Source organism: Capricornis sumatraensis, chromosome 4, assembly GCF_032405125.1.
Source record: "Capricornis sumatraensis isolate serow.1 chromosome 4, serow.2, whole genome shotgun sequence".
NCBI lineage: Eukaryota > Metazoa > Chordata > Mammalia > Artiodactyla > Bovidae > Capricornis > Capricornis sumatraensis.
This window is the reverse complement of record NC_091072.1, coordinates 78,399,073-78,460,020: the sequence shown is the minus strand read 5'-3', so window position 1 is coordinate 78,460,020 and position 60,948 is coordinate 78,399,073. Positions and strand designations below refer to the sequence as shown.

Here is a 60,948-nt window from a genome sequence, read left to right as displayed (position 1 = left end):
ACATGATAATAAGAAAAAGGAAAAATATATCTCCTGGGGTACAACATCTCTGCTGTGGCAAATCTTTCTCGGAAACAACTAGCCAGGAAATGCGAACATTTCCACCCCACCGGAGAGCGAGAAAAGTCCTCGAGTGGGCGGGCCAGGCTGTAGTCTGGGCAGCAGAGCATTAGCACCGGTGGGGCAGGGATGGCCAACATGATGGACACTGAGGCAGGGACAACCCTGCTCTGGGCACCATTCTGATAACATGTGAGGCAGTGGGCCTGCCTGTAGCTGCTGGCCATCCTCTTTCTGAATTTCTGCTTTTGATCTAGTGTCTTGGACACTAGATATCCAATCTTATCAGAATCATCAGTGAAATAACAGTAAAAAGTCCTGGGGAGATATCAGAGTAGGAAGTACCAGAAATGTCACCCCACCTAGAAAAAAAAATTGCACTGGCAGAATCTGATTAACCTTCTCAGAACTTAGGAAATTGTCAAAGGCTTGAAACTTATAGAGGAGGGTGTGGCTGTTAAATTGCAGTTAATTTTAGTTAATTCAGCTCACTGCACAGCAGCAGCTACCCAGTACCCACTCCCCAGACCCTTGGTAGGCAGCCAGCCATGCACACATTCCAGGAGAAGCTTGTATGTAGCTTGTAAGAGTCAGAGGGGACAATAAGGATCCTCTATTAGGCATACCCCAGATCTGTGCTCTGATTACTGCTTCTGAGCATAGAAGTACAAAGAGGTGGGTGGCAACTTTTGTTGCACTTTTCCTCTTTGTTGCAAGATCCTTCTCTTCCTGAAGTTACTTCCAGGGGATTTAAGTGCCAGTGCCTTTCTTCACGGTAAGTTTTCTTTTTCCTTCCCTTCTGGGAGCCAGATATTAAAGACTAAGACTTTCAAAAGATACTGAAAAATAGGGGAGATTAGAAAGTTACTGTACATGCCCAGGGAAAGGCACAGGCTTAGGAGAGACCTGAGAAGATCTTAAGTTTACTCCTTGGCACAGAGACAGTCCACTATAATAAAAAAAAATAAAGACAAAAAAAATAAAGGAAAACAAAAACTAAACCCATCAACCCTAGGGAAGGGGAAGAATCTGACCTCCAAAGTTTCTATATTATCAGATTCAAACATCCAGTTTTCACCACCACCAACAAAAATCACAGGGCATACAAAAAAATAGGAAAGTCAGGCTCATTCAACAGAAAAAATCAGCAAGTGAAACTGTTTCTGAAAAAGACTTTATGGCAGATCTGCTAGACAGTCTTTGAAACAAATGTCTTCAAGATGCTCAAAGAACTAAAGTACAGTAAAAGTAACGTGTATGAAAAAAATGAAAATTAACTAAGGAAAAAGACTTCCGAAGCTGGAAAGGACAATAACAAAAATTTAAAATTTACCCAAAACGATTCAAAGTAGAATTGAACAGAGCAAGAGTCACTGAATTTGCAGATAAGACAGTGGAAATGATCAAGCGTGAGGAACAGAAAGAAAAAGATTGAAGACAAGTGAGCAGAGAAAGCCTAAAGGACTTGGAATACACTGCTGAGCAGACCAACATACACATGATGGAGTCAAGGAGGAAGAGGAGGAGGAGAGAGAATATGTAAAGAAATAATAGTAAAAATCTTTCCAAATTTGAAGGCATGACTACAAACATCAGAGAAACTCAACTGCTCCAAGTAGAATAAACTCAGTGACCCACAGCAAGATACATTTTAGTTAAACTATCAAAAGACAGAGAGAATCTTGAAAGCAGCTTGAGAGAAGTGACTTGTCACAGATGAGGGATCCTCAATAAAATAATCACCAACTTTCTCATCAGAAACTTCGAAGGTCAGAAGGCAGTGGGCAGATATATTTAAAGTGCTAAAAGGAGAAAAGAAAATCAAGAATCTTACATCCGGCAGAACTATTTGTCAAAAACGAAGGGGAAATTAAATCATTTCCAGATAAACAAAATCTGAGGGAACTTGTTATTACTAGACCTGTCCTACAAAAAAATACTAAAGTAAGTACTGCAGGTTGAAATAAAAGGACAATAAACAGCAACTGAAAGTTGTATGAAAAAATAAAGAGCTCAATAAAGGTAAATATATGGGCAATTATAAAATCTAGTACTATTGTAAAAGTGCTTTGTAACTCCACTTTTTGATTTCTACATGAGTTAAGAAACATACTTTTTTAGAAAAAGAATGATTGTTGTAGCTTTGGTCTATAACTCTACATCTTGCTTTCTGCATAATCCAAAAGGCTAATTTATGTTTTGAACACACAATATCTTAAAATGTAATTTTATGATAACAACTGCTGAACCGGAGCAGAGATTTTGTATGTTATTATGGTTAACTGGTACATGTCCAAATTAAAGTGTTATAACTTTAGGATGTTAAAAGTAATCCCCATGGTAACCGCAAAGAAAAGAACAATCCAATTCAAAAATGGGCAAATGACTTGAACAGGCATTTTTCCAACATGGCCGAGAAGCATATGAAAAGATGCTCAACATAATTAATCACTAGGGAAATGCAAATCAAAATCACAATGAGCTATTACCTCACAGTCATTAAGATGCTGTGGTTGTTCAGTCTCTAAGTCATGTCCAACTCTTTGCGACCCCATGGACTGCAACATGCCAAGTTTCCCTGTCCTTCACCATCTCCCTGAGTTTGCCCAAGTTTATGTCATGAACAGTACATGTATTTAAAAAGTATGGCTACTATTTAAAAAAACAAAACAAAACAGAAAATAGCGAGCAAAAAATTGGAAAATTCGTGCACTGTTGGTGAGAATGTGAAGCAATACAGCTGATGTGGAAAATACTATGGCAGCTCCTCAAAAAATTAAAATACAATTTGAGTATGATCCAGCAAACCCCATTTCTGGGTACATACACAAAATGGAAAGCAAGATCTTGGAGAGATGTTTCTACATTCTTGTTCGTAGCAGCAGTATTCACAATAGCTACAACATGGAAGCAAATTGGGGTCCATTGACAGATGAATGGAAAGGCAGAATGTGATACCTACATACAATGGAATGTTACTTAGCCTTAGAAAGGAAGGAAATTCTCCAATACGTCACAACATGGAGCTAGTCACAAAAAGACAAATAATGTATGACTCCACTTACATGAGGCACTTAGAGCTGTCAAATCACAGAAATAGAATGGTTGGTGCCAGAGGTTGGGGGATAGAGGTAATGGGGAATTATGGTTTAGTAGGGATAGTGTTTCAGTCTTGTAAGATCAAAATAGTTCTGGAGATGGATGGTAGTAATGGTTACACAAAAATGTGAAGGTACTAACTTCATAGCACCAAACTTAAATGGTTAAGGTGGTAAATTTCATGTATCTCATTATGTATATTTTAACAAATTAAAAAGTCTTGGAGAGAGAACCCGAGGGATTATCCTATAAGCAATGTGCATATATTTTAGTGTATGGGGTTTATAAAATCTGTTTTGATCACATATTGGTCCTTTTAGTTTCTTTCCCACTCTTAGCTCTGTTCTATTCAAAGAAGTTTGTCTAACAGCTGAGTTCTAAACAGGTGAGGTCCTTTGATAAGTGTTTTTATAGATTTATTTGCCCTCATCCAGGTTTATAACATATAAAGGCACTATAAAGGAGTGGATAAAAATGTAATAGACTGGAATAAAAAAAAGTCAGAAAGACCTGGGATTGAATCTGAGCTCCAGAAGTAACTACCTATGTGACCTTGGGTAGTTATGCACCCTACATGCATATGAAATGATATGATGATGCTGCCTGGCACCAATAAGAGTTGGTGCTTGTTGACATTATACTCAGAAGCCCCAGCAGGAGCTAAGAGCATTCACTCTTTCTCATTCTGCTTGGTGTTGAGATGAATATGTCAGTGTAACACAGCCAGTTCACTTTGCGGTGAGAATTACATGCAGAGCATTGCTTAATGGACAATCAGATGACATCAACAAAATGAGGATTTGTAATGGATTTTGTAAAATATATATATGATTTTTTTCAATTAAATTTAGAAACTAGTCAAGCAGGGAAAAAAACCTTGTTTTACCTGAATTTACCTGATAATCACAAACCTGGCCTGAGTAGGCATATAGCTTCTTAGAATGAGTCTTTCAAGACCTAGCTGTGCAAACCTGGATTCCCCTAGAAGACCATAGCTTTGACTATACTGACAAAGGTCCATTGAGTCAAAACTATGGTTTTTTCAGTAGTCATGTATGGATGTAAGAGTTGGACCATAAAGAAAGCTGAGTGCTGAAGAATTGATGCTTTTGAACTGTGGTGTTGGAGAAGACTCTTGACAGTCCCTTGGACAGCAAGGAGATCCGTCAGTCCTAAAGGAAATTAGTCCTGAATATTCATTGGAAGGACTGATTCTGAGGCTGAAGCTCCAATAATTTGATGTGAAGAACTGAATCACTGGAAAAGACCCTGGTGCTGGGAAAGATTGAAGGCAGGAGGAGAAGGGGATGACAGAGGATGAGATGGTTGGATGGCATCACTGACTCGATGGACATGAATTTGAGCAAGCTCTGGGAGTTGGTGATGGACAGGGAGGCCTGGTGTGCTGCAGTCCATGGGGTTGCAAAGAGTTGATACGACTGAGTGACTGAACAGAACTCAAAAGACCTGGAGATCAGATATTCAAAAGAGATACTTTTTAAAACAATGCTAATATTTACATTTGAGACTCACCTTTCTTAATTACTTTAAAAAAGTAATTTATTTACTTATTTTGTTTATTTGTGTATTTATTTTGGCTGTGCTGGATCTCCATTGCTGCAGGTGAGGCTATCTCCAGTTGCAGTGAGCGGAGGTTGCTTTCTAGTTGCGGTGCACGGGCTTCTCATTGCGGTGGCTTCTCGTGTTGTGAAGCACAGACTCCAGGCGCGTGGGCTCAGAAGCTGCGGCTCACAGGCTTAGTTGCCCTGCAGCAAGTGATATCTTTCTGCACCAGGGATCAAACCCATGTTCCCTGTATTGGTAGGTAGATTTTTAACCACTGGACCACCAGGGAAGCCTCTCAATTATTTTTTATTTTGTAAAGGCTCTGGATGAAGCCTTTACACACACACCACACAAATATACATTGATAGGCTTATGTATATGTGTAAGTGTGTGTGTGTGTGTGTGTTTGTGTGTGTGTGTTTATTCGCAGTTTGCCTACTTAGTTTTTTTCACATGAAAAAGAAAAACACACACTTGGAAGATAACTGTGGTGAACTTCCCACTTCATTTTGTATCAAGAAAAGAGTGTTTGGGGGCTCTTGGTGACTCTCCCTTACTTTCTCTCTTTTCGATTTAGGCTTCAGGAAAGAAAGTATGAGCGTAAATGAGCATAAGGAAAAAGCACATCAATAACCAATACAAATGTGTAGTTAAAGCATGACTGGAATTGACAACATGTGTCCAAAGACTTGTACATGAATGCTGACAGCAGTATTATTCATAATAACCATATTGACAGGCCTAAATGTCCATCCCTTGATGAAAAGATAAGCAAAATATATTTATGCATACAGTAGAATTAATTTGTATTTCTATATAAATACATGCATATTGTATTTGGTGTATTTAACTCTATGAATATACTTAAAAGTCACAGAGATGTATACTTGCAAAGAATGAATTCTATAATATGAATTTAATAGTATGTGAATTACATTTCAATAAAGCTGCTTTTTAAAAAAGAAAAGAAGTGTCAACTAGGTTCTGATGGGATTTTCTTTTTATCACGTCTATATGCATAGTTTCACCCTACAAGTTATAGCATTTTCATAAGCAGCCTGAAGGTTATTTATATAAAACCAGCTTTTTCTGAAAACATCTTCACCTTAGAAATAAAAGAGTTTTCCGGGAAAAGCAGGGAACATTAACAGCAAATTTGCTCAAACTTCTTGGAGGATTATGGAAATGTTTGCATTCTCTATTCACACTCACCAGTTGAAGCTTCTGAGGCAATGTTTGTTTTCAGAACACTGAAAGCTTCCTGGAGAGATTGAAGAATTCTTATTATTAAGAGTAATGCCAAAACAGTATTACACATTTGACATGAAGAATTAAAGAGAATGACTAATGAAGCTCTAGCAAAGCTCCTTCTAAATTCTACCTCTGTTCTCTTCCAGTGTGTATGAGTCTTGTTTTCCTATGTCCAATTCATTTAAGCAATGAATTCTTCCAGAAATTGAGAGACTAGCAAGCAATGACAAAGTCCACTCTAAAAACAAATCTGAGCTTTTGATTGCGCTTCCATTTGATCTTCTTTAAAGATTAAAACCAACAATGCCATCAATATGCTAAAGGAAGGAATTAGTTTAAAATAATATTACAGACGTTCAAGTTATGCAATGCTTTTAATCTTATAGGTATGAAAGTGGAAGTGAAGTCGCTCAGTGTGTCTGACTCTTTGAGACCCCATGGACTGTAGCCTATCAGGCTCCTCTGTCTATGGGATTTTCCAGGCAAGAATACTGGAGTGGGTTGCCAATTCCTTCTCCAGGAGATCTTCCCAACCCAGGGATTAAACCCCTGTCTCCCGCATTGTAAGCAGATGCTTTACCATCTAAGCCATTAGGGAAGTCTGGCAACTGATATTTGGGGGCTGGGGTCATTTTTTAGTTATCTATAGGAAAATTTCTACACAGAAAAAATTACATCATGAGATTAGATTCAGAGCTTATTTGGATCATGCGTTTAATTATACTTATTGAGAAAAAATAAATTTTAATCCTAATAAATTCTAAAACAGATTAGAAAAAATAACACAAATCTCCTTAGCCTGCCAACCAGTATTATTATCAGTTATTATCAGAAATTAGCTATAATATTCAATGAGCTAATTCACTGCTAACTCTTTAAAGAACATAGCCTCCAGAATAAAGCAAAAATAAATTAAAAGATGGAGACAGTCAGTCCTTTGCAATCTCTTTAAAGTCAAATGAGATGATTCCTTCCTGGGTCCAAACAGCCTTCTCTCCAGCTGATATCACCAAAGAATTCCCCATCCAGTAAGCCTGAAGGCTATGGTGGAAGTGAAGGGCAAAAAGATCCTCATTTCCAGGGACAGCTGCCTGTCTTTCCTAGCTAGAGACACCTGAACCCAGAACTGCCCCCCCAACAAGCCTTTGGGGCACATTGAAAAACTTCAGAAGCCACTTTTGGTGGCCCCTCTCTTGACATGACCCACTGACTAGGCAGCCACGGCATCTGGTCATTGTAGACCATGTAGAGATTATCGCACCCACTTTGGATACCTTGAGACTCACTACATTAGATTTCATTTCTCACCAGTGCCTCTCCCAAACCATTCTAACATCTACAGTTCACCAAAGTGATGCACTATTCTTCTACATAGCAACCCTATTTACTTTTATTCTCACTTTCTCTACTTTGCTTGCCAAGGCATACTTTTTCTCTTCACAGACTCAATCTCTCCAATACACATTTTGCCTATCAATTTTGGAAAAAAAAGTTCAAATCTCTCCACTAACCCACCTACCATCTGGGACTGATGGAGCATATTAACCTGGGCCTAGCAGAGTAGATCAACCTGTTGCCACACATCCTACAGACAGCTGGGCTAGCCTGAGACTGAACCACTGTGGTGTTTGTGAACAGGACACCACTTCTCCCATGGTGCATCCAGTTCCAGATCATTTTTTTCTTTCTTTTGTCTGCTATGATTTCTCTGAACTTCTCAGCATCACAATTTCTTTACTACAGGATATTGTCTAGAAGAACCATGGATACCTCATGAGGACTTTCAGAACTTCCAGTAGTCCAAAGAGTACAAAGAAATGAACAACTGACTGAAAATATCCAAATGGGAGACATCACTAGACGCTGCTTCCAACACATGTATCCCCTGCTTATACCCCGAATTGGAAGACCCAAGTATAGAAGTCATCAGATCCATCACCCTCTTAAGTCAACTACTCCATTCCAGCGACCCTGACTCTAACCCCTCTGATACATTTACCCCATGAAGACACTCTATTCATGTCATATCTCAGAGCCTGACTCTATGATATGATAGTAGAAAACCAAGTACCTTATCAAAAAGATACTAGAAGAATGATGATCATCAAAAACATGGATAACACAAAGCCTTGTTGAGGATATGGAGACATTCGAACCGTGCTACTGGAAATGTAAAATGGTGTAGCCACTTTGGAAAACAGCTTAGTGCTTACTCAAAGAGTAAAAAATAAAATTGCCATATAACCTAACAATTCCACTTCCAGATATATACTCCAAAGAACTGAAAACATATGGCCAAACAAAAACTTGTTTACAGCAGCATTATTCTCAATAGCCAAAAGCTGGAAACTACTCAAATGTCCATCAGCTGGTGAATGGATGAACAAAATATGATATAACCCATACAATGGAATATTATTCAGTCACCAAAACGAATGAAGGACCAAGGTAAACTACAGTGTGGATGGACTTTGAAAGCATTATGTTAAGTGAAAGAATCCAGTCACAAAAGATCATATATTGTAGGGTTCCATTTATATGAAATACCTAGAACAGGCAAATTCGTAGAGACAAGAACTATCTTAGTAGCTCCCCAGGACTGGGGCTGGCAGGGGAGGAAGGAATGACAAGTGACTGAGGATGAACTTGGAGTTTCTTGGCTCTGAATAGGCTTTACATTTCCCTCCCTTTGCCTTTCCAGACAAGCAGTGGTAATGGCTCTGTGCTATTGCTTGTCCCAGATTCTTTATCTTCCCTTGTTATTTCCTTTAATCTTCTCCACATCCGTTTCTTGTTGGGACAATGGCTGATATCTGCCCCCTATCTCTGATATGTCAGAATTTCTAACTCTGAGGGTTCTTGCTGCAACTCCAAATATCCACTTCCTTATTCTCTAGGGTTAACCACATTGATGGATCAGGAGTAGAGAAAGGACTACATTACAACTCTTCCTTTCTCTTTTATTCTACACATACTATTGAGAGGTGTCAGCTATCCAGGACACAGTTCAGTGCTGGCCTCTAACTAGGCTGTTAGGGTCTAGGGTGTTAGACAGAAACGGGCTCAGTGGCAACCTTGCTGTGCTCCCATGGAATTTTAAGAGACAGCTTGGTACCCAAGTTGCCCTGAAGCTTTAGGATTTTAGCTATTGTTATTTGTAAACCCCATTGTTTTTGTGAGTTAGGGCTTGTGTTATACAGACTAACTGGCTCCATTTTTCCAGGAAAGGCGTAACTCATTTTCAGAAGACTAAGATAGTTTAGGGTCAAGGCAGAGCCAGACAAGAACCTATATTTATTTCATTATACAAAATACAAATCTTCCATTGTTAAATGTTTACAATGAGTTGAATGCCCTGTCAGCCCAATCAACCCCACATCACTGAAAATAAACCCCTTATTAGGCAAAATCAAATTTATTGGCCCATGGCTATGAGAGAGATCACAAATCAGAGAAACTGTGGAGCGTCTCACTAACCAAAGCAAAAGGTAAAACTAGGATAGAAAGAATTCTGGGTAAATGCTATGGCTAGGGTTAATAAAATTTAAATAAATCAGTGTTTTTATAGTTTCCCTGGGCTCAATCTCTGGGTCAGGAAGATCTGCTGGAGAAGGGAATGGCAACCCACTCCAGTGTTCTTGCCTGGAGAATTCCATGGACAGAAGAGCCTGGCAGGCTACTGTCCCTAGAACTGCAGTCAGACTCAACTGAGTGACTAACACTTTCACTTCATTTTCACAAGCAAAGTAAGGCAGTGTAAAGTGGTCAACCTCATATTCAGAGTGCAAAGGAGAACCAGGGTCTCATTTCCTTGATAAAAAGAAAGCTAACATAGATGTGGAATAGAAACTCTTCATCTGAAGCTCTGCACCTGCTCTGTCAATCCAGATTGCTTCTCTGCATCAAAGCAACTCAGACCACTCCCCTCCCCAGACAAGAGTGCATTGTTCTTCTCTTACTGATAACAATTTAAATCAAATTACTTACATTTCTTTTTAAATATTTTTTTAATTCAAAAGTATATTGTTTCATTTTATGCATTGGCTCCAATGTTTAAACATTATTTTCTTGAAATTGGCCATGATGGCCATATTTACACCACAGAAATAATCAAACTCTACAGATGGGGTGTTTATCCCCAAAGAACTGGTTTATCAACCCCCTACTACCTCTCTCCTAGTCCTTCAGTTCCCCTCCTGGTCAGTGACCCATTGTTATCAAACCCTTCTAGAGCTATTCTATGCACATATTTCACACTGAAACACACACATGCACCTTTCTTATTACAAATATTAGCATACCGTACATATCATTCTCATTTTTGTCACACTATGTTTTGGAGACTGTTTCACACTGGCAAATACACATTTGCCTCAATCTTTTCGACAGGTGCATAGTATTCTGTGTATGGATGTGTCAATTTGTATTTAACCAGTGACATAAAAATGAGTTAGAGAAGGAACTGGCAACCCACTGTAGTATTGTCTGAAAAATCCCAAGGACAGGGGAGCCTGGCAGGCTACAGTCCATGGGGTTGCAAAGAGTCAGACAGGACTGAGTGACTAAATAATATAAAAGGTTTTAGGTTGTTCCCATCCTTTGTCACAGCAGATAAAACCATAATGAATAATATCATATCCACTGTGCACAGAATGTTCATTTTAGTTTAACAGACAAGTTTCTGCCCTAGCAAAGGTATTGAACATTGGAGAGTAACACATCAATCTTCCTCTGAAGCTTCCTTGAAGCATCAAGTTACTTATACTTTTGACAGTCTCTGATTTCAGAGAATAGTTTCCAAGTGAGGAAGAAAGCAGTCACTTAAAGGAGAGAGTTGGTATATCCAACTCTCAGTGCACTGTGTCCTTGGGGGAAATACTGTTTCTTGTTAACTTTGCAGCTGGCTTTATCTTTTATTCCAGTCTAAAGAATGGCAGGACAGATGTTTACAGTCCAAGCTATTTTCACCTTCTCATTGCCTGGGTGAACTGCATTGAGTATGTAGCAATAAGCAAGAACTAAATTTCCCTAAGATTAAGCTGCTGAGATTCTGGGGGTTTTGTTTTGTTGTTTTACCAGAGCATCACCTAACCTAGCCTGGATGCCATAGATTGTTCTGTTTTAATTAAATCTCCACAAAATGAGGTACTAGCTTTGGGGCTGGTAGCAGGGGACAGAAAACTATTATTGGAGGATGCATGGATATATATCCGCATTGTCATGCTAAGTTGTTTCAGTCGTGTCCAGCTCTTTGCGACCCTAATGACTGCAGACTGCCAGGCTCCTCTGTCCGTGGGATTCTGCAGGCAAGGATGCTGGAGTGGGTTGCCATGCCCTCCTCCAGGGTCTCTTCCCAACCCACAGACTGAACCCATGTCTCGTACACCTCCTGCAATGGCAGGCTGGTTCTTTAGCACTAGTGCTATCTGGGAAACCCATATCCATATTATGCACTGGAAAACTTTTGGTAAAATTGTCATCTGAGGTAATTTGAAAGGCATATCAAGTTCCTAATAACTTGTAGCCTTAGAAGAAGAGATTGGCCAGTATTGGTTGTTTATGACCTTGTTTGGCAAGGTATCATAAGAAACAGATGAGCTCAGAAAACAATTGGCCAGTGTGTGAGCAGTGAAGGGAACAGAGAGTATCTATACATTTGGGAAATTATAGGGTTGCAAGAGGACTCAAACAGTAAAAAGTAGCAGTGAGCAATTCTCTGATAACAAAGTCTGATTAGATTAGTCCTGGAGCAAAAATCAAATCAAGATAAAACCGTTGGGCATATTGTGAAAATTTGTGTGGGCTAATCTGGCACCAAAAGACACTTACTCCTTGGAAGAAAAGTTATGACCAACTTAGATAGCATATTCAAAAGCAGAGACATTACTTTGCCGACTAAGGTCTGTCTAGTCAAGGCTATGGTTTTCCTGTGGTCACGTATGGATGTGAGAGTTGGACTGTGAAGAAGGCTGAGTGCCGAAGAAATGATGCTTTTGAACTGTGGTGTTGGAGAAGACTCTTGAGAGTCCCTTGGACTGCAAGGAGATCCAATCAATCCATTCTGAAGGCGATCAGCCCTGGGATTTCTTTGGAAGGAATGATGCTAAAGCTGAAACTCCAGTACTTTGGCCACCTCATGCGAAGAGTTGACCCATTGGAAAAGACTCTGATGCTGGGAGGGATTGGGGTCAGGAGGAGAAGGGGATGACAGAGGATGAGATAGCTGGATGGCATCACTGACTCGATGGATGTGAGTCTGAGTGAACTCCGAGAGTTGGTGATGGACAGGGAGGCCTGGCATGCTGTAATTCATGGGGTCACAAAGAGTCGGACATGACTGAGCGACTGAACTGAACTGAATCTGGCACCTGCTATGTCTTTTCAACTGGACAAAATAGGGTTAATGAACTAAAAGTGTGGCTTTCCCACCAAAGATAGGCCCAAAGTAATTGCAGTTGAGAGAGAAAGAGATAGAGAGCAATAAAGAAAAGACATAGAAAATTCAAGATGTATGAGTAAAGAAAAATCAAAACTATGTCCTTTCAAAAGCTTGTGCATAAATGTATATAGCAGCATTATTCATAATAGCCAAAATATGGAAATAATTCAAATGTCTATTGCTTGATGGATAAATATAGTATATCCACAAAAAGAAATACTATTTATCAGTAAAAATTAAGTACAGATACATGCCACAATGTGGATGAACCTTGGAAATATTATGTTAAGTGAAAGACACCAAGCACAAAAAACCATATATTATATGATCCATTTTATACAAAATGTCCAAAATAGGCAAATCCATAGCTTCAGAGAGTAGATTTTGCCCATTGCTGAAAGAGCTGGGGTGGGAGAAAGTGGGGGAAATAAGGCATGACTGCTAATTGGTATGGGGTTTCTTTTTGAGATGATGAAAATGTTCTGTAATTACTGGCAATGGTTGCATAATTTGGTGAAGATACTAAGAAGCTGTGGAATCTTACACGTTAAATGGGTGAATTGTATGATATATTAATTTTATCTCAAAATAAGCTTGGATTTTAAAAAGTATATCTCACAAAGAACTGTGGGTTTGGCTATTGGTATATGAAATTGATTAAAATCAGATGAGAAAAGGACAAAATTTTTGAGAGAGTTAAAAATGCTAAAGGGACCACTAGCCTAGAAAGGAGAAATTGACTGCTTCGGATTTAAAACAGCGCTTCATCCCAACCTTCGATGAGTAGAAAATGGGCTAGAAAAACTGCCTCACACTTAAGGAAGAGCTATTCAGTAATTCCCACTAAAGACTAAATAGGATATCATAAAGGAGAGACTCTTACAGAGGGTTCATTCAAGGGCTATGAAGACCAGAGAATTTAAGAGTTCCTTGCGAAGGCAGAATTGGAGCCTAGTTAAAAACTTATCTCATCTCAGGTGAGGAAGCCCTCCCCGGGTTGGTTCAGCAATATTTTAGAATTGCTACAGACCTGGACTTCCAGCAGTATTTGGTGCACTGACCTTACCCATGGAACAACAGACTGGTTCCAAATAGGAAAAGGAGTGCGTCAAGGCTGTATATTGTCACCCTGCTTATTTAACTTCTATGCAGAGTACATTATGAGAAACGCTGGACTGGAAGAAACACAAGCTGGAATCCAGGTTGCCGGGAGAAATATCAATAACCTAAGATATGCAGATGACACCACCCTTATGGCAGAAAGTCAAGAGGAGCTAAAAAGCCTCTTGATGAAAGTGAAAGAGGAGAGCAAAAAAGTTGGCTTAAAGCTCAACATTCAGAAAACGAAGATCATGGCATCCGGTCCCATCACTTCATAGGAAATAGATGAGGAAACAGTGGAAACAGTAGAAACAGTGTCAGACTTTATTTTGGGGGGCTCCAAAATCACTGCAGATGGTGATTGCAGCCATGAAATTAAAAGACGCTTACTCCTTGGAAGAAAAGTTATGACCAACCTAGATAGTATACTCAAAAGCAGAGACATTACTTTGCCAACTAAGGTCCATCTAGTCAAGGCTATGGTTTTTCCTGTGGTCATGTATGGATGTGAGAGTTGGACTGTGAAGAAGGCTGAGTGCCGAAGAATTGATGCTTTTGAACTGTGGTGTTGGAGAAGACTCTTGAGAGTCCCTTGGACTGCAAGGAGATCCAAAAAATCCATTCTGAAGGAGATCAGCCGTGGGATTTCTTTGGAAGGAATGATGCTAAAGCTGAAACTCCAGTACTTTGGCCAGCTCATGCAAAGAGTTGACCCATTGGAAAAGACTCTGATGCTTGGAGGGATTGGGGGCAGAAGGAGAAGGGGACCACCGAGGATGAGATGGCTGGATGGCATCACTGACTCGATGGATGTGAGTCTGAGTGAACTCCGGGAGATGGTGATGGATAGGGAGGCCTGGCGTGCTGCGATTCATGGGGTCGCAAAGAGTCGGACACGACTGAGCGACTGAACTGAACTGAACAGACCTGGACTTCCAGGAGTATTTGGTGCACTGACCTTACCTATGATCCTTAGTGTATAGTGTATTGAGGGGCTGATATCTTTTTAGTTCCTAGGACTTTCAGCAAGAAGAATCACATTTAGACCTAATGTAGACACAGTAGGGTAGCAGCCCAATGAAGGAAATGCTTTTCTTCGCCCAGAAGTCCTGGACTTGAGGGTTGATGCTGTGCATGACTTTTGCCTCAACTCCCTCAGGACCACCTGTAGGATTCCCCTCAGCGCAGTAGCGGGCATGTGCTAAGCACTAACTGATGGTGATTATGCTAAACTGTATTAGAAAGGAAGCCAGCTGGGTCATGGACATACATAACCTTAAGGAACTTGCTGGAGATCACACAGCTAGTAATGACAGATCAGATCTTGAACAAGTTTTGCAAAACCACAAGGTCCTGCTTTTCCCCCAGACTTCCCATAAACTGTGGTGGAGTGATGATTAGCTGGAACGATTCCTGGCATTGCTGATTATTCAGTTTTCTTCAACAAGTATTGTGAAATTTGTGGTGCCCTTTTAATTTAATTATTGCTTACATGTAATGTGTGTGTGTGTGTGTCTGTGTGTGTCTGTGTGTCTGTGTGTGTCTGTGTGTGAAGTCTTGTTTCACTAGCTTCTACTCCACTAGTAAGAAGGAATGTTCACTTGCTTGCTTTGTTGCCTCCAATGCAGGCAGTAACTACTAAATATTTCTTTTTGGAGCAGTTTATGAGAGAAGAACATTTTCAAATTTATGAGGCTTTCGTGCATTTTCAGAAGAGATTCTCATATTTCACATATTTCCTTCTTTGGATCTTTCTATTTAGAGATCAGTTTAAAAATACAACTCATCTATCTGGAGCAGAAGGGTTGTGAACCATGAGTTCCACATCTCTGGAGACTTTGAGTCACTTTAAAGGCAAAATATGAAGAAAATAAAAGGAAATTAAAAAGATATAGCTTAGTTTTGGCCTAGAAAGCAGCGTGATTCCATGATAGGTTACAATAGATTGGAGATACTGAAAGAAAATGCATCATTTACCAAAAATTAAGGGATATTTTTTCCCCCAAGAGAAATAAACAGCTGCTTGTTAGAATTGTGTCCTTATAGTAGGCATCCTCAATATATCTGGTTCCTTTTACTGCCTATTTAGACCAGGTACTTTACTCTTAAAAATTATACTGATGTATGATTTTGCCATATTTTCGGTAAGCATGTATAACTTTGGGAAAGTTATACACTTAGGACCTAGGATTAATTCCCCAAATCTTTAAGAAGCAGATGGTTCAGAAGATCAGTTTATGATCACTTGTCCTTTGAAAATTAAAGACCTCCAGAACTAAATCTAAGTGATGGTCACCACGATTTTAAGGTTTCTTGCCCTACCTATTTGGAAAGGCTACAGTTTCAGCAACCTGAAGGCAGTTTTTGGCAATGGCGTCGTTGTTGAGTAGGGAAAGGAAATGGATTATTTGACATTATGTCTCTTTTCCGCTTTGATTTCTTCGCTTCTCCATCTTAGATATATCTGGAAGGACTTGCTTATCTTCTCAGCAACACATTCACCATCAAGGAGACTTGACCTCCATGTGAACTTTGTGTTCATCTTGAGGCTATTGGGTTGTATTGAGGTAAAGAAGACTGAATTCTAGACAGGAAGCCAAGGCGACCATTCTGCCAGTAAGGCAAGAAACAGGGGACACGGCAGCTGAGCTTCTTCCTGGCAGGATTCTTGTTACCTTGGGGTCTCATTCTCCTGAAAGAACTTCAAGCCATGTTTTTCAAACCCCATTGCATAGAGCCCTAGGTTAAGGCTGCACCTTATGAACCATTGTGGTGGGATGAAGCAGGTGCAAAAAATTGGGAGGCTGAGTCCTTAGAATCTAGACTTCACCTCTGACAGTTTCAATCAGCACAGCTCTGTTTTTATCTACTGTACAGGTTGGGCCCTACATCACATTAAATAATAATAATAATAATCAGATGAAAAAGTTGAACTTACCAGAACTCCTTTCAGGGAAAGTACTGTAAGTGGTTAGAAAGAATACTAAGGTCAGACATTTAGAAAGGGTGGGAGCAGAAGTGATATCTTTAAGAGCAGAGTGGAAATAAAAAAGATATGACAAGTAAACTGCCATCTCAGGAGAGTGGGTACTGATGACGCCAAGCTTTTGTTTTTCCTGAGATGAATTGGCTGATTTGAGGACAGAGTTGAACTATTCATGAGAAGAGGGGACATGGTGTGCAAGGAAGGGTGGACAGAGAAAATCTCTACTTTATAGGACAGCCAGGCTGACCTGGGGGAAGAATATATCAAGTGGGATTTTATAAAACTGCACACAGTGGCATGTGCAAGGTAAACAGTCCCTTTACTATGTAATCCTCTGACATCCACACCCAGGTAATATTTAGTAAAACTTGCTTTGGGTCTTTCAGCCAGAGAAGGCAAATAATGCTGAAGTTTGCAGCTTGATGGTTTAGAGAAAAAAAGACACTGTAAGTGTTTCATTTGGTGATTCACTAGAAGGACTCGTAAGACTCAGTAGCAGGTATTACTCACTGCTAAGGGCTTCCTTGGTGGCTCAGATGGTAAAGAATCTGCCTGCAATGCAGGAGACCCAGGTCAATCTCTGGGTCAGGAAGATCCCCTGGAATGGCTACCCACGCCAGTATTCTTGCTTGGAGAATTCCATGGACAAAGGAGCCTGGGGGGCTGCAGTCCACGGGGTCGAAAAAAGTCGGGCGTGACTTAGCAACTAACACACACACACAAGGGTTGTTACAAGAAAGGATATAGAGCAAATGCAACAGGAAAGAGAGACACAGCAGGGGATACCAGAGAGGCCTGTCATGGGCTTCCAAGACCTTTTTTGTCCAAGGTCACACAAGAATGCTTTTTGTTGTTGTTAGCACTTAACTATAGGGGCATGTGTGGAAGATCTGTCTGGGGAAGTCTGAATGAGCCTCAAGTTCCAAGGATTTTATGGAGGAGGCTAGTCACATAGGCATACCCTGCTCTGCAACCAGGCTTAGCTATCAAAACTCAGAATTCCAATAATGATATCAGGCACACATCATAAATCTTGGTGTTTATAATGCAACCTGAAAAGCCAATATAGGATGATCTGTTGCTTCAAGGGTTTGTAACAAAATCATCGATCATCACATAAAGAACATTCTGAGGGTAGAATTCCCAGGAGTTGGCCAAGGGTCACTCAGGGTTCCCTCGAATCAGGCTTGCTGCATTAATGTTTTCTTCACAACATGTTGGGGACAACCAAATTTGACTAGGATTTGGAAAAGAATGTTGCAGCCAGACTCACATTGTAGAGGTTAAAGATGGCTTCTGCCACCCAGAGGCAGACCATAGACTAGGCAAGAAAGCCTTCCAATTGGAGGCCTCTTGTTTTTTTTTTTTTATGTTTATTTTTAATTTTTAAAAAAGCTTTTATCAGAATTTAGTTGCTTTACCATGTTTTTGTTTCTGATGTACAGCAAAATGAATCAGCTATATATATACATATATCCCCTCCCTCCCACCCTCATCCCACTCCCCTAGGTCATCACAGAGCCTGGAGCTGAGCAACCTGTGCTATCTAGCAGCTTCCTGCTAGCTAGCTATTTTAGATATGGTAGGGTATATATGGAGACCTCTTGTTAAAGATGATTGAACTCTATTTTTTAAGTCTAACTGTTTAATTTCATGATACTAGCTATATTTATTTGGCAAGCATTCAGTAAAATTTTGAGCCTCACCTCAACTATGCTACACAGGGCCTATTTATTCATTCAACAATTATTTTCAGAATGTATGTACTATTTGCTAGACATTGTTATATTGGGGGTAAATTAATGAAAACTCAGATATCTGTTTTTATGAAGTGTCCAAGTCTTGTGGGGAGAAATCAGAACAGATGTGATTTGAGGAAGCTATAATCTACTGAGTTTGGAGAAAAGTCATAAGAGAAGGCAGGTGTACTACCTGGAAGTCTAGAAAAAAGAAGTCCAAAGAAACTGGTTATTGGTGTCTGTTGGCTATTTTACTAGATCAGCCATTCTAATTTATCTGGAACTGAGGTGTTTCCCAGGATGCAGGACTCTTTCTGTGAAAACTGTTCTCTCAGCCATGGGGCTGGGTCCTGCAGCCATGACTCTGCTGTGTCACCTGTCCACCTGACTAGAAATTAGGACCCATTATTAGCCAGTGTTTATCTCCAGAAGTTGGCCGGAGAAGTTGCTATGAATCTAACTGTAGAGCCCCATCATGAAGTCTGCACACCTGTCATTGAAGTCTCTAGAATAAATCTAGCCTGTTTAACTTTTTATTTTGCAAGTTTCTTTTTTTTTTTCAATTTTAATTGGAAGCTAATTACTTTACAATATTGTGGTGGTTTTTGCCATACATTCACATGAATCAGCCATGGGTGTACCTGTGTTTCCCATCCTGAACCTCCCTCCCACCTCCCTCCCCATCTCATCCCTCAGGGTCATCCCAGTGCACCAGCCCTGAACACTCTGTCTCATGCATTGAACCTGGATTGATGATCTGTTTCACATATGATAATATACATGTTCCAATGCTATTCTCTCAAATCATTCCACCCTCGCCTTCTCCCACAGAGTCCAAAAGTCTGTTCTTTACATCTGTGTCTCTTTTGCTGTCTCGCATATAGGGTCATCGTTACCATCTTTCTAAATTCCATATATATGCATTAATATACTGTATTGGTGTTTTTCTTTCTGGCTTACTTCACTCTGTATAATAGGCTCCAGTTTCATCCACCTCATTAGAATTTATTCAAATGCATTCTTTTTGATGGCTGAGTAAGGTTCCATTGTGTATATGTACCACAGCTTTCTTATCCATTTGTCTGTCGATGGACATCTAGGTTGCTTCCATGTCCTGCCTATTGTAAACAGTGCTGTGGTGAACATTGGGGGTACATGTGTCTCTTTCAATTCTGGTTTCCTTGGTGTGTGTGCCCAGCAGTGGGATTGTTGGGTCGTATTAGCCTGTTTAACTTTTAATTTTCTGAGGTACCCCAGTCTCCTTCTAAGAAGCTCACTGCCATTTTCTTTTTCGAGAAAGACAATGACTTCAAAATGAAGGGACAAAAGAGTCTTTGCTGGATGTGTTATTGTTTCCATAGCTAAACTACTATTTTGATGCAGTCCAATGCAAATACCAAATGGACATTTTAATGTTATTTTAGAAAGTGATAAAAATGTGTTTCATATGAACCTCATAAAAGTTTCTAGAGGTCCAGTGGTGTGGGACAGAGAAGGCAATGGCAACCCTCTCCAGTGTTCTCGTCTGGAGAATCCCAGGGACGGCAGAGCCTGGTGGGCTGCCGTCTATTGGGTCTCACAGAGTCAGACACGACTGAAGCGACTTAGCAGCAGCAGCAGCAGCAGCAGCAGTGGTGTGGGCATGTCAAGCTCTTTCTTTTATAGCCATAACAGAACGGCCCCTTCTTCCCAGTCCTGGCAGACTGACTCCATCAGGTTGTTCTTAACAAGGCCACTCATTGTTCCAGTAGACAGCTGGTTTCCCACCTTTGACAGGAAGTCTCTGCCATCATTCTTGCTTATGTTAATTAAGTGGATCTTCTTTACTTTGTTGTCAGAAACTGAACTAAAACGAATTCTCCAGGTAAGAGTATTTCCAAGATGATAAACAACTCTGGATTTTTCTGTTCCTTGGCTGTTCTTCAAGCTTACTGGAAATATCTGGCTCTCTGTAGAGCTGAAATTTGATCTCAAGGGACCCACCCACCAAATATATTTCAAATTTCAGATCAATAAACTGGCATCCCGAGTTTAGTATTTCTTAAAATGATTTCACTAGATTTTAAAAATGGTGTGATTGAAAACTATGGATTCTGTGAAAACCTGAGTCTGACACATTACCCCAGCCTCTTTCCATGGGCATGTTACTTGCACACAGTAGGTGTTCCATTAAAGCTTCTCAGATGACTAGAAACTCTGCTAGTCCTTTGTTCTTGAGATGATGCAAATTCTGCTGTACTTTCTAAACACAAACTATTTCCTTCCCTCTTGCACAATGTTAGCAACTGGATATGTCTTACATTTAAGGTTCCCTTTGTCTTTGGAACCGCTCCCTGGCACACCTGTTTTGGATATTTCACTTTCTAAGACTCAAGCTTTCAACCAACCACAGGCCACACCTGAGCTACCCTGTGTATGTCAGTAACCTTCCTCAGTGTCCATCCCTCAGGTAACCTTCAGCTGGTCTGCTCTCTCTCCAGCCATAGCCCTTCCTCTCACAAGGGCTGAACTCATCTGACTTCTTCCCAGGCCTATTTCAGCACCCCTTACTTTACTTATGCATCAGAAATCACTTGGATACTTTTCTGGGGAAACAAAACTTCCCAGGCTGCCCTCCAGACCCATGGGATCAGCCTACATAGGTACATGCTCCAGAAAATTGAATTCCATTCAGGACCCTAGTTCTCGGACCTGGAGTCCCCAGATAGTGGCACATTAAAAAGCTCCCCAGGTGTGATTATGGTGCACTATATTTACTTACAGCAGGTCTGACTTGGTCCTCCAGATTAAAAAAAATTTTTTTCCATTCCTCCAAATACTTGGTATGCAAATGTTTTTGATGACCACTTTTTCTTCATCATAATCACTAACACTATATGAACCCCTACTAAGTGCTACCTTACTATGCTTACAAAACACACCAGACACGACTTATCACTGCTTTAAATAAAACACTGCTACTCAGGATTAAGCATGTATTTATTTTAGTTCAGTTAAAACAAACATACAATGTTTCATTGAAACGTGTAGCACTCTTTGCCAACAAGTCTTACTGGAATTGTTGGCCTCTATAACAGTACAGTGAGGATATTTACATTATATACAGAAAGCTTACCACAATCAGGTTCTCAAAGGTCTTCCACCACACTAGAGCATATTTGATTTCATTACACTAGATCATGTTTTAATAGCTACTACATTTTGAAAATTTAGACCTTATTTAAAATTTTAGAGTTCTGAACCTGCACCAAGTTTTCATGAAAAAAATGTGTTGTTCACGTAGTCTGCTTATTGCAAATACAATTTTAACAGTATTTTAAATTTTTAGTGTTTACACAATTTGTCAATTTGTTTACTGAAATCTCTGTACAGGTACTTTTGGGACAATTCTTATAGATACATAATGTGAATTCATCAAAATGCAGTTAAGAAACTTATAAGGAAGGATATATACATTTCAACCCAAGACCCAAACCTGACATTATATACAACCTATTTACAAATACATATGGACAGACACTGTATGTACATAAGATTATCATAAATATTGAAAAATAGGTTAGCTTTAATGGATTAATGCTGTTCTATAAATAACATTAGTTATAACTGAAACATCCACGGAAGACAGTAATGCAAAATGAGGTGACAAGACAGTGGTTTTAATACTGAAGACTGCTCATTACTGGGAATTCACTGTTTAGGAACCTCCAGGTAGACAAAGATAGCTCCAAGAAAATCATGCAATGAAATTTACCCTTGGCAGTTGATTTGGAACCTCAAACAGCCAGGGGACTGGAGGAACCTTCCACATCGATTTATTTATTTTTTTTCATTTCTTCCTGGTTGCCTCGGTATTTTCTCCCAAATAAAAGGATGTAAACTGTAGAGGTATTCCCAGGCAAGTCTTAAGTTACAAAACCAGCGATTCTTTCCAGGAATTCAAGCAGAAGTGCCAATTCTTGGTCTGAGCTAGAGGTGAGGTTCTGGATTCGAATGGAGTGCCAAAAGCCCAATTGAATGAAAGCAGTGCTGTAGAATCCGTCTTCTCACTGCCTTTCGAGATGGTCCCCACTTTCATTTTTGTAGAAACAAACAAAAATGGACCATTGGTTTCACCCAATGGAGCACTACAAGACGTCTTCCAGTTCAGTTCCACAAGGGTCTCTGACTACAGACACATCTTGTCTGCAACTGAGTCACATATAATACAAGAATGCGTAACAAAAATCATGTCTGCCACATTTCTGGCCCTTGCCTAAAACTAAAAATGTTAAGTTCAAGAGAACAACCTTACAGTCAGGTGACCAATTGATGATTCCATTATTTGCTTCCCTCAACCACTAATGGAATTATGTGTATTAGATTTTAGACATTATGCCTGATGAGCAAAGTACCACATTATTTAATAACATATTCACCATACACCATGACGTACAATAAATGTGCTCTTAAAGCCAAGTAATTTTTTCACGTCTAACTGGGATTGAAATGGAAGGGTGATCATGCAGTCGGACCAATAGTTACACTCAGGTTGCACTGTTTTCCCTAGCTAACCATTTGTTGGATGTAAACAAGTAATTCTACGTTGTACAAGAATGAGATGACAATGCAGTGCACGTGAGTTTTTTTAAAAAGCTTACTGCATGAGAAACCCAGTGGCCTGTATGAAGAGAACTTATACCAAATATAGGTGTAACCTATGGATTAATTAGACCTCTACTGTAGACAAAACATGAACACAACTAAACCACACATTGTCAAGTAATTCACACTTCCATAGCAGATGAGCCATATGAAAAGTTGTACTGTACTCTCTGGATAGAACAGTTTTGGCCTACAGCCATCAAATGCCCATTTTCCACTTCTGGAAGCAATGCCAAAAAAGGGCTGGCCCAAAAAAATCCAGAGCTGTCAACCCAACTCTGGAGGCAATGCAACTGAATAAACCCTGTTTTACCCAATTGCACTATTTGGTACCTCAAAATTAGTTATTTTATTTCCCACAGAAATACCTGCATTATCTTCCACTCTAATAGACTGAAGCCATAAATATTTCAGAGTCTAAATGAACAAAAATATTTGGGGACAGAGAAGAAAAGTGATGAACAGAGTTCACCTGATTTGGTGTAGCCACAATCAACCAGTTGTCCTTTAAAGGTAAAGTCTGAATGGAAAATGCTCCTAATTACAGTGTAATTTTTCATTATATCATTTTCTCTAAAAATTATTTTGGATAAAAAAAAGTATTTGGCTTAGTATGCCTACAAAAAGGCAAATCATTTCATAATACTAGTAGTAATTGTTTTTAAATAACAATGATTTTTTTTTCATGGAATTCATTGACAACTGCTTTTGGATAAAGTTCAAAAAAAGCAATTTTTAAAAAATAAAAGAGTGCTTCTGAGGTCTTCGAATATTTTTGGTACAAAAAAATAATAAGTGTTTTTCTCAATGGTTATTTCAATACTTTGCTGTAAATTAAAAAGAATTATTTCTCACATCGAATGGTTCCATTAGGCACATTCAAGTAAAATCATAAAATATCCAAGTTAAACAATGACACAGCCAAACATGTGGCTTGATTAAAGTTAAGAGTTCGTCCATTCTCTGGAATGGAATAAAATTGTCACTTCCGTTAACCCGAGACTCGTGGTTTGGTGTTAATATCCATTTCTACCATACAGAATAGTTTCTTTAAGAACGAAACAAAACAAAACAAGAGTTCACTTATTCTGCACTCCGAAGAACCAGCGAGGAATCTGCACTTCAAAAGGAAGTGAAACTGAAAACATCAGGTGAAATTTCATAGTAGTTGAGAGCTGTAGACTCAACACTGGCATCAAATGGACTACTGTGGAGTTTTCGAGGTGGTAGTTAATGGCCACCTCCCGGGGCATTGTGGACCCAATCCAACACAATCAAGGCCATGCTTCCGGTCATCACCACTATGCCACTTAGCAGGAAGAACAGAGCCTGCAGTGAGCACAGAGAAAATGGATTAGCAAGCAACAAAACATGTATGCTAAATATTCTTCTACTTTTAAAAACTAGGCTCATAATTTCTAAAGGGCCTCCCAGGTGGCGCTAGTGGTAAAGAACCCACCTGCCAATTCAGGAGACACAAGAGATGTGGGTTTGATTCCTGGGTTGGGAAGATCCCCGAGAGTAGGAAACGGCAACCCACTCCAGTACTCTTGCCTGGCGAAATCCACGGGAACAGGATTTGCACTGGTGAGCAATAGTCAGTGGGTCCCAAAGAGTTGGACAGGACTGAGTGAATTAGCACATACAATAAATTTCTAAAAGTGTGTCCGTATTATTTCACAGAGCTACAGTTTAGCTCGTTAAACTGTCTTGAATGATCAAAGTTAAGTAAGGAAAGTCGCTCAGCCGTGTCCAGCTCTTTTTGACCCCATGGACTGTAGCCTTCCAGGCTCTTCCGTTCATGGGATTTTCCAGGCAAGAATACTGGAGTGGGTTGCCATTTCCTTCTCCAGGGTATCTTCCTGACCCAGGGATCAAACCCAGGTCTCCTGCATTGCAGGAAGACTCTTTATGATCTGAGCTACAAGGGGTTATCCATAGAATACTAAGTTACTGTATTTTTAAAATCGTCTCAAAATTTCCCTTCTCATTCCTTTGTATCAAAAGAAAAAGTAAATAATCTTCTTTACTAAATAAACTGTTGCACGCAACAAAATTGGACTGATATTTCTGCATTTTTGAAAGGGAAAAATCTTAACTTTTAAAATCAAATCTATCTTAAAAATGCAGCCTGAGATGAAGCTGGAGGTTTTTCTAAGAGACATGAGTAGGTCTACTCTAATTCTACTCTTCAATGACTACACCAGATATTCTGAGTAAAACAAGGTAACTGTTGTTGATTCATAAGCATTTCTAGTACTTTAGTCAGACAACAGTTGTGGAGAAAATGGACTGAAATGCAGTCTTTCTTTTAAGTATCCCTACCAGGATCATTTGTGGTGAACATATCATAATCTTTGTAAAATTAGTTGTTATAGTTTATAGTGTAATAACCCCCTGACCCCACCTGAGCTTTGCTTTGAAAACGGTTAGTTTCATTTGACTAAATACTCCATTTTTTTTCTCTTTTATACACTCCAGGCCTATTTAAGTGCCTGTCACACAGCTGGTGGTCAAGGTTATACTTTTAACCTCTATTCCTATTTCTAAAGTATCTAGTAACTTTCTCGCAATAAACTTAAGAATACATATCAGAAGGCAAACCATCTCTCCCCTCCTCCCCCATTCTTCTATCTGTGAAGTTATGGGTATATTTATTAGAAACTTAAAATGAAACTACAATAAATGACATTTAGGAGACTAAAGTTACAATCAGTTGAGGAACTTTGGTATTACATTATTCTTCTTCTGGTCATAAACTCTCACTCACCCCAATCTTTTGTACAGACTTCATAGGTTCTTTCTTCACTAACTTGATATAGAACGCAGACGGAAGAATAAAAATCAACATAGCAGCTGCAGATGCACCTGTAAAAACAGCATTGACTATTTCTTAAGAATTCAATGAATCACTTGCTATTTCTTTAACTTTAAAACTTCTGATATTTCAATCAACTGTGATACTTCCTAAAACTTACCAATGAAACCAAAGATATCCCTAATATTTGGTACAAAGATGACAAGCAAATTGGTAAACACCAAGATAGACACTGTAATGACACTATGACGCCACCAACTGAACTCCTTTGATGCACACAGCAAATGAGTTACGGAACTCCGGATCTGCAAAAAATAAGTGAGTGAATAAAAATTGCAGCTTTAATCAATGAAAATGAGCTACAAACAATAGGAAACAAGTAGCTATTTAAATACTCAAAGCATACCCCTCCTCTACTGCTCTTTTCCTAAACATCTAAGCATTAGAAAGATCATTATATCCTGAATTATGGGGAAAAGATCCCAAGATGTATTTTAAAGCTGGACAAAACATTAAAAAAAAAAACAAAACCCTTTCAAAAACCAAAAACCCTTGATACTGCTGTAGTAGTGGTTTTCTTCTTACAGAACATGAAAATCTCACAAATCTTCATGCCTAACAACTCATTCCTACTGAAGAGAGAGCAGGTGATCACTTACTGGGAAAATGACGACAGGTACTGTTAGGGTGACAGCCACCAACACAGCCAAACGGACAATGAGAAGCAGAATATCAGTTTCCATGACAGAAGAGTAGGTATGAAGCAATTCTGACTCAACGTGTTCTATAGAGAAAGACAAAAAAAGAAAAAATGCTTCTTGTGTGTTGTTCTCTCTGGAGATTAGTTAGAAAATCTAACTTACAGCTATTATCTGCACCAAAGTTATTAGCTACTCACAAAACAACCATAAACTAAGAGGCTAATAAGATTAATTTGGAATTAGGGTTAATGCAATTAAAATAACATTGAAGGAAAATTTTTCTAAATACCTAGGAGAGATTTAGCCACATGACCCCCATTAAAAACAACAGGAGCTAAATAGCTAAATCCCAGGGTTTGGCTTACAGTCTGCATGTGTGTTGTATAATCTGAAGGGAATGGGAGAGGAGAGTCAGGATGAACCTAGATGCAAGCACATCACATATAAAAATGCCATCATATGGCAAACGGTGGATTTTGGAGCCTGTACTCTAGAAATTACTGATTCAATATACACTACAGGGAATTCTAAACTCTAGGTTCAATTGCTCATCACAAATAGGAAACATACTGAAACAGACTGAGCATTTAAAGTGACAGAACTATACACACGAAGTATGAACTTCATTTCACCAAGTGTCCTTTTTGTAAACTGGACATTATTTACCGTAAAACGTCAGGTATCCAAAGAGGGCAGCAAACAGGTACATGAGAAACATAGCAAAAAAGGAAATCTTGGACACATTCATCATTCTTCTACGGCTGCGGCTGCACAAATTCAAAGGAAAATACACATACATATTATAGCGGTAGTTAGAGCAGTAATCTAGTATTTTTCCAGCTTTCCCAATTAATTTATATAAAAGTTGCTAAAGCACTCACCCTTTAAGCTCTTCATAAATAGGAAGAATAGCAGGATGACAGACAAATGAAAAGGTCAGAATTGGCACAGCATAGACAGTCTGCAAAAAAATGTAAAAACCTTCTTAACATCCTGATGTAACAAACTCATGTGATATCACAGTTCTGCAACTTACATTTTATACTCATTAATCTTAGAAATCAAAGCTTAAAATGTTTTCTTGCCCAATTAGCTCTTCTAATTTGTTCACTAGGTGTGAGCAATATTCTCACTTCTGAATGTGGCAGTTACAAGATACAAACCAACACTTTCTTCTCAGTCCTCAATAATGAGCTAATAACCATGTTTCCTAAAGAGGAAGCTATTACCTCACCTCCCTTTACCTTGGGAGTGTTAAAACTTCCAGTGGGTTATTTTCCCTATTTTCTTCCCTAAAATCTTTCTTTGAAAACAAAATGATTATAGTTACCTGTGAGTTGAAGATAAAATAACGTGGTTGGCAAGAATCACTTTCAGTCCTATTAAAACCCACATCAGGTACAAAAGTTGCTGGGTGTGTTAAGCTGCCGTTTACTGTTTCATTAACTAGAAAAGCAATTTCTGCAGGACAAGGAATCTGAAACTTCTTGCAAATCACCTGAAAATATATTATTTTGCATTTGTTAGAATGAATAATGTGACAGGGCTTAGAAAAAGAATCTTTAGCTTTAAAGAAAATTTATACCTACCACAATCAGAAAGAACATCATACACAGCAAGGAAAGGCCACTGGTGTATCCCAAATATCCTATAAGGAGGAAAAAACATGGGATTCATTTACTAAATCAGGTTTAGGGCAAATATGACTCAATTCTGTTTCTAAGACTTCAGTGTGGACACATGAAATTTCTAATTCTTACACAGCGAGACAGAGAATTACTTAAAAATACTTGTTAATTACTAAATCGGTAACAACTATCCCTTTTGCATTTTTTATAAAGCACAAGATGTTCTAAATGGCAACCAAGTGCTTGGGCCTTTTGGTAGAGAATTTCTTGAAGACTGGCAAGTTGCAATTCTCAAAGGTATGTTTTTGGGGTTCTTTAACTCAGCTCTCATTAATTTCTATTAAGAGAAAGCTAACTAGTTGGTGGGGCTCATTTCGATTCTCTTTAGAGATGGATTTGCTCACCTAAATTCCTCAGCAGTGACAAGGGAAGAATGAGCACCAGTGATACCAGCAGAACCAAATAGTCACCATTCAGATACCACAATCTGAATGAAAGAGAAGAAAACCAAGGTCACAACCAGTTACAAATATCCTCAGAACAACATATATTTCTTCTCACAGCACTCGTTTTATACTTAAAAAAATAAAAGAGAGAGAGAGACAGGTTGGAAAGAATTATTACTTATTCAAAAAGCCCACATAGGCAGGAACAGCTTTCTAACTTAGTGGGCACAGTGAATATTCACTCAGGTTAGAAATGGGGTCTGAAACAGTATCATTTTTGTCCCACTGTTTGCTCTGGGAAGGCTGCCAGCTGCTTCATAACATAAAATGCTTCTTAAAGGCTTGATACTAACGTAGGCAACAAAGCAGCACTGTTAAGCCAGTTAATCTTATCTTTAAGCATTTTTAGAAAATTGTACACCAACTTTGTCATAGCTTTAGCACACATTGTTTTAATGCTGGAAACAAGGAAATTTTAAAACAAGTTTCTATCAGACATTTGTTAGCAAATGTACTTACTAAACATTTCAACAAGGAAATTTTTTCACAGTTCTATAAAATACATAGGCAAAAAACAAATAACAAAACCCAGTGCCCTCCAAACAAGAGCTTATTTCAGGCTGTCAAGAGTATGTTGTGACACCTTGACCCACCTTGACTCCAACAGTAAAAAGATCCCTTCTGAACTCAGAGAAAATGTTATGCACCTCTCTAAAAGTTTTAGCAATGCTTTTTCCTTTTTAGGTAATCAACTACACCTTGTTTTAAATCACTGACTTTCAAATTCTAATTGCCCTGTCAATTCTAACTCTGCTCACTTTAGCAATAAAGAACCCCCACAGAGAGCTAACATTTAAAGACCAGCTTATTAGGTTTCAAATGCTGCAGAGATAACCACACTTTTCTGTTTTGAGATAATGAGCTGCATGTAAGCAGGGAAGTACATTATCCTTCCTCATGTTTACTTTAGATAAAAACCTGTTAGTCTGCTCCAATGAGTAACTCTGCGAGAAGGACAAGGTTTCTACAGCATGGCCATATATTTTCTGGTATTCTGCTATTTTCAACAGATTTTCCAATTCACAAAAATCAGACAGGGATTGATTTTTAATGTAATTCAAAATGTTAGTCCTAACTTAGGTTGGGGTATAAGTTATTCAACTATATATTCTGGGGACAGTAAAGAGAAAAGGTAAGTAGTTTCAGAAAACCTGTTTACATACATATATTTGAAATTTTTTATTCAGTTAACTATCTAGCTTCTATCTTGGCCTTTCCTTTGCGAAGTTCAAATCAGTTTCTGGGGGACTTCTTGGTCAGTTTCAACAAGAATATTAACAAAAAATAATTTACTGACAATCATTTTGTATCCAACTTTGATAAAATGTATCTAATCATTTTAGACTGCAATTGTTTCTTATGAGTAACCTTACTTAGCACCTACCCATTTGTATCTTCAATGTTCATTAATGCCTGGATCACCAAAGGTAACTCATATTTCACTATGAAGAGGTAGCTTGACATAGCTGGAGGAAAACAAAATTATACCATTACAAGTGCAAAATGTTGCATGTGACACCAAAAGTAGCGTGTCACCACTCTCTGCTACATAAAGAGCAAAAAACTATACCCAAATCGTCTTTCAAACACTCTTACCTCCAATGTTCTGCATTGTAATGGATCCAGATGCTGTGAGCTTCCCAACCATTCCAAATGCTTTATGTCCCAGCTGTTCATATAATAAAGACCCTATAATTTAAAGAACACAGACGCATGAAGGGAGAGAAAGAAAATCATGATAGGCATAATTGTTTTAGAAATATAGAGTGCTACCATACCTCCTTCATTGGCAGTCTTCAAAAGGAGATGAACAGAATACAGGGAAAATATTGACACAAATGTCAACAGAATTCTGATGAGAGAAGAAAAAGGTACAGGGTTATACATAAGCACGTCTATACCTAAAAGACAATTCCTTTTGACTTTATTTAAACATTAAATACAAAACTTGTCCTAATATTTTTGCTAGACAGAATGACCCCAATGATGTGTGTTCACTCTTTTGGCTAGAGTGTCAACAAGCTCTCTTACCTCCCTAAACATGACTGCATCATGTCTCAGGTGATAGCTCTACAGTCCTGGTTATGAACAGGGTCCACCCACTGAACCAAAGGTGCCAGGAGACACTGGAAAGACTATAACTTCCCAGTGAAAGAGTTGTAAGACTTATACTTTGATTCTGCTACAGTGGTAATTAGTTATGTACTTGCTACTTCTTTGTGTTGTAATAGTTTCTATACCTATAAAATGGTTTTAACACTTGCCAGTTACTTGGGAAATCCAACTGAGACAAGTTCAGGAAAGGTCTGGAGTTCCCTTGAACCATATAGGTAAGCATAGGAATGGGACTATATGAAGGAAGGAGAGATGATATACGCTAAGTGTCAGGGTCAGCTTTACAAAAACTGTCATCAGTTATTTGTAAAACTGATGGGTGTCATCAGCACACATCAGAGGAGTAACTACTGTGACGATATACTATATTGCGCCCCATAGTATGGAAGACAAACCCAGCATTGTCACAAAGTTAAACAATGTCTGTGTGAGAACAAGCAATCTATCAGTGAGACTGGGCTGTCTCCTCCCTCAGTCCTTTCGCTTGGATGGAAGAGGAGAAAAAAAGAAACGAATAGAGAAGAACTAAAGGTTCTCTACTCAGTCACTAAGTTTTCCCTTAGGGCACACATTCTCTCTCATTCCAGCTTTCCTTCCCTCCCCACCAGGCAAGCTGAGAAAAACAAATTTCTTTTTATTAAAATGAGCCAACAACAAAAGCAAAAAATCAAAATCAGGGAAACTCATGGAAGACTCTGCAAACAGGATGACAGTCACATTTTCCAAATTCTGAAATGGCAAATTGATTAAAGTACCATATAAGGTCTGGCAAAGAAATAGATGTCTGTTAGTTAAACATAGACGGTGGCATTAAGCTGCCGTTCCAATGCCAAAAGTTTAAGGGTGTCTAATCTGTAGTAGCAATGACACCATCAGCCTCATCGCTAACTGAACAAAGCATGGCTTAATCAAAAACAATGTCGAAAGTGTGCTAACAAACTCAGTCCCTCTTTTACATAGAGAAGACAATGAGGAATGAACAGACTCCATAACCTTTGAGGTCACTTTCAATGTCAAGACTGGGTCTACTTTATAGGGTAAGCTACAGAGTTGTTTAACCAGATAAGGGCAGCCATGAGGCTTTTGGAGCATTTACCTTTATACCTCTACATAAACCAAGTAAAACAGTGATGGATTTAAAACTCACTTTAGCGCTTGTGATATTGTTTAGCCATTTACTGAATAATCAAACATTCAAACACTATTAAAGTATAAATAATTTCAAAAGTGCAAGGGTAACACAGCAGAATTCTGAGTTCTTTTATGAAACAAAGGTAGCATTTTACCTCATGTAAATTCTGCACCACAACCACACTGGAAGCATTTAAAAATTGCCTCTGGTTTTTACATGAAGAGTTAGGAAGGGTTTCAAACATTTAACAATGATGCCATTCAAATACCCCACTAAAAACTTTGAAAACTCCAGGGTTCTTTCTATGTAAATTCCTGGCTCTTAGTCTTAGACCTCAAAAAGCCTCATGGTTCGTGAAGCAGGGTGAGTGAATCCTAGCTTCCAGTGCTCAAAGCCACACTTAACACATGTGGAATTTCACCACAAAGCAGAGTTTTGCAAAGGCTTGCTTTTCTTTTCAGAACATTCTCTTCTGCTAGGAAAAAATAACTTGAGTAGAAGGCACCAGTCAGCTAACTAAAACAAGACTGTAGCAAAGAGAGAATTCCATGTTCTGTGTATATGTGGTTTCTTCGTCTGCACAGTAAATCACCCTAAAAAGAAAGTGCCTTAGCCAGGAGTCCACCGTAGCCCAATCTTAGTAGCTATGATACAAACAACGCTGAAACATATCCTCAAAATCACAGGTATTTTTCTTTTATGCCTTTTTCCTGGAAATAAGGTCCATAGTTTTATATTCTCCAAGAGTCAGTGACCCTAAAATGGTTAAAAAACACTGTTTGAAAGTCTTCTCCTGCTCCAAAATCCTATTCTAGGTATTCACGTGGGAAAGCACAGGGAGTAACTAATTCTAACTAGACAACTAAGGAAAAAAAAAATAAAGCAATTCAAAGCAGATATTTTTTAAAGTAGTCATATTTTGTTGTGGTAATCACACAGACATGGATTAAAAATAAAAACAACCCCAAAAATTGAGACCAAAAAAAAAAAAGAAAAAAAAAACACATATGGGTTGTTTTTTGTTGTCCAGAAAATTATGACTCACTTTTCTTAAACGTGTTCTAGATTAGACAAATACCATCACACCCTATATATTTAAAACACAAGTTGTTTTCCTTATGTACATAAGAGGCCACAGGTCCTTGGGGAGACTGTCAATTTACGCTACGGAGTTGAAGGTACCATGCTTTTAAAATGTTTCTTGCTTCAAAGTTTGCCAGAGTAAAAATTTTACCCTGGATTCATCCACAGTTCTTTATAAATACCCAATCCCTATTCAACTTTATTCCCTCCAACTCAAAGACTTTTTGGATTATTAGTTTTAAGAGTTGTCCTAATTTTCCCTACCTAATTGACTTTTTTGATATCATGCAGTTATGTAGCAGAATAAAGTGATTTTTGGATTTCTCACATTTTAAATTTTAAGCAAATGATTAAGTCAATTACTGCAACTGTAAATTCAGTCTCTGGAGCCAAAATATATGCTGTATCATCATATTAACTGCCCTGCGTGGCAGACTCACTACTTACACATACTTACATAAAAAGAGCAATTCCAGTATTAGCCATGGCATAAGAAAGCCCAAGGATTCCACTGCCCACAATCGCATTGCTCAGATTAAATACTGACATTCCAAAGGAAGTAGTACCTGGATGCTACATAGAGGGAAAAGGATAACCAAACATATAACAATAATTAAATGGAGAAAACCAGCTTTGGGCAAGTTAGACTTGAAATCTAAAAATAAAACTATTCTTTTACTCCATAAAGCCACAGAAACACAAATGATTATTTTTAACTTACAAAGTCAGTTTCATACTTCTTCTTCCCCAAATTCGACTCAAGTAAAAAGTTCTGGTTTTCAGGATCTACATCGGCATAATGGCTACAAAACAGAAAATCAAAAATTTTAAATTGGTTGAAATACACAAAGGAATTCTTCAACACAAAACGCCCCCGCGTTTAGCTGTCACACATTTTAATTTAAATGCATATTAAGTAGTAGTCGACTTTCACACGACCTGAAGGCGTGTTCCCATACAACAACCAGATAATGTTCCAGAGATTACACGCTCTCTCCAAATGCTACAATAATTTTAAGCAACAGAATTCTACGTAAAGAACTTCCGATGCACACAAGCCGTTTTTAAAAACGCACACATCTCCCACCTTTTCAGAGCAGCTTGTTTGGTGGGGTAGGAGTAGTTGAAGTCGCTGTTGGAACTATAGCTGCTGCTGTCCTCATCTGGGGAAATATTGAACCTTCCCATTTCAGCTTTCTTCATGTTGGGCAGCGGGAGGAATCGGACGCTGAGAGTAGTGCTGGGTTCCTTTTGTCCTTGGAGACGCACGAGCCCGCGCGGCTGCCTGTGAAGGTAGAGGCGGCGCGTCAGGACTGCAGAGCCCGCCCTGGTCACGTGACACCGCCGGGAGGCGCAGCGCGGCTGATTCATCCCCCGCCAGGCGAGTGGAAAAGTACCAGCCGAGCGCGAGGGGCGGGGGCGCGCGCCGAGGGGCGGAAAAGTACAGACCGCGGAGCCGCCGAGAACAAAGATGGTCCCACCGCAACGCTGCGCCCGCTGAGACTCGCGCCCCCCGGGACCCTAAGGACCCTCTCCCGCGCAATTTAACGTTTTGCCCTCTCTGTTAGCCCAAGTTTTACGAAAGGGGCGTGGGGGGAGCTCTGCATCGCTTTTCCCGCAGCCTCCTTGGTCGTGCACAGGCACGCAGGGCACACATCCCACCCAGATATTTGGCTAGGTGTGCACTGCATGTAATCCAGGCACACAGCTCCCCGTTTCCAGCATTTACAATAGCAATGCCGCGTAATCCTTTCACGCCGGGAGCCCCCAGATGGGAAAATGCCTCTGCGGCAGACAGACTCGAAGGGGGCGTTAGGGCGGACACTAGTTTTCTCCCGAGAAGAGGAGCAGAGGGGGCGCAGAGCGCCGAGGGTTTGTTTACACGCGCACGCCCGTGCCCTCGAGCACACCCGTCCACTGGCATTTGACTCGCAAGCTCTTAGCCCGGCCGGCCCCTCCTATGCCCGGAAAGGAAACTGATGCAATATCGATCGCCGATTGTCAAACGTTCCCGGTATGTCTTCCCCAATCGTGGCCTCTGCTACATTAAAAGCTCGAACCCACATCCGCCCTCCCCCAAATTCCAAGACCCATGGATTTAATTATTTTTATTAATTCAAATTAGTCACCAGACTTGTCGCAGTGGAACCGCGAGCCTGGCTGGCTTCCCCTCCCCCTAACGGGAAGATGCGGCTCCGATCTTGGCGGGCACACGGCCCCCGCGCCGCGCCCCTCCCCCGCCCATAAGAAGACAGTGACCCCCGCTGCAGGCCGGGATAGAAGTCTGGCCAGCAAACCGAAAACGCCCTCCCCGGGAAGAAACGACATCCTCAGCTGCCTTCCCGCCGCGGCCCCTCCCGGAGGCCCCTCCCCCACTCCCGCCCGGACCCCGCGGCTTTTGCACAGACGCCCCCGCGCGTGTTACCTTGGTGGTCTGGGCTCCTGTATCCCGGAAACAACACGCAAAAGACTTCGGTGAGTTTTTCTCAATCAACAAAAATCAAAAAGAAAAACAGAACAAAACGAAAACCCCAACAAGAAGCAGGAAAATAATTTTAATTAAACAAGGAAATGGCAAGTTGCCGCCCCAATCGTCCGGCGTCCGCCGTCTGAAGGGAAAGGCGCGAGTGTGCGGAGCGCGTGGTCGGGCTGCTGGCGGCGGTGCGAGGAAAGCGCTCCGGGACGGCAGCGACGCGCGGCTCTGGAGCAGCGGGGCGAGCGGTGGGTTTTAGCGGGAGGACGCGTCAATGGGCGGGGCCCCAGCCTCCGGAGCTTGCTTTTTTGTATATCAACACCACCTGGGCTCCGCCCCCGGCCAGCCTGGGCCCGCGAGGCCCCGCCCAGCCCCCCGCCCCGCCCCCTGCCCCCTCTGCCTCCCTGCCCCCCTGCGCCCCTCCCGGGTGGCGGAATCAGGCAGCCCAGCCCCGCCTGCTTCCTCCCGCGCTCCTTCCAGGCTAACTCCGCTTTGCCGACTCTGGTCAACCTGAAAGACCCCCTCCCCTCGCCCGTGCTTTCCCCTATCTGTCCCTTAAACCCCAGACTGGTGCCAAATATGCTCTTTCTCCAAATATGCTCGTGTCCGAGTTACCAGCAGGCTTTCCTTTCTCCTCTAGGCTCTTTGGGGACACATCCCGCCCATCCAATGCTTTTCTGCATGGTATTTTTATGATTTACAGGGGCATTTTCTCTCGCGCTCTTGGGCCAACGGAGCAACGTAGTCTCCATGGTTAGGTTTCTGTTCTCGTTCTTTCTTCTCGTTCCTAGACCTGCTTTCAATCTTCAGAACTAGCCTGATTAGGTCGGTTGGCAGCTCCATATCGGGATATCCTTTTTGTACGGACACGGAACACCCTATGAAGTGTAAAGCGACATCCTGCCCAGCAAGCCAGACTCTTTGCAAGGGTCCCCAGTGGGGGACTCGGCTCCTCCGAGGGGATGTAGGATCCCATTTTTCCTTCCTGGACACGTTTCGCTCATTCCACCACCCCGAATGAAGAGCTCTCCTCGCCCTCCTCGCCTTTCTCTCCTATTTACAAAGGCACTGCCTCCGTTGGAATGCCGGTGCTCCCCTTCCAGTGTGGATGTGTTCTTGCTGAGCCAGGCAACTAGGGGGACCCTTCGCTGTGGAATACTCGGTGCTGCCGGAAAGGCTGGAAACAAAGGCCTCTTAGGAGAGAGAATTGTTGAATGAATGAATAAACAAACGACCTGACCTACTGCTCTCTTCCTTTTGGAGACGTGGGAGAGACTGAGCAGGGTTGGGTGTGATCACAATTTTTGCTTTCAATGTTTTCCTGAGGAAATCTGTACAACTGTCTGTTTCCATGACACGTGAGGCTGCGGGTGCCCTTGGCCTGCACCAGTGTGTATGATTGACATGGGAGGACCCGATTCCACTTTACACTCCTTTCTTCCCAACCCCTTCAACTGGTCAGACCAGTCTCACTTAAACAATACTCTCGCTTTAGTACCCAACTTCCCATCGCCATCACTCAGGGCTTAGTCACTGAGCCTCAGGAAGGCTTCCTTCCTTAGCCCTCTTATTGCAAGGACTGTTTTCTAAACCGTGTGGTGAAAACGTTTTAGAACCTATGCTGTCTTGTACCCAAAATTGTTCACGTTTGTGGTTTTGTCCTACCAGGGAGACTGTGAGCACGCCAGGGCAAGTTTGGCATTTGATACACAATTGTGACTTTCACACAAATTCCCCGATAACACTGATCAACTCTTCTAGACTGGACAGCAATCTTAATAGTGGGTTAGGGAGGACTCCTTGAAAGTTCCTTATTGTCAAGTTTCAACTGATGAAAATCAAAAGGTCTTCAGTCACTTCTTCATCCAATTTAGTCCCCTGCATAGTCTGAAGTGACTGTGGTTGGCAAGTCCTACTCTCAGACTAGTTCTCTTGTTAGTTGAATTTTTTGGTGGTATGTATTATAGTGCATGGGCTTCCTTTGGTGGCTCAAACAGTAAAGAGATGGCTCAAAAGGTAAAGAGGGGGGCTCAAAAGGTAAAGAGGGGGCTCAAAAGGGCTCCAATGCAGGAGACCCGGGGTTCAATCCCTGGGTTGGAAGATCCCCTGGAGAGGGGAAATGGCCACCCTCTCCAGTATTCTTGCCTGGAGAATTCGATGGACAGAGGAGCCTGGTAAGCTACAGTCCATGGGATTGCGGAGTAGAACATGACTGAGTGACTAATTTTCACTTCCATTATAGTGCATGCTTAAGGGAACCTTTAAATTTGACGTGTGTGTGTGTGTGTGTGTGTGTGTGTGTGTATGTGTGTGTGTTGGGGGGAGGGCTGTAATCTTGTTTTGATTTGTCTATGACAAGAACCTGAACAGTAAATGACAAAAAAGAGGTGGAGGTGCTGAAACATTGATTTTTCCATTGGCAAGTTTGATTCATGTTTTCAAAGGCCAGTCTGAAGCATATCTGATCAGTCAAGTGGCTTCCAAGTGAGGCCTCATGTGTTTGAGATTTTGCCCTTACACTCTGGGCTAGAGTGCATGGGACATAGTACCCTGACCCAATTTCTGGGAAACTGAACTGCCAAATTCTTGTTGGTCAGAAGTGCTACGATTTTGCTCTGTTCCTAAGCGAATGTTTAGCAGAACAGTGCCTTTCAAACTGCAGAGTGGGTCCCAGGAGTCAATAGTGATCCACTCAGTGGATTACTACACTTTTTTCCCCTTTAATTCAATAGTACAAAATAGAATTTAAAATTTCAGTATGCCATACATGGAAATGCTAAGTACTAATCTATAAAACTTTACTTTTGATTATGTATAAATATGTATATATCCTGAGTTATGATGTAAAATCTGTTTCATACTGTGAACTGGGATCAAAGAATTTTGAAAGCTAGTGAGAGTAAAGACAGGGACATAATCACAAATATAAGTTGTCAACTCTGGATTTTCAGAAATGCACTACATTGTCAAGATAGTTTGGTAGCAGTTTTTAAGGAGGGTGGATAGCTTTCTTCCGTAGAATTATTTGACCTTTATCACCTGATAAAAATAGAGCAGGTCTGTTTCTAAGGGTTCTAGTGAATTGTTTCCTAACCTGTGGTTGAACGAGATCATATTTAGGATGGTCCTCAAAATTTTATTCATCCAGCATTTCAGTTTGCTTGAAGTGGGCTCAAACATTATATTGGTTCTCTCTACCCTTTATGGGACTTCCCAGGTGGCACACTGCTAAAGAATCAGTCTGCCAAAGCAGGAAACACAAGAGACGTGGGTTTGATTCCTTGGTCTGGAAGAGCCCTGGAGTAGGAAATGGCAACCCACTTTAGTCTTCTTGCCTGGAGAATTCCATGGACAGAGGAGCCTGGCAGGCTACAGTCCATGGGGTCACAAAGAGTTGGACACAACTGAGCGTGCAGGCACACATCCCTCGTGTCCAGCCGTTCTCAGGTTGGCTTTCACGGCTCTCTCTGATGTGGCACTAGTCTGTGGCCTGCGTGCGTGCTGTTGCTTCAGTCGTGTCCAACTCTTTGTGACCCCGAGGGCTGTAGCCCACAAGGCTCCTCTGTCCATGGGATTCTCCAGGCAAGAAGACTGGAGTGGGTTCCCATGCCCTTCTCCAGGGGATCTTCCTGTCCTGGGGACTGAACCAGCATCTCCTGTGTCTCCTGCATTGTAGCTGGATTCTTAACCCATCAAGCCATCTGGAAAGTCTGGCACTAGCCTTTATTTCCATCCTGATCCCCTACTATTTCTTGTTGTAGGTAGCTTCTGAGATGGACCTCAACGAACCTCACTTGATATTCATACTTATTTGTAACCCCCTTTCCTTGAATGTGGATTGGACCGAGTGATGTGCTTCTATTCAGCAAAGCAATGGTATGTTACTTCTAAGATTAAGTTACAAAGAGTTCTGGCTTCCATCTTGTTCTCTCTTGCTCTCTCCCTCATTTGCTTTGAGGGAAACCAGGTGCCATCTTGTGAACTGTCCTACAGAGATGCCCTAGGGCAAGGAAGTAAGTCTCTGGCAACAGCCCAGGGAGGCCTGCCAAGTCACAAGAGTAAGCATGGAAGCTGATCCTGCCCAGTTGAACCCTGAGATGACTGCAGCCCCAGCTAATACATTCGTGAGAGGACCCAACTAAGCCCAGCGTGGATTCCTGACCCACGGAAATAAGCAATAATAAGTGTATATCATTTAACACCACTAAGTTTTGCTATAGTTTATTACTGGCCATAGGTAACTAATACATTTCCCTTTTATACCTTATGCTTTTGCCACTGTTCTCACTAGAAACCATTTCTCATGTAAGTGATACCCACTGCTTGGAATATTCTTATACCTCCTTGTCCCTGCTGTTACTATGTATCTAAACTTTTTCCTTTGAGACCCACCTTAAATCAGTTTTTCTTTGATACTCCCATTTGAAAGTGGTCTCATTCAATTTTGAACATTGTACTTTTAAAATATCTTTTTGTGGCACTTATTTTTGTGTTGTCTATTTACTTGATTTTATGTTAGTTCTTTCCAGGGTTGTTTTTAAGACAGCTCCTAAGCCCCCCAAAATAGTATTAACTCTGAGCACCCTGGTGACTTTGGCATGTTTTTCTGGTATCGAAGGGTACTCTACCAGGTAGTAATTGCTGTGGAACAAATTATTGCAAAACTCAGTGGCTGAAACTTTCAAACTTCATATGAATCAGAAATCTGAGAGCAACTCAATTGTGTGTTTTAGCTTGGAATCTCTTATGAGGTTGTAGTAATCTGATAACTATATGTATAGTTATCTGATGGCCTGACTAGGGCTGAAAGATCTGTTTCTAAGGTCACACACTCACATGCTGGCAAGTTGGTACTGGCCAGTTGACTCTTCTCCAAGAAGGCTTCTTCACAAGCCCGACTGGTGTCCTCATGACATGGTAGCTGGCTGATTCCAGAGCAAGTTATCCAAGAGTGATCAAGGCAGAAGTTGCAATGTCTTTATAAAGCAGACTTGGAAGTCACACTTTATATTTCCACCATATTCTCCCAGTCACAAAAGCAAGCCTGGATTCAATGTAGAAGGGGATTATACAAAGACATGAATACCAGGAGGTAAGGATCATTGGAGGAGGCTTTCTGGAGGCTAGGTACCACCCAGAGAGGTTGTCAGTTGCAGAAAACTGTTATTGTAAGAAACACAATATGCAATTAGAAGTGGCTTAAATAATGACACTTAGTATCTCATATAATAGAAAGTCTACAGATAGAGCAGTCCTAGAATTAATTCTTGGCCTTTTAATCTCCTCAAAGACTGAGAGGTCACCATCTTTTCATTGTGTCATCTTCAGCATACAGAGATATCTCCTGGCATGGGCACATGTTGGCTGCAGTGGTTTCAGAGCTCCTGGGCAGATGGGGCCACGTCCACTGAAAAAGAAAGAAGTGTCAATTCTGTGAATCGTTTATATTAAGAGAGAGAATATTTCCTGAAAGTACTGCTGTGGATATCTCTGATCCTATTAGCCAGAATTAGGTAATATAGTCCTGCAAAAAAACCACTTTATATTGTGAATCTGTATGTTTGCGGGCATTATGTTTTGCAAGTGCACACCTTCTCATCCAGAGAAGGAAAATTATGGTGCCCACAGAAATTCAAGCTTAAAAAAATTTTTAGAAATATTTAGCTTTACAGACCTGTTAGTATAAGCATACTTAATTATGTCAGGACTGTAGAACAACTACCCAGAGTGTCAGTACTCTGTTTATCTCATTTCCTCCCCAAATAAAAGGGGAAGGAATGACTTGATTAAAGATCTTTTTGTAGTATTTACACAGTGCCATTTTCCTGAGACCCTGGAAGAGTCCATTTTGGTAGACGTGGTATATACTAATGAATATGAACAAAAACAGTGTCAGAAAGATGACAGATGTTTTAACTGACAGTTCTTTCACTCGGAGAAGGCAATGGCAACCCACTCCAGTACTCTTGCCTGGAAAATCCCATGGATGGAGGAGCCTGGTAGGCTACAGTCCATGGGGTCGCTAGGAGTCGGACACGACTGAGCGACTTCACTTTCACTTTTCACTTTCATGCACTGGAGAAGGAAATGCCAACCCGCTCCAGTGTTCTTGCCTGGAGAATCGCAGGGACGGGGGAGCCTGGTGGGCTGCCATCTCTGGAGTTGCCCAGAGTCGGACACAACTAAAGCGACTTAGCAGCAGCAGCAGTTCTTTGGGTAAGTTAACATCTGCTAATTAGTAGTAAGTGACTTAAAAATTTCACTCATAATTTTCCATAATAAATGATTTTAAAATACTTTTATTTTTAGTTTTTAATTGTTAGCAGTCTGCTTTCTTGTCCAGAGAAAAAGGACAGCGACTGAGTGATGTATGCCTGCGAGCTCAGTGGTATCCAACTCTTGGTGACCCCATGACTGTAGCCCACCAGGCTACTCTGTTCATGAACTTCTTCAAGCAAGAATACTGCAGTGGGTTGCCATTTCCTACTCCAGGGGATCTTCCCCACCCAGGGATCAAACCCATGTCTCTTCTGTCTCCTGAACTGGGAGGCGGATTCTTTTCCGCTCAGCCCTTTGGGGCCATGATGGATATTTATTCCTGGTCTTCAGCTTCCCGCTCTTTCTTTGCCCAGGGCTATAAGATACTGAAATAAGGTTTTATGAAAATTAACATATGTACAATTCTGGTTCTTAGATGAAAAGCATTTTAATATCTGGGCTTGGTTCTGGGATCTTTACTCAAGTAAAACTACTGTTTTGACTGAAATATTTGGCACCACGTGTCAGATTAAGGTGCCTGGGTCCACCTCCAAGTAACCTCGTCATGGGATACGTGGTGTACCAACGCCACTTCTCAACCCCTCTCCCCATTCAGCGACACCCATTCGCAAGAATAGTCCAGGGCCCACCAGTCCCCGAAATTGTTAAATTTTGTTTGCCATCTTGAAGTGAACCATGCACATAACACATCCCTTTTGAGTACCGTTTGTCAGCCCTGGGTGGGTGAAGTCAACAAACTCCCCGAAGTTGCTGTCTCGGGAATACATCTTATTCGTGGCTGGGGAAACGAAGTGGGGAATGTCAGGGACAGAGGAAACAACTTGTTTTCCACGTGGTGAGCGGGATAAGGGAACTACAATAGAGCTGACGACACGCTGTGTCTGAATGACGACGCAGTTGCAGGGCGTTAAATGAGTGAAAGCCAAGACGCCCATCGGAACCGTGTCCTCCCTTTGTCTATCCTTGCCCTGAAAGGTGTGGGGGGACCCGTACCACGCGGATCGGAGGTGCCGGGGCTGTGGAGGCTGCGGCGCCCCAGAGGCGAAGGCGGAGGCGCCAAGACGCCGCTCCTTGCCTTTCAGGATGCCAGCGGGGTACAAGCAAGGTCGCGGGCAAGGCCTCACCCCGGCTCGGAGCTCCAAGGTGGGGCGCGAAGGAAGACTGCCGGCCGGAGGGCCAAGGCGCGGGCGGCGCCAGCCTGGGGGGCTGCGGCGGGCGGGGCGCGCGGAGCGCTGCTCCCGGGGGAGAAAGGAACCTCTGCAGAGGCGGCTCGGGCAGCCGCCGGAAGGCTGGGGGCCGGGGTCGGTGCGGGGGACAGAGGGGAGGGAGGAGGGGCGGGGCCCCGGACGCGCAGCCGCAGTAGGTCTCTGAAAATTTTCCACTAGGGCCCAGAGGGACCCAGCAGCCGAGGCGCTGCCAGCCTCTGCGCCTCCACAGCCACGTGACCGTGACTCAACAGGCGCCGCCTCCCGGGTCCCAGGCCGGGTAGTGCAAGGCCGCGGAGGGAAACTGGAGAGAAGGCTAGAGGTGCGTGGATGGGCGTTTATTTAGGCCCCACCAACCCCCCTCCTCCGTCCAGTTCGGCCAACTGGGAGGCTGCCGAGTGCGCGCCAGCCGGGCTCTCCTGGGACGCGCCCAGCTCGCGTCTGCGACGTGGAAAACCTAGAGAGCCCTAAACATCAGGGCTAATCTGGGGTTCTTTGAGGAAAGCTGCAGGGAGCTTCGAGGCCCCGGGGAGTTTTCGCGGACTCGCCTGGCCGCGTGGGGGCATGCATTGCGGAAGACTGCAGCCTGGAAAGTGATCACGCCCTTTTGGCAGCTGTCGATGCTTGTGTACGTGGCTCCTGCCGTGGGGAACTGTGGCTGTGACAGCCTGCACAGGAGGGAGGGACGAAAGGGTGAGGCCTTGACCCATCCCCTATGCCTGGGGAGTCCTGAAGGCACTGGTATTTTTCAGATGAAATTCCCGGACTCACCAGGAAATTCTCGAGGCTTTCGGTGACTGTGGGATTTGTCGCGCAGCAGGTTCCAGATGGTCCCCCGTTAAAGACTTTTGGAAATCGAAATTGGCATACCAAAAATTTCCTCTGATCCTGCTACTGCATTGAATAGACGTTACCCAGACACCCCGCCCCACCTCTGCTCTTGTAAGGAAGGAAACGTTTGTTACAGAAATACTCCCAACTGTTTCATCTCTCGTGTTTTTCTTTTTTTTAAAGATTCTTTCTAGTAACTGACCGTTTCCTTCTCCCGAAGTCATTCCATCAAAGTCTTGGAAGCAAATTAAAAAAAGGAAAAAAGAAAATACTAGACCAAATTAGAAAGTTAAGATCTTTGTTGACCGACTGCTTTGCCTGAAAAGACAGCCTCATGGATCTGCTAGGTTCAGGCTTCCTAACAGCCTCTTCTGGGGGCCTTTTCCTCTCACTCCCACCTTGAGAAAAAAGCCCAGACTGGGACTTGCCCGAGGTCCCTGATTTTCCACACCGGTTTTAACTTTCCCACCAGAACTGCATTTTTTTTTCTTATAGGCTTCTGTAATCAGAATTATTGTAATTAATAAGAATAGCTAATATTCATATAGTACTTGAGACGGTTGTTTATAAATATATGATTACTTAATTCATCTACTTTGTGAAGTATGAACTATTATTGTCCCATTATTCAGCTTACTTCATTCCTTAGAGATGAGGAAATGGAGGCACAGTCAAGTTAGATGACAAGGCTCTTTCAGCTTGTAAGTGGAAGAAGTGGGATTTGAACCCCAAACTGTCTCAGGTAAAATCCATATTGTGGTCACAGTGTTATAGAAACGCTCTACTAACAAGCATGATTGTACTGAAACATGAAATTTACATTTTGTTGGAGATTATTTTCCTTTTACTTATTTAGCCTTCCTGAAGTTTATTTTGGAGAAATGTCTGAATTTAATGTGGACCGAAAACCACACATAATTTAAAATAGAAACTCTTGAGAACAAACCATACATTCTGGGGCAGTTTTATGCTTTTCTTACATGTAAGATTATTGAACTTTTTGACCTAGGAGCTTATTTTCGTTAGTAGACTTGTTTGTCTTCATATGTCTTGAGCCCTGAGAACATGGTGAGCCCTCCAGGAAAATGATAATGAAGTTCTTCAATCGTCAGTTTGAAAAATATATATTGATTAAATGTGCTCAAGAAGTGAACACCCTTGAAGTGATCGATGACATAATGCCAAATGAAAAGGAAATTTCCGAAAAGAAACATAATTATTAGGTGGATTCAATAGGGAAGATACTCCAGGGTGTTGTTTTTTTTTTTTTCTTTTTTCTGGAACCTTCTTCTCTGCCCTTGAACTGACCCTCCACGACTGGGTTAGAAGCCTCTTCTGTATGCTCCTGTGGCACCTAGAATCTATGCCTGTGGTGAAACATTGTATTCTCATTGCTTGCTCGCCTGACTGTACTTCCCAGGAGATTCTTAAGTTTTTGAGGGGCACTCTGTCCTTGTCAACAGTGTGTCTCCAGATCTCAGCACAGTTGTTTGTCTTAAGAAGGAGCTTAGCAATACTAGTTAAAAGGATGAGTTTACTGGTAAGCCTGGTCTTGTTGGGATGTACTGAGTTGAGATTATAACAGAAACTGTGAGACCAGTAGGGGCTTCCCAGGTGGCATAGTGGTTAAGAACCCACCTGCCAATGTAGGAGGTGCAAGAGATGTGGGTTTGATCCCTAGGTCAGGAAGATTCTCTGGAGTAGGAAATGGCAATGCACTCAGTATTCTTGCCTGGAAAATTCCATGGAGAGTGGAGCCTGGCGGGCTACAAAACTGAGCACACAGAAGACCAGTATACCCTCTGTGTATACAGTCTCCATCCAAACCCCTCCCACTTTGCACCTTTCTTACATTTCCTTGTTTTCTTCCTCCCTTCCTTTCCCACTAGATATAAACCAGCTGTATATTTTGAGTGTGTGTATAGACCCTATTGTCCGGCTTGTTATTTTGCACGTAACAGTTTTTAATGTTTATTAAATGAGAACAAAACAACCTGAAAAATTTTGTGTCAGGTTAATTAACTTTATTTCTGCACCCAATTAATAATCCCAGCCTTCATCCTGACCTCACAACTTGCAGTCTTTAGAATGACAGAATCACAGGATTTTCCTTTTTTTTTCTTTTAATTGCTGAAGGAAACCTGATAACTCTCTAAGACAGCCAGTAGCCACAAGAGAGTATTTAAATTTAAATTGATTAAAATAAAAAGTTACTCCATAGCCTTAGGTACATTTCAGGGACTTAATAGCACATGTGAGGAGTGGCTCCTTTATTGGTGAGTACTGTAGTATAGAGATTTTCATTATTGCAGAAGGTACTATTGGACAGAGCTGGTAAGTTTAAAAAAAAGTAGGTAAAAGGGCATAGTTTTATTAACTTAAATATATCACTATTTTATGAAATACTTTTTAGTATTTCATGTGATACTAAAAAGTATCACAGCAGTTCTTTTACATACAAAGAACAGCACATTCCTCTTTAAGATGTGTGTTATTTCACATAGATAAAAATTTTTCCTTAGTAGTTGTGTTTAATGCACATTTAAACGTCTTCAGAAGAATATAGATGGTTCAAAAGTATTCCTGTTTGTATACCCCTAATGTGAATATGCACTCAGTCAATCCTTTGGGAATCTTAATTTTTTTTCTGTTTTAAAATACTCTGATCAACTTTGAGTCACCGCACAAGTTTGACATTCATTAGATTCGGCTGTGCATTTTAAGCTCGCGTGATTGAGAAACTAGAATACTCAGTAATGTTGGTAAAGGACAAATGCCAGATAGTTTTGGACTGACCAAATATATATTTAATGACATCACACATACCATAGAGACAGTTCTCAGTTTACAAACACTATTCAGAAGCAGCCCAAATATAAAACACACTGGTGTACTTTCCTTAATCTCCTCCTTACAACAGTATTGCCAAGGTAGTCATAGTACAAAAAAATTAGTCAATAAATAAATAAATCTTGGAATTTTTAGAGAATGGATACCTTCAATTTTAGAGGCAGTAAAGATGCTGCGAAAAACCCTGGGGAATTGATAGAGGTTATTTCTACAGTAGAGCAGATTTGCTTAAGCGGTAATCCCCCTGACAAAAATAGTCTAGCTCCACCTTTTTCCACAAGGCTCTGCCCCTCCATGTTGAATTTCTGTTTCTCTGTCACTCCCCCAGTCTTTTACAGTTCTCCAGTTTAATTTGTAATTCGGTTTTGTGGCCTCACTTCTCTAAGACTCAGTTTTCTGAACTGTAAAATAGGAATCATAACGTGCTAATTGTCAAGAATTAAAGGAACATTTATGTGAAAATACTTTATAGATTAGAAAATTAATGCAAAACAAGAGACTATGATTATATATCTTAATAAAATTCAGCTCGCTCAACCCCAAGGTTAAATGACCCTCGAATGTGCATATGGTCAGAATCTGGTTCATCAGAATATTTAAGCCAGAGTTGAAGGATCTGAGGCTTGCGGAGGTGTTCTGGGAGATGGAAAAAGATTTAAAAAAGGAAATGGAAGGCTGTGAAAGAAAATAGTTCAAATTTGGCAAGAGTTTGTATAAATAACCACCTTTTCCTTTAAGGAATGAATGTAATTGCTTGCATTTTCTCCCTTCTTCCATCTTCTGTTTCATTGATTATTCCTAAGGCTAAAGTTTCTACTTTACATCCTAATTCATCTGACAGAGCATGTTTTAAAAAACTTAACGTTGCTTACTTTGATTTTCCAGTTGTCTTTTGCTGATGGAGCTTCTGTGAAGGGCAAATTCGAAGTACAACTGACTCCCAGAGCAAAGAGGGAGGAAAATGGTGGTTGTGTTTCTGAGTGGTCCTGGGCAGCTAAGCCTTTAACTCTTGAGGTAGCAGTGCCAGTCACAGCTACTTGCTGGCCTGTAAGGCAGAGGACGCAGTAGTTAGACCAGAGCAAATCAAATCAAACCAAATAAAGACAAATAAAAATGGCGTCGAGGGGTGGGGGAAAGGGAGAGAGAAGAGAGGGAATGAAGACGAGACTGAACAGGGGAGTGGTGGTGAAGAGGAAGGGAAGGATGCCAAAGAGAGTGCTGGGTACTGTCCGTAGCTCTAAGCACAGTACATGTATCAACTCATTAAAGCCTCACGACAGTCCAGTGCATAAGCACTGTTATTTTTATCCCCATTCAGTAGATGAGGAAATTGAGGCACAGAAATGTTGAACAACTGTTCCCAATGTCACACGACTCCTAAGTGGCAGAAGGAGGACTTGAACTCAGCCAGTCTGGCTCTGCAGTTTGTGATCTTAATCACTACACTAGCAATTCTTAAGCTTCCTGGTCTCAGGATAACCCTCCCTCCCCCCAACCCCCCACCTCAACACACACACTTTCAAAAATTATTGAGGACCATGAAGAGTTTTGTTCATGTGAGTTAACTTTTTGATATTTACCATATGAGAAATTAAAACTTTTAATGAATATAGTGCCCTGTGCAATACTGTATGTTCTCATTAGTTATCTATTTTATAAATAGTATTGATAGAGCATATATGTTAATCCCAATCTCCCAATTTCTCCCTCTCATCCCCCATTTCCTCTTTGGTGTTCATACATTTATTCTCTATGTCTGTGTCTCTTATTTCTAGAGACAAATAAAATCATCTATACCATTTTTCTAGATTCCACATATATGTGTTAATATACAACATTTGTTTTTCTCTTTCTGACTTACTTCACTTGGTATGACAGTCCCTAGGTCCATCTACATCTCTGCAAATAACCCAATTTTGTTCCTTTTTATGACTGAGTAATATTCCATTGTACCACATCTTCTTTATCCATCTAGTCAAAGCTATGGTTTTTCCAGTAGTCATGTATGGATGTGAGAGTTGGACCATAAAGAAATCTGAGCCCCAAATAATTGATGCTTTTGAAATGTGGTGTTGAAGAAGACTCTTGAGAGTCCCTTGGACTGCAAGGAGATCCAACCAGTCAATCCTCAAGGAAATCAATCCTGAATAGTCATTGGAAGGACTGATGCTAAAGCTGAAACTCCAATACTTTGGCCACCTGATGCAAAGAACTAACTCACAGGAAAAGACCCTGATGCTGGGAAAGATTGAAGGCAGGAGGAGAAGGGGATGAGATGGTTGGATGGCATCCTCGACTTGATGAACATGAGTTTGAGCAAGCTCTTGGAGTTGGTGATGGACAGGGAAGCCTGGCATGCTGCTGTCTATGGGGTAGCAAAGAGTCTGAGCAACTGAACTGAACTGAACTGCCTACTTTAATTTTCAATGGGTTGTTTGGATTCTTTCTCTCTCTATATATGTGTGTGTGTGCATGTGTATACACGTATATATACATACATACATTTATATACATATATTTACACATATGTACATGTATTTGAGATTCAGTAAAAAACTGAATATAGGATAACTTCTGAATTGGGAGGCTTCCCTGGTAACTCAGAGGGTAAAGAATCTGTCTGCAAAGCAGAAGACCCGAGTTTGATTCTTGGGTCAAGAAGATACCCTACAGAAGGGAATGGCAACCCACTCCAGTATTCTTGTCTGGAGAATCCCATGGACAGAGAAGCCTGGCAGGCTGCAGTTCACAAAGAGTCAGACACAACTGAGCCACTTGCACTTTTTTTTGAATTGGGAGGAACTTTAGAGATTATCACAGGTCTCGTGTGTTCTCATCCACTTCAGGGAATCATGGGTATTAATGAGCTGTATTATTCAGCCATTAGATAATCTGTTTCTACCAGAAAACCTGTGAATTGACAGCCATAAGATCTATGGCACATTCACAGACTTCATCATTGCCATGGTGAAAAATTGCCCTTCTCTTCCCCAAATTGCCTCTCCCCAGATATCTTGCTGTGGTGGATATTTTGTCAGGACTTAGTACCACTCCTTGCTTATTGCCTTTTGCTTTACAAGTATTGCTGAAGAGAACGTGGGCTTGATATTGAAAAGAGGGTAAGGATGCGTGAGAAGCAGCCATTCTGAGACATCTGAGAATCCTGACTGTCAGCCCCGTTATCTGCAGGACTTGCTTTTCTTAAGGATGAGCATATTTGGCTCTGAAGGTTTCCAAGACAAGCACATTCCTGCCAACATGATCCGCGGACAAGCCGTTCTGGAATTTGAGCTTGCTACTGAAAGGGGTTAAGTCCAGGACACACACACTAGCTTCGGTGGGGGGTGAGCCATAGTTGGCTATGTTCGCACCTCATTATACAACAGTTCCAGAGAAAGTGATTCCAGATGTGCTCTCAGAAAGTACCTAGTACTTAATGTTTTTAACTCATTAAGCCAAAAATCTACCTTTTCAATTTTGGAGAACCAGAAATTAGTTGATTTACTAGTAATTTCTAGTTACTTTGTAAAGTTGATTCTAAATTGGCCTTACTTTGCCACATACTTCAAGTTACCTGATTATAACCAGAAAAAAACATATATTTACACATTGTTGTTGTTGTTCAGTTGCCAAATCGTGTCTGACTCTTTGCAACCCCATGGACTGCAGCACACCAGGCATCTCTGTCTCTCACCAGAAGTTGCCCAAGTTCATGTCAATTGAATTGGTGATGCCATCCAGTCATCTCATCCTCTGTCACCCTCTTCTACCTTAAGTCTTTCCCAGCATCAAGGTCTTTTCCAATAAGTTGGCTGTTCACATCAGGTGGCCAAAGTATTGTATATTTACACATACGTCCAAGTAATCATGGGCTTCCTGATGGTGCAGTGGTAAAGAATCTGCCTGCAATACAGGAGACCCCGGTTCAATCCCTGGGTCAGGAAGACCTTCTGGAGAAGGAAATGGCAACTCACTCCAGTATTCTTGCCTGGGAAATCCCATGGATGGAGGGCCAGACAGAGGGTTGGACAGAAGCGTGAACAGATACTCCATCAGGTCGCAAAGAGTCAGACATGACTGAGAGACTAACACACACACACGTGTTCATGCATACATATATCTTTGACTACAATTAGAAATTCATTTTGAGTACTGACTTATGATCACTAAGTTCCTTTGTCCTGGAAATTTCATTATGAAAAGTAAAGAGAACATATGTCTGAAAAGTAGTATTCTAGTTTCCTTCTAAGTAATCACACTGCTTGTGATTCTGAAATTTCATGAAAAGTCATCATTAAAATTCTCCCCCAGCACTCATGTTTTTTTTTTTTAACATAACTTGAAATTTTTGTCTTCATAAACTTTGTAACCTGAATTTACAAAGTATTGAAGAGAAAAGTTGCTGAATGCTTTCTCTGACAAGTCAGATGATTATTAAGAGTGGGATTTTTGCATCCCTTGGTCCCGAAGAGAGGGAAGATGAGGGTGAGTGTTTCATCTTGCTTTAAACTATTTCAGATTGCAAAAATTATGGTTTCTGTTGAATACAAAGCAGATCTTCTTAGCTGGTCTCTGTTTACTTGAGAACATTATATCCTGATATACTCTTTTGATAAGATATCTAAAACGTTAAAAAAGCAACAACTAGGTATTATATCTGGCTTCAAGGACCACAGCATTTATTCGCCAGACTTTAACCTAGGACATTATTTACAACATGGAAGGACTGGAAAATATGTTTTTCAGAGGTGACCATTTTGTTGCAGATAGAGTGGCAACTGTGCTGTGCTTGTGTCAGACTCTCTGCAACCCATGGGCTGCAGCCCCTCAGGTTCCGCTCTCCATGGTGTTAAACTCTCTGCAACCCCATGGGCTGCAGCCCCTCAGGTTCCTCTCTCCATGGTGTTAAACTCTCTGCAACCCCATGGGCTGCAGCCCCTCAGGTTCCTCTCTCCATGGTGTTAAACTCTCTGCAACCCCATGGGCTGCAGCCCCTCAGGTTCCTCTCTCCATGTTATTCTCCAGGCAAGAACAGTGGAGTGGGTTGCCATTTCTTGATCTTTCCAAGGCAATCCAGACCAAGGGATGGACTCTGGGTCTAGACAGACTATCTTGATTCTTGGTTCTGTTTGTTAATAGCTATGAGCTTCAGTTTCCACAAATGTAAAGTGGAATAATAACTTCTGAGGATTTAATGAGTTTGTACTTGCAAAGAAAGCACTTAGAATCCTGCCTCGCTCACGTTAACCATTATGCTAGTGTTTTTTTAAGCAAACAAAAAATCTCAAATTTTCTCTTTGCCATGTCAGAGATGCTAACGTCAAGTGGCAGTTTAAGCAATATATCACTTGTTAAAGTTAAAAGGAAGATGAACCTTGTGATTTATCCCCTCTTATGAAGCACCTCCCGGGTGTTTCTATCAGACTGGGGCTACCATCGGAGGACAAGAAGATGAGGAACACATAGCAGAGTGTGAAGGCTATTGCTTAGAGCCCCAGGCGGGGGCCTTGCTACATACTGATTTGTTTATATTATTTCCAATTGGAGATAAAGGCCCTTGGTAGTACTCTTCAGTGTGAGATGGGCCTTAGTCAGTGTCAAGCAGTTGTAGTTTGATCATGTGAAAGGCTTACTCTGGAAAAAATGGAAAAAGTCATGTTTTTTCCCAAAATCATTTAGGGACTCACTACTAAGTCAGTTAGGTAAGGCCCACTAGTCTTTATGACAGTTTTGTGACAGCTAGCCTTGCAGCCCTTCAGACTCATGGGCTTTTGATCTGGAGAAGGCTCCCTTCTTCCTGGGCTTCCCTGGTGGCTCAGAGGTTAAAGCGTCTGCCTGGAATGTGGGAGACTCAGGTTCGATCCCTGGGTTGGGAAGATCCCCTGGAGAAGGAAACGGCAACCCACTCCAGTACTTGCTTGGAGAATCTCATGGAGGGAGGAGCCTGGTAGGCTACAGTTCATGGGGTCGCAAAGAGTTGGACAGGACTGAGCGAGCAGGCCCATCCCAGGGTGCAAGGCTTGACAAGTGGAATACAGGCTGGATTTCAGCCCCCACCCCCTCCTCCACCCAGCATTTGGTGTGGTACACAGATTGCGCATTGAATGTGGTAGCCCTGAAAGCAGGTGTTTGAATATTACCTCCTATACCTCGACTCAGATGTGCTGTGCATTTGGTTTGATCATAGTCTACTTAAGTAGTTGGAGCTGGGGAAGAGACGGTTGAGTGGTTTTCGTCATTGAATCCATTGGGCAGTTGTTAATTACCACTTAAGATAATCCACAAGCATCTTGCTGACAGTCCAAGACTGTTTTCTCTCAGAGGTTTTACTAAGGTAGTTAATTTAGGGTTAAGATCCTGCTGAACTCTATATGTGTCTAAAAATGAGGAGAAAGGCATCAGAATATTAGACCCTTTTAGCCAGAAATCATATTTCTGCAATGCCGTTGGTTTGTTTTATCTACATGCACCTACAATTTAAGATGATGCTTTTTATTCTATTTCCAATGATTTACAAGCTGAAAGACCAAGTATTTGGTGAAGGCCCTGGCTAACAACCAGTCAGTCTACTGACATAAAATCATGTCAAGAGTGGCCTCACAAGATTTGTGGGTTTTGGCCTCGCTTGTTTCTCATTCAATATACCTTTTATATATTATCGTCAGTTAAATTCCTCATTGGACAGGCAATAGATTAAAATCACATTAAAGTCTGGACTTCAACCAAACATAGCAGAAAGTCTTGACTCTTTGACATTACCTCCGCAGATTCTTCTATTACAGTTTCAGTGGTCATCGTCTCTGGAATCAATTAATATCTCTACTAGCCCGTCAGGGAGAGTGCCACATGTAAAAAGGCATTTCAGAGTTTTATTGTCCCAAATATATTTACTCTCATTCTCAGAGAAACTTGAAAGAACTTCTATCGGTTCTATTCTTATCCTTTTTTTCATTTAGAAACCTTTCCTTTCCATTCCCATCTCCTGCCCTATGTTTTTTTTATGTTCTGAAATGAGTAGGAACTCTGCTTTTTAGCTCATTTGTGGTATAAGCATAACCCTAGAAACAGTTGTTTCTATTATCAGATTTCTGTTTAATAGTAATATGCATTCAACACATTACAGTTTCTAAAGTACTTTTCAAATGTGTTATCACATTTAATCAACCTGAGCGTTCGAGAGGGCTATGATGATTTTCTTCATTTTTACAAACTGGCAAACTGGAGTGCTGTCTACTCTGCTGCCTAAAGGACATAGGAAGAGAAACAGGCTTTGATTTTTCACCTCTTATTGATTAAAAAAAGACATTTGTCTCCCTATTTCCCACTAACCAGTACAACAATTTAAAAACATCTTTCACTTGCTTAGTTGTGTGTAGCATAGTTCATGTGGTGGGAAACACATACCTTGGTAGCTAGCCTGTGAATTTGATCCAATTTATTTAGAGAAAACTTTTGGAATGATTTAAAATTCTTGGGATTTTCAACTCAGACTAGACAAAGGACAGTAAAACAACTCTGGAGCAAATTTTAAGTAGTTAGTATATCTAGCCTTTCCAAGTAAATCAGTCAGAAAACCTTGAATTTCTGTTTTGTTTTGCATATTATATGCCCGAGTTAATTTGACATTTTCGCTTTTTCTAACTTTTTTCTGGGCGTGTTGACACTTAGGTTAATTCTGAACTGCTTTTAAGGACAGCCAGTGCCTAGCATATTATAGGCATTTAATGCATTTCGAGTAAATGATTGAATTGTTCAACATATGGACACATGGCTGTTTGTAAATACATATCCCTAAATACAAATAATCACATTATATTTATGGTTTTAAACTTGAAGGTTTTGACACAGTCTGAAATGGTGAGGAAGAAGCAAGGACTTTGGAATCTGGAAAGATCTGGATCTGAATCTTCACCCTAATATTCACTGCTTGTTATTACACTTTCTTTAGGCAATAACTTCTCTGATCTTCAGCCTCCTTACTTGCAAGTTTGGGATTTTATGGCCCACTCTGCAAGATTGCTGTAGGGATCATTTGAAACAGAACATGCAAAGTATACAAGTATGCGTAAACTGTGCTTTGAGTTTATGGTCAGCAGTTGATGAAGACAGATAACTGTCATGGAGATAACTGTCAAGCAGAGATAACTGTCAAGTAGAGATAACTGCTCTACATTATTGCACTTTGATAAAGATATTTTTGAGTGCCAGTAGGTATTAAACATGTGATAAGAATGTGAAGATAATATATAACATTCTCCTAGCTCTGTAAGATTCCTACGCTTGGGATGGAGGCAGTGACAAGCCTAAAGTTTTCAAAGAAGTACAGACTAATTTAAATCCTATCTCAGAATTTGAGGACTCTGAAGGGCAAGCAGTTTGGAGGAGTGCCGGGGAGCAGTATAGTTGAAGTGGGACATTCTCCAATCTCGCCTTGCACACTGGCCAGTGAAACAGTGCTGGGACTTTCTCCTGTGTCATCAGGAACTGAAGAAGCTGCTGCCAGCTACTGACACTAATCAGGAGGGGAAAGAATCATTGGTCACTGATTGCCATTATATAAAGCAGAGTGAGGTGGCCAAGTCTCATATCGATGAAAGACCCAACATCTGTCAATATTCACAATTAACCAATGTTTTACAGCAATCATTTTTTAATATGATTTGAGGATATGGCACTTTTCGAATGTGTATATGTAACTTATTAGTATTTAAGCTCCCACTGATCAGATGGTACATATCTATTTAACCTTTGTAAAAATCAGCTATACAATCCATAGCATAAAATGCTCATGAGGACAATAGCAGTTCAACAAATTATTTTAAATTTTGCACAGGAGAGCAAAAAGCCAAAAATAGTTAAAATAATTTTGAAGAATAATAGAATTTTGCTTTAAAAGAAGTGCAGAATTTTACTTTAGTAGATAAGACTTACTATGAAGCTGTAGTAATCAAGATAGAATAGTAATGGCAAAGGCTTAGATATTTATGCTTGCGCATAGAATGTAAAGTTTAGAACCTCATCTACACATATCAAGTTTTTATATATGTATAGACCAGGTTCAAAACTTGGCATATATGAGAGGTCACATTGGAGAAAGTTTGATGGCTCAGTAATGGATTTTGTTATAACAGGAAAAAAAGTAACATTAGATTCCTAAATCATACTATACATAAACATCAATTATAGACAGAGTAAAGGCTTAAATGTGAAAATCATATGTTTTAAACATCTAAAAGAAAATATTTTATGAACTTGGGATAAGTAGAGATTTCTTAAACAATGTACGGACTGGGTAAATAAACTTGACTATGTTAAAATGAGATCCTTCTGTAACCAAAAGACTCAAGTGAAAGACAAATGAGCAAGTAAGAAAGAGATTTAAACATATAAAAAAATTCATGCCCAGAATATATAAATAATCCCTCAAAATCAATATGGAGAAGACAACCCAATAGAAAAATGGGGAAATGATAAGACCAGGTAGTGCACAGAAAAGATCACCCCCCATGGCTAGTAATCATGAGAATGTGGTGATCAGGGTAATGCAACATGAAAACTGTCAGAAGTCTGGTCCCACCAGAGAACAAGTGTTGGTGAGGATGCAGAACAAAGAGAAATCTTAGGCATTGCTTGTGGGAGAATTTCACTGGTATTACCATTTTGGAAAACACTTTGACAAAATGTAGTATGGTTGAAGATGAGCCTGTCATACTACCTGTATCTGCATTGCTGGGTTTAATCCATGGAGGAAGTCCCACTGTACCAACCATAGTCCACATAGGAGCTCAGTGTATAGAACTTACAGGAGAGAAGGAAGGAGGGGTGGAAGGAGGGAGGAAGGAAGAAAATGTATGTTTTTGAATTCTTTTTCTTTGTTCTGGGTGTTGAGGAACTGCTTCTTCCTTGCCAGGGTGGTCCCAAACTGTACTAAAAGTTTGTCAACTCCATTGCAACTTTGGGGAGCTCAGAAGATTAGCCTCTATATCTCTGAGAATCTACTGTGAATGGAAATAATGATTTTCATAACTGATGAATTGAGTAATTCTGTAAATGTATTTTTGCATAGAATTCACAGTGGTATGAATACTGAGCTCTAATTGCATATTTAAAATGAATCTATCTAATGCATGAAATGAGATGCACCAGTACATTATGGGTAGCATAAAATAAGAGTTATTACTGGATCCTTAACAATTCTATTGGCAAAGGAAAATGAGACCTAATGCCCCCAACAGATAAAAGTTTGGGGTTGGATGATTTGGGCATTAATTCATTTTGCTGTACAGCAGAAACTAACATGACATTGTAAAGCAACTATCCTCCAATAAAAGTTAATTTAAAAAGAGAAAGGGAGATGAAAAAAATTCCGCTGGTTTATGAAGAAATGGGAGCTCTTTTAAAATAGTAGATATTCATATACACTAAGCCAGTCCTTTTATAACATATATTCCTAAGAGCATAGAAAACATGGCAGCTCTTCCCATAGCTGGAAAAATGTGTGGTTACCCTGGCAACAGCATCTTCGTTCATGCCAAGTACCACCTGGTGATTTCAAGTCTAACAGCTGTGCAGCATCTACATTTCCATTGAGGAAATAAAATGTGTTCATGCATCACCTCATGGCACATTTAAGAAGAAACAAGCTTGCAAATTTGGGGAAGGAGGGAAAGAAATAGCACTACATACTAGCAGAGCCAATGGAGGTTTGAAAACCCTAACTGCAGTCTTGGAAACATGCCCAAAGCAGTCAATGCCACCTAGGGCTCTAGGATCTCGAGGCAGAGTTTTCATCAAAGCTCTAACACTCATTTAGGTCCAGTAGCTTGAGAATATTTTTTATCCCTTACTTAAAATGTGTACATTTAAGTGGAATTCTCACTCTCCATCCTAACAGGCATTTAAACAAAATGATTGTATACCCATTACTATGACAAACAGAGGATTATGAAATAAAGTGTTCCCAGTTTCATGATTTCTCAGTGCTCCTAGTTTTACTCCGAGTATTGGGACCTTCCTGAGATCTAGCCGTATTAAAAGAGTCAAGTCCTACAGTAATTACTACTAGAATAAATTTCATGGCCACTTCTGAATCAGGTAGTTGAGTGCTGCTGCTGCTGCTGCTGCTGCTAAGTCGCTTCAGTCGTGTCCGACTTTGTGTGACCCCTTAGACTACAGCCCACCAGGCTCCTCTATCCCTGGGATTCTCCAGGCAAGAATACTGAGGGGGTGCAATGGGGAAGAATTGCATTATTAGACTGCAGGGGCATAGTCAGATAGGGAATAATTTCCTGCTCTCTCAAAAAACCCAAAGACTATGAACAAACAATTTAAGATATATATATAATTTTTTCTCTTTCCCCTTTTTCTGTATTATAATTCTACACATATGTTATGGAAAATTTAGAAATAGCAAAAATTATATAGAAGGAGAAAAAAATCGCTGAAGATTCTAACCTTGTTAATATATTGGAAAATTTCTTTTATTCTTGTTTATGCATTCTTTTGCCTTTGTGCTGCATTTCAGAAGAGGTACTCAAGTTATCCATCCATACTACAGGTGATTTTGTGCAGGACCAAATGTAATCATTATTACTTCAGGGGAAGACTTTCATTCTGATATGGCATTTTGAATTCCCTTGCATATTTTTTTTCATTCTGTTTTTTTCCTTTCATTGTAATCTATTCATTCTTAAATATCTGTCCTCTGATTTCATGGAGATCATGTTTTCATACACCTCTATTTAGGACACCAAAGACATCGACATTTTCCCTGGTACTGCGAAATCTTTTCAAAGGCATTGAATTGCTTTTGTCCTGCCTCATCTTTGGTCAGGGAGAGCTCTATGTAGCCCAGTATAAACAGGGTGTTTACGGCCCTAGCTCTGTTCTGACAACTTTTCCTCTCTCACTAAATGCTGAAGGCTGGCTATGTGCACAGCTTCTGTCCAGTTTCCAGGGCTTAGAATTCTTTCATTCAGTTACTTTTCTAAATACCTGGATCCCTACTATGGGCAGACAGTGCTGTAGGTGCTGAGGATAGGGCAGTGGACAAAACCAGTTAATGTAAATGAGATTAACCTGTAACTGTGTAATTATATAAGATATATTACAAGGGCAATTGTAATATTAATCTTCTGGTAAGGAAAGAAGGGGCTTCCCAGGTGGTGCTAGTGGTAAAGAACCTGCCCACCAATGCACGAGACATGAGAGTTGTGGGTTTGATCCCTGAGTTGGGAAGATCCCCTGGAGGAGGGCATGGCAACCCACTCTAGTATTCTTGCCTGGAGAATCCCATGGATAGAGGAGCCTGGCAGGCTACCATCCGTGGGGTCGCACAGAGTTGGACAGGACTGAAGCGACTTAGCACAGCTCAGCACAGCACAGCACAAGAGAAGGAGTGGGTAAGGGAGGCAGTTATTTTACCCAGGGAAAGACCCTCAGGTTGATAAGGTAACATTTGAACTAATGGAGATGAGGGAAGAAGTTTTGTGGTTATCTAGAAGACCATTCCCAGAAGAGGACTCCAAAAAGGCCTTTAAAGCCATTCTAAGGTTTTTGTTCTGAGTGAGCTAGAATACCATTCTAGGGTTCTAAGTTGAAGTCCCAGAAGGTGAGTGAATCAAGTGTTTTCAGAAAGAAGCAGGCCTCCAGTGTGTAGCTGATGGGGTGGGTGAGAGGAGGGCTGGGAGCTGACCCTGGGTATAGCAATGTGGAGGGCATCTGTGATTTTGAGGAACTATGTTGATGAAATAACAAGGCCGAGAGCAGTTTGGGATGGATTCCAGAAGGAATAGGAGGAGCTGGACAGGAGGCAGGCTCTAAGGCTACTCTTTACAGGAGTTTTACTCTTAAAAGGAAGAGAAATGGAGTGGTAGCTGGAAGAGGATATGGGACCAGGAACGTTTTACAATTTTATTAAGTGGGAGAGATTCTGACAGCACATTTGTGTGCTGGGAATGACTCAATAGAGAGTAACAGCTCAGTGATGCAAGAGTGAGTATACAATTTGGAGCATTATCTTGGAGGAGGTGAGAGGGACTGGGCCCCAGTGCACAGCAGCAGAGACAGGAAGCGGTCAGTTATGGCCACAAGGGTGAGGCAGGGTTGTGGGCACAGAGGGCCCTGTGCTGGGGGAGGCCCAGACGTCCACTCAGTGTTGCTCGTGTGGACTCTGGCCAGCAGCTGATGTATTTGGCAGACTGAGGCGCCATTTGCTGGCCTCTGTCCCATGCGCACATGTGCTATCTGTGAAGGCCCACCTCTCTGCCCCTCCTCTCATAGGCACACGAGTCCAAGGGCTGTTCCCTGGCCTGGGCTCATTCTCAGCAATTTGTTTAAGCAAATACTACCCTTTTGTCCATTTTGCAGTTTGAAAGACTTGGGCTCACACAGGATCCAGTGGTTGCACCTCTGGGCATCTATCTAGACAGTAAAACTATAATTTGAAAAGATACATGCACCCCTATTTTACAGCAGCGCTATTTACGATAGTCAAGACATGGAAGCAACCCAACTGCTCCTCCACAGATGAATGGATAAAGAACACGTGGTACATAAATACAATGGAATATTATTCAGCTATAAAAAGGAATGAAATAACACCATTTGCAGCAACATGGATGGACTTAGAGATTACACACCGAGGGAAGTATGTCAGACAAAGACAAACACCATATGATATCACTTATATGTGGAATCTAAAATATGACAAAAGGAGCCAATCTATGAAGCCGAAACAGACTTAGAGAAATAGAGAGCAGACTTGTGGTTGCCAAGGGGAAGCATGGATGGGGGAAGGAAGGACTGGGAGTACAGGAATAACAGATGCAAGCTATTATATATAGAATGGATAAACAGCAAGGTCCTACCGTATAGCACAAGAAACTATGTTCAATATCCTGCTATAAACCATAATGGAATAAGAAAAGACTTGCGCTCGGACCAATTTAGTTACTGACACAAGGTCATCTGCGAGTAAATTGTAGAGCAGAGAACTGACCCAGACACTTTGACTGTTTCTGGGTTCTTCCACACCATCATCAGTGTGGATGGAGGAGACAGAGAATGGAGATTTTACTTCCAAAGATTCAGATTCCACATCTTTCTCCCGCTCCTGTCTGCACTGGGGCCCACCCCAGGGGTGATTGTGTAAGTTCAAGTCCATGCAGACTACCATGTTTCTTCATCATGTGGAGGGGGTGCCAGTATGTGCAGGAGATGGGGATACATGCCCCATATGCTGAGTGGAGTCTCAGAGCACTCCAGAGGCTCTCGCTCTCCATAGCTTCTGAGGGACTGCGCTTGGGCGGCACCTCCCTGCCTGCTCAGCCTTCCACCACTTTTCAGTAGATGCTCCACTTTTTCCTTTCGTGTTTTAGATCTGGGGAGAAGCAGTCTTTCAATGCTCGTTCAGTTGCCCCTAGAAGGAGAGCAGACTTTTGA

The 60,948-nt window shown here is 41.0% G+C and overlaps 1 protein-coding gene across 1 annotated transcript; it reads right to left on the bottom strand.

Moving 5' to 3' along the window:
- Window positions 1-21,217: 21,217 nt before the first annotated feature.
- On the bottom strand, window positions 21,218-35,543 carry SLC38A2 (solute carrier family 38 member 2). Its single transcript, XM_068971994.1, has 16 exons — window positions 35,294-35,543; window positions 33,956-34,153; window positions 33,590-33,671; window positions 33,326-33,441; window positions 30,317-30,390; window positions 30,135-30,227; window positions 29,923-30,004; window positions 28,437-28,519; window positions 27,994-28,052; window positions 27,735-27,902; window positions 27,286-27,365; window positions 27,071-27,171; window positions 26,363-26,487; window positions 25,864-26,008; window positions 25,656-25,753; window positions 21,218-24,214 (listed from the first exon to the last, which is right to left on the bottom strand). The coding sequence occupies exons 2-16, from the start codon at window positions 34,069-34,071 to the stop codon at window positions 24,116-24,118; spliced, it is 1,521 nt and encodes a 506-aa protein (XP_068828095.1). The 5' UTR covers window positions 34,072-34,153; window positions 35,294-35,543; the 3' UTR covers window positions 21,218-24,115.
- Window positions 35,544-60,948: the final 25,405 nt, after the last annotated feature.

What these genes read in the sequence shown, in the direction of transcription:
- SLC38A2 (XM_068971994.1), bottom strand. Translation starts at nt 34,071, where the DNA reads ATGAAGAAAGCTGAAATGGGAAGGTTCAATATTTCCCCAGATGAGGAC. An exon ending in GAAGACTGCCAATGAAGGAG is followed by an intron (nt 30,228 to 30,316) that starts GTATGGTAGCAC and finishes TTTAAATTATAG; the next exon opens with GGTCTTTATTATATGAACAG. An exon ending in AGTCTGTACAAAAGATTGGG is followed by an intron (nt 24,215 to 25,655) that starts GTGAGTGAGAGT and finishes TGCTCACTGCAG; the next exon opens with GCTCTGTTCTTCCTGCTAAG.